This window comes from Engystomops pustulosus, chromosome 1, assembly GCF_040894005.1.
Source record: "Engystomops pustulosus chromosome 1, aEngPut4.maternal, whole genome shotgun sequence".
Classification (NCBI taxonomy): domain Eukaryota; kingdom Metazoa; phylum Chordata; class Amphibia; order Anura; family Leptodactylidae; genus Engystomops; species Engystomops pustulosus.
Window position 1 is genome coordinate 70,142,610 of NC_092411.1, and position 72,089 is coordinate 70,214,698.

Consider the following 72,089-nt stretch of genomic DNA (forward strand, 5'->3'; position numbering starts at 1 on the left):
ATTTATTAACCCCTAGGCGCACCAGGACGTTATAGTACGTCCCCGGGGCTAGATGCTTAGCGCACGGGGACGTTCTATAACGTCCTGCTTCTGGCACCGGCTCACGAACGGAGCCGGTACCAGAAGCAGCGGCTGTCAGCTGTCTAGTACAGCTGACAGCCTGCGCTAACACCCGCGATCGGAGCCGGCTCCGATCTCGGGTGTTAACCCCTTACACGCCGCGGTCAAACATGACCGCGGCGTGTAAGGGTGTTTGCGCTGTGGATCGGATCCCCCGTGCCGCTTACCGGGGGATCCGATCCACTTCTGGGCAGCTCCGAGGACTGGCATGTGCCCCGGAGCTGCCAGGTCTCCATGGCAGTCAGACCCCTTCCGGGTCTGACTGTAAACTGTCTGAGCATGCGCAAGCTTGCTCAGACAGTTTACACTGCTCTACAATTAAATAGTATTGTAGAGCAGTGTATTGAACTTAAACCAGTGATCAGAGCATCACTGGTTCAAGTTCAAGTATGTATAAGTAAAAATATGCAAAAACACTTAACACTACACATTATAATAAATAAAAAATAAATACATAAAAATATAAGCCCCTAAAATGTCACTTTCCCATAAAAACACTTAATAAAGTATAAAAAACACAAAAACCCCCGCATATTTGGTATTGCCGCGTCCGTAACAATCTGTATAATAAAACAGAATCGTTACTGGACCCGCACGGTACACGCCGTAGAAAAAAAACCGCAAAAACGTTCCGAAAAAAGATAATTTTTAATTAATACCCTATAAAAAAATGCTCTAAAAAGTAATTTAAAAAATGTTATGCACTCCAAAATAAGCCCACTAAAAAGAACAACTCTTCTCGCAAAAAATAAGCCCCTAACTAGATTTGTCAGCCGAAAAATAAAAAAGTTATGCATATGAAAAGATGATGATGCTAAAATGAACAAGATTTTCTCCAAATTGGTTTTTATTCAGTACAATTGAATAAAATACACAAAACCCCCACATATTTGGTATCCCTGCGTCCGTAACAATCTGCATAATAAAACAGAATCGTTATTAGATCCGCAAAGTTAACCCCGTAAAAAACAAAACAAAAAAAAGCTCCAGAAAAAAGATCATTTTCAATTAATACCCTATAAAAATGCTCTAAAAAGGGATTTAAAAAATGTTATGCACTCTAAAATAAGACCACTAAAAAGAACAATCCTTCTCGCAAAAAATAAGCCCTTAAACAGATTTGTGAGGCGAAAAATAAAAAAGTTATGCATATGAAAGACGGTGATGCTAAAAGTAACAACATTTTTGCCAAATTACTTTTTATGCACTAAAAATGGGAAAAAAAATAAAAAATCTATATAAATGAGGTCTTTTTGTAATCGTGGCAACCCATAGAATACAAATAATATACTATTTTTATGGTATGGTAAACAGCCAAAAAAAAAACCCCATAAAAATCTTCCTGAAAAGTGATGATTTTCATTTCCTCCACCAACAAAGAGTTAATAAAATCTCACCAATTAGCCTATAGATTCCCCCAAATTAAGTACCAGAAAAGTGCATCTCATGTGGCAAAAGAAATAAGCCCCTATAGGTCCACATTAAAAAAAGAAAAAAATTATAGCCTGTACAATGTGACATAGCAAATCTGATCTGGATGGCGCCTCCTTCCCTTCTATGCCCGGCCGTGCGCCCATACAGCAGGTTACCACCACATGTAGAGTATCCGTGTACTCGGGAGAAATTGGGTAACAAACTTTGTGGAGACTTTATTCATTTAATCCATTGTAAATGTTTAATTTTCCACCCAAAATGAGTGTATTGTGAAAAAATATTACAATTTGCAGACTGCACCTCCATTTTGTTTTAACCCCTATAAAACACGTAAAGCGTTAACAAACTTCTTAAAAGTGGTTTTTCATACGTTGAGGTGTGTAGTTTCCACAATGGGGTATTTTACGAGTCCCACTATTATTTAGGCCTCTCAGTGTCAATTAGAAGTTGAGCAGGTCCATCTAAATACAGGTTTTGGTGATTTTACAAAAAATTTGAAAAATGATACCTAAATTCTGAGCCTCATAACATTCTAGTAAAATATGTGGAATCTTAAAAAACCATGCCAACATAAAGCAGACATTTGGGAAATGTAAGTTATTAAATGTAAGTTAAGAATTTATTTGGGAGCTATAACTATCTGCATCAAAAGTAGAGAATTTAGAACGTTGAAAATAAAGAATTTTTCCAAATTTTGTTTTTTTTCATAACTAAACACAAAAGATATCATCCAAATTTTTAAACTAATTTGAAGTACAATGTGTCACGAGAAAACAATCTCAAAATCCCCTGGATATCTCATAGCGTTCCAAAACTATAACCACTTATAGTGACACAGGTCAGATTTGAAGAATGGGGCCGCATCCTTAAGGCCAAAATAGGCTGTGTCCCCTAGGGGTTAATTTTCTCATTTTTTCAAATTGTTTTGTTTACTGACATGCCTAGTTACAAGTGATGGGATGGCGTTTAATGTTCTTACATGGAATGTAAGAGGTCTGGGAGAAGTGCGAAAACGAAATTTAGTTTTTGACCTAAATAGAAACCATAACAGTTCCATAAAATGTCTCCAGGAGACACATATAAGCCCTGACACAACAAGGTGCCTTAGCACCTTGTTGGATACAGTGGTCAGCCCACTCTACCCATACCTCGCATTCTCGTGGTGTGTCTCTATTAGTGCATAGATCTGTTAGATGGGACCGTGTTTAGTTAAAAAGGATCCAGATGGGCGATATGTTTTTGTGCATGCTTATATAAACTGCTCTCAGTATGTTATTTTGGGTATCTATAAACCTTCTACTGAAAACTTACAGGTACTACATGAAGCTGCGGTATTTGCTTCACAATTCCCGCACGCTACAATATTATGCTTAGGAGATTTCAACTTGCTACATGATGCCTGCCTAGATAGACATACCCCCAATGTAGATGACTGCGCCCTCTCCTCCTCCCCTACGCAACTAGCTCAATTTCTATCTGAGATGGGCTGGTTAGATTTATGGAGACAGCGTCATCCAACAACCTTTGAGTACACCTGTCACAACATAGGACGAAACTCACTGTCCCGTATAGATTATCTATGTGGCAATATAAAAGCTGCAACCCTGTTATACTCCATATTTCACTTGCCACGTGCTGTTTCAGACCATTCCCAATTCTCGCTGAATTTAGAGAGCAGAACACACAGAACCCGTAAAATATACCCTTTTGGTACACAATATTGCCCATTACGGACCACACCCCAGCCTTGATTAACGCCTTCTTAGCCAGTAATGATGAGTGCAGGCCATGTCTCCTTTTGGGAATCCCTCAAAATATATATCAGCGAGTGCCTGCAGTCAGCGATCACAAATGTAAAAAGGGAATCTAGGCTGGAAGAAAATAGGTTAAGAGATTTATGTGTCTCTCTGGAAGCCTCTTATTTGCACAACCCACTGAGGCAAATAAACAATCATGGTTGCATACAGGCAGACTATACCTACAGTGCCTACACGAGAAAGATAAAAGACGCTCCTTGTTTAACCCCTTAAGGACGGAGGGTTTTCCGGCTCTTTTCTCGCTCTCCAACTTCAAAAATCCATAACTTTTTCATTTTTCCGTGTACAGACCTGTGTGAGGGCTTATTTTGTGCGTAACAAATTTTACTTTCCCGTAATGTTATTTATTTTAACATGCCGTGTACTGCGAAGCTGAAAAAAAATTCCAAATGTGGAAAAATTGAAAAAAAACCGCACGTGCGTCACGTTCTTGTGGGCTCAGTTTTTACGACTTTCACTCTTCGCTCCAAATAACACACCTACTTTATTCTTTGGTTGGGTGCGATCGCGGTGATACCAAATTTATATAGGTTTTATTGTGTTTTAATACATTTTCAAAAATTAAACGAATGTGTACAAAAAAGAAAAAAAATTTTTTGCCATCTTCTGACGCTAATAACTTTTTCATACTTTGGCGCACAGAGATGTGTGAGGGGTCATTTTTTGCGAAATGAGGCGACGTTTTCATTGCTACCATTTTGAGGTCTGTGCGACATTTTGATCATTTTTTATTTCATTTTTTATGTTATGTAAAAAGGTGTAAAAGTCGCATTTCGGACATTTGGGCGCCATTTCCCGCCTCGGAGGTCACCGGCGCCTGTAACCGTTTTAATATTTTGATAGATCGGGCATTTTGGGACGCGGCGATACCTAATATGTTTGTGATTTTTACTGTTTATTATGTTTTATATCCTTTCTAGGGAAAGGGGGGTGATTTGAACTTTTAATATTTTATTAATTTTTTTTATTTTTTAAACTTTTTTTTTTATTTTTTTTTTCACTATCTTTTAGACCATCTAGGGTACATTAACCCTAGATGGTCAGATCGCTCCTACCATATACTGCAATACTTCTGTATTGCAATATATGGCATTTTTGCAGCACATTCATTACAATGAGCCACTGGCTCATTGTAACGAATCTGCAGCTGCCAGATAGCCTCGTGTCAAAAGAAGACACGAGGCTACCATGGCAACCGATCGCCGCCCCCCGATGACGTTCGGGGGCGTGGCGATCGGAAAAAAGATGGCGGCGCCCGCGCGCCGCCGTCTTTTAAACGCCGCCGGCGACTTTGCCGGCGGCGTTGAAGGGGTTAATAGCCGCGATCGGTGCAAGCACCGACCGCGGTTATTAGCGGTGGGGGTTTTGTGCAATATGCAAAAACCCCCACCTTTGTATGAAGAGGACTCAGCCCGTGAGCCCTCTTCATACACTCCTTACACCTCTGCGCCGTAGAGCTACGGCGCAGAGCGTTAAGGGGTTAATAAACAAAAACATTATGAGCTAGGGAATCAATCTAGCAGTCTCCTGGCTCATCTAATTCACCAGAACTCAACCTCCCAGTGTGTTCTCCAAATTAAATCCCCTGCAGGTAACTTGCTCTCCTCTAACGCTGAGATATTAGAGGCTTTTGCAAATTTTTATTCAAATTTGTATATATCAAAAAGTACATGCTCTGACGCGGAGAGCGACATAGATTTCCCCACCCTATCCCAAGAACAGCGGGACTTCTTAGACGCTAAGAGGAATTACAGGAGGCCCTTGCGGAAATGGCCAAAGGCAAGGCGTCAGGCCCAGACAGCCTACCACTTGAAATGTGGATAAAATATCAGGAAGACTTGCTACCTACTATGCTAGCTTTATTACAAACAGCATTCGATAAAAACGCCCTTCCAGACTCTTTTTATGATGCCACTATTGTGGTTATACTTAAGCCAGATAAAGATCCTACAGATTGTGGTTCATACAGACCCATTTCTCTTTTGAATATGGACTATAAAATCCTTACTAAAATCCTAGCAACTCACCTAAATAAGGTAGTGACTTCCCTAGTACATAGCGACCAATCTGGTTTTATCCCCGGCAGGAGCACCTCGGATAATTTGAGGAGAGCCCAAATAATATCTCAAGTGGGTTATACTAGGCAAGAGGACTGGGCCTTGGTCTCCCTGGATGCGGCCAAGGCCTTCGATTCTGTTGAGTGGAACTATCTGCAAGCAGTTCTGACCAAGTTTGGGTTTGGAGCGGGTTTTAGAAAATGGGTCTCCCTGCTGTATCGCTTCCCTAGGGCCTGAATAGCCATCAATAATAACTTATCAGACCTATTCCCTCTAGCCCGGGGCACTCGACAGGGCTGCCCTCTTTCGCCCCTTCTTTTTGCTCTAGCCACGGAGCCACTGTCGATAAAATCACGCACGGATGCGCTATATATAGGAGTGCCACGTGGGGAGGGACAGGATCGTCTCAGTTTATACACGGACGATCTTCTTCTGTTGATAGACACATTCGGGGGGTTTTCAGGGCTTCATATAAATTGGGGTAAATCATGCCTTATGTTCCTCAACAATAAGAGAGCAGAGAAATCTCCGCCTCAGATCTATGAACTAGCAGTGGTAGACAAATTTAAATATTTGGGCATCATAATCACTAGACAACCCTCATTGACCTTGAAGGTTAATGTTAGCCCACTATTGGGTCTTTTTCGTGATAAATTTAAAGTCTGGTCGTCATTGCCACTCTCTGTAGCAGGTAGAATAAACCTCGTAAAAATGGTAATATTGCCTAAAGCACTGTGCTTCAACATGTATTCTATCCAATTCCTAAGGTATTTTTTAAAAATCTAGATTCTATGATCATCCCGTTTATATGGGTCTCATCTCGTTCCAAACTCCAATATACCAAACTACAGCGTCCTAAATCACTTGGGGGCATGGCATTACCGAACTTAGTCTTATATTATCTAGCAGGTCAGCTTAAGTACCTATCCCCTGGCCCCCCCCCCCCCACTCCCCCCACTCCCGGAGTGTACATTAGCTGAATATTTAGACATTAAATGTCTCTGGTCTATATTACATGATGGAACAGGGCGCATGAAAGAATTGCTACCGATACATAAAGTAGCCAGAGTGGTATGGAAGGAAGCGAAATCTCTTTGCCCTTTTAATGAGATTCCCGTGGAAACCCCTCTGTGGTACAATAACGGTTTGCCCCAATTACAACTACCTGATGCTGATATGTGGCACACCTTAGGCCTGCGTACGATAGGAGATCTTTTTAGAGAGAATGTATTTGTATCATATACCCAACTGGAGTCCCAATTCCAGCTACAGCGCTCACATTTCTACAAATTCCTTCAACTGAGACACCCTTTTCAATCCCAGTTCTCAGAGCCCAGACCAGCTGTATCGTCATACCCCCTGTTAGGGATTGTGAAATCTCAGGGCCCTGGAGGAATAATATCCACAATCTATTCCTTCTTTATTAATGCTAAGGTACACGGAACACCCCTAAAAGCTATAGCCTCTTGGTCTGCACTTATTCCTGAAGTAGATGAGGAAATAGTGTCAGAAAAGTTGGAGTCACACCTGTACGTATCCCCATCCGTGAACAACAAATTGATTCAATTTTATATTGTCCACCAAAGCTATCTGACGCCCCTTCGCTGATATAAAATGGGGAGGCTAATGTCTCCGTCATGTCTAAGGCTATATTCACACTGCCGTTGCCCGCCCGTACCGTACCGTAGCGGGCAACGGCAGTGTACGGGGAGAGGAGGAGGAGGTGAGCGCAGCTCACCCCCGCCCCTCTCCATAGCAACCTATGGCGCACGGCGCCGTATTACGGGGAAAGATAGGACAGGTCCTATCTTTCTCCCGGGTACGGAACGGTACGGTGCCGCACGTGTGCGGCACCGTACCGCTCCCGTAGGGTGCCGTGCGCCCATAGGAGTGTATGGGGGACGTATATCGGCCGTATATACGTCGGCCGTATATACGTCCCCCATACGTTCATGTGAATGTAGCCTAAGATGCTCTCAGGCAGATTTTTGGCATATGATCTGGACATGTAGCTATATTTCATCGTTTTGGACAGATGTTGTCGAAACTCTTTCTAAGGTGCTTTGTAAACCACTGCCTTTCACCCCATTAATATGCCTAACTGTATCTCACTATCTTTAACATGATCTAATTAGGCTGACAGTCAATCCATCCTAGCTCCTTCCTCCCACCAGGCAACATAATTACCAACATCCCGATACATCTTTAACATGATTTAATAAGGCTGACATTCAATCCATCCTCTCTCCCTCTCCCAGTTCCTTTCTCCCACCAAGCGACATAATTACCAACATCCCGATACATCTTTCTAGCCTCCTGTCATCACAACCGAGTCCCGCTATCCACGCAGGCGCAGATCGCCTGCAAAGTTCCGCTATCCACGCAGGCGCATATCGCTGCATAGATTCGCATGAACCGCGCATGCGCACCTTCCTCTCCACTACTATAAAAAACCCCGCCCGTCACCGGCAGCGATCATTCTCTCAGCTGCTGCCGGCCGGGATAGACTGGATACTGAGTAAGTCTCTTACCACAAGCTCCCCCAACGCTGTGCCCCTTTCCACAATGCTTATTTAACACATCTATCCAACACCTTTAGTTTTACAGGTACCTTTTGTTATTGGTCACCCCACGCTCAGTTGCCTTTTTCCCTACCCTCCAGCATAAGAGGTCAGTCATTTAGTAATTCAATGCAATAACTCGCTCACCTCACCAATCGCATCCACAACATCTTCCTAACATATGTTACCCTCCTTTTCCCCTCCCACCAGCAATCAAACCAAAGTACAGAGAGGTCAGTCCCATTTTTACATACTTTTTTTGATATATATATATTCATACATCTATTAAGTCTACATTTTATATATATTTTTTTTAAAAATGTCTCCTTAAAATTTGTATACCAATCTGTATGAAGTGACTTATTTAGATTGTCTGTGTATGAATCACGAATTTATTTGCTTGAACTACACCAATTCAGTACTGGTCATATGTACACCTACAACTGATGTCTTTTATCGTTTTTTATCTTTTTATGTACTGATTAACATTCTTTTTATGTACTGATTAATATTTTTATGTACTGATTAATATTCTCATATATTTATTATCTATTATTGTTAATAACATTTTAACAGTAACGACTCTAGTTACGATTCACGACTTTTACATGTTTCAGAACCATCGGACCTGAAGAAGGGGCCAATCCCGCCCCGAAACGCGTTGTCCACTTTCTCATATATATTTTATATTGATACTTTGTACTCAGAATCTATGATGTATTAAATATTGTTCATTGAAAAATTTAAATCTGTCTGCAGACCAATTGCTATTCACCTGCACCACGAAGGTCCACAAAAATACTATACAACGAGCAGCGCGACCAATTTACTGGTTTTAAAATCCAAAAACTCCCAATATGCCTATTCGGCATCCTGGATGAGGAAACTTGGTCTCACTACGAGCAAATTGTAATCAGGGAAACCTGTTTCATGGCTAGAAAAGCTATTGCTCCTACGCTGGATGGGAGATAGACCTCCCTCTTGCACACAATGGAAGAAACTGGTTAACCAAATTATGCATATTTTTCAATAAACAGTTTAAAAAAATATATATATTTCAACGTAGGGTAGTTACTTTCTATTAGCTTTCTTTTATTAATATTGGAGAAAAGACAATCTTCTGCGCCATTATTTCTACTAATAATAAGGGGGAACAGATGTTGCAGAATGCAGCAGTGAGCTAAGATGGGATAATGCCGAATAAAGAGGACTGTGGGTGTCATGCCAGCCGGCACCCATATCCCTCCTACACAATCTGCACCCATGTGATCATCCAGCCCAACAGCCGCTTCCTAACGTGAGGCCACATACTTCCCAGTGTGAACCCCCCTCAATAACTCCAGAGCTTCCGCAGCGTCCACCTCACTTCTTTACAGGTCACTCTCCTGCAGCCTCTTCTGTCCTGTGACTTCCTCCTAAACAGCAGTCTGGTCACGTGGTGGTGACGTCACCGCAGGTCCTAGCGCATACCCACGTGTGAGGCCGGGAGACAGGAAGATGGAGAACGTTTCAGAGGAGACGTGGGACTCGTTACCGCAGAAGCTGAACAAGCAGATCCGCCAGACACTGAGAGAGCTGCACTTCTCTCACATGACGCCGGTGCAGGTATTATCCTCTCTCTCTCTTCTCTGCGGGGAAGAGGAAAGATTTATTTACAATCCTGCTTGTGATAACGATGGGAAGAGTAAAGGAAGAGAATATACATTTGGCTTCTTCTTTTTTTTTTTTTATTATACTTTGTACCCCAGTACCCACATACAGGCCGTGCCCTCTGTGTGCTGCCCTGGCAGACTGGATCTAGAAATGCTGCGGTGCCAGTGTCCCCCCTAAGAAATAGCAGCAGAAACTCTGCCACTATTAAATAACATTGGCACACTCACAATTTATCAGTACTACCAAAATAATCCACAGAACTGCCAGCAGAACCAGCATGGTGGCGGCTTTATAAACACTGCCACTGATTAACACCACCAGCAAAGGGGCACATATAGGCACTGCCAGCACAATGCACAGTCACTACTAAATAACCCCACATAAGAACTTACTGCACCAGCACAGTGCCCCATGTAAGCACATCCACAAAGGTGGGCAACATTGTCGCTGATAAACATTACTTGGAAAATGTGCCACATGGGTACCGCCATCATAAAAGCCCACTAATAAACAGTGCCAGCACAGTGCCCCATGTAAGCACATCCACAAAGGTGGGCAACATTGCCACTGATAAACATTACTAGCAAAGTGTGCCACATGGTACTACCGACAGAAAGCCCACTAATAAACAGTGCTAGCACAGTGCCCCATGTAAGCACATCCACAAAGGTGGGCAACTTTGTCGCTGATAAACATTATTGGCAAAGTGTCCCACATGGTACTGCCAACAGAAAGCCCACTAATAAACAGTGCCAGCACAGTGCCCCATGTAAACACATCCACAAAGGGGGGCAACATTGCCACTGATAAACATTACTGCCAAAATGTGCCACATGGGTACTGCCAGCAGAAAGCCCACTAATAAACAGTGCTAGCACAGTGCCCCACGTAAACACATCCACAAATGTGGGCAACATTGCCACTGATATACATTACTGGCAAAGTATGCCACACTGGTACTGCCAGCAGAAAGCCCACTAATAAACCGTGCCTGCACAGTGCCCCATGTAAGCACATCCACAAAGGTGGGCAACATTGCCGCTGATAAACATTACTGGCAAAGTGTGCCACATGGGTACTGCCAGCAGAAAGCCCACTAATAAACAGTGCCTGCACAGTGCCCCATGTAAGCACATCCACAAAGGTGTCCTCTAACAGATAGTATTATAACGGTGGGCAACATAAACATTGCCGCTGATAAACGTTATTCAGTTTTGTGTAACTTTTCAGCTTGCTTATGACTTTTGTCAAAATATAGAGCACAAGTGGGAGGAGATAATGTAATGTATTCTGGCAGCAGGGGATAATATGCCATTTTCTACTGTAGTCTTTTTCATAAAACTTTTTTAGCACTGATTAGCAGATTGTAACCTGGTCCTATTTCCCTTGCAGGCGGCAACAATCCCATTATTTATGAGCAATAAAGATATTGCTGCAGAAGCTGTAAGTACCACATTATGTTGTTGTACCCTCAATTGTCCTCAATTTATACATCTAATTAAAGTCTCTTAGGCCTTGTTCTGTGGTGCCTGGTCATACAGTTTCATAGTTTGGCCTTGAGTCACATAGTTAATATATTCCTCTATATAGCAGAACACAATAAAACTGCACTTGCAGTCCAATACCAAAAAGAGCAACTGTTTCAGTCTATTCACAAAATGTGAACATAGCCTTACAGTGGAAGAGTTACCGGTTCCAGTTGATAATATGTTAAACTGGGTTGTTTGTTTGGTCACAGATAACTGGAAGTGGGAAAACGCTGGCCTTTGTGATCCCATTATTAGAAATATTATTAAGAAGAGAAGGTAAACTGAAGAAGCATCAGGTAATATTATTTTTCAAGTTTTGTGATTTTTTTTTTTTTTTCAAAACCGCCCATGTTGGGATTTTCACTTAGAAGAAGGGTCAGGAACATTTGTTGGCCTGAATCAGGGGCGCACCAGCCATGAGGCGAGTTGAGACTTTCGCCTCAGGGCGGCACGCCTCCTGCTGGTGGAGGGGCGGCATTTTGCAGGCTGCTCGGCTACTACTTACAATAGTAGTTGCATCATTCAGACGCAAGTACCATTGCTGACAGCGCCGCGCAGGACGTCCTGTGCGGCGCTGCTTTCACATAGGAAGCGCTTACTAGCGCTTCCTGTGTCACTAGTGCACAAGCAGCCTGGAGGAGGAGCGGGAGCGCCACATTCAAACATGTGGCTGGTTTCCCTGGTGCAGCCCGGGCAGAGCTGACAGGAGAAGCCCCGCCCACCAGCCCGGGCCTCCTGCACAGAGGAGACAGCTCCATCCACTGCCATGATGTTTCCCCTGCCTGACCTGGACCAGCTGCTGTATACCAGGTAAGTGACATGTGTATATGTGTGTGTCTTCCCTGTGTATATACATGTGTGTGTGTCTTCCCTGTGTATATACATGTGTGTGTGTCTTCCCTGTGTATATACATGTGTGTGTGTCTTCCCTGTGTATATACATGTGTGTGTGTCTTGTCATGTGTATATATGTGTGTGTGTCCCCTGTTTATATGTGTTTTGTCATGTGTATATGTGTGTAAAACATGTCATGTGTGTGTATATAGAGGTATACCATGTAATAGCTGTATATATAGGTGTAATGTGTGTGTGTATATAGAGGTATACCATGTAATAGCTGTATATATATACGCACACACATATATATAGGTGTCATCCGTGTATATATATATATATATACATATATACACGCACACACATATATATATAGGTGTCATCCGTGTATATATAGAGGCATGACATGAAATAGCTCTATATATGTATATATATATGTATATATATATATATATGTGTGTGTGTGTGTATATATAGAGGTATGGCTTGTAATAGCTGTATATATAGGTGTAATGCATTATATATGTGTGTATATAGCGGTATAACATGTAATAGGTGTGTATATATAGGTGCCATGTATGTGTATATGCAGGTATACCATGTAAAGGGTGTAGATATAGGTGTAATGCGTGTATACTGTATATACAGGTATAACATGAAATAGGTTTATATATATATATATATATATGTGTGTGTGTGAAATTTGTGATGTGTGTGATATATATGTATACAGTGATTGCTTGCTTTGGGGGGAGCTGTATACAGTCATTGCTGGCTTGGGGGGTATACTACTGTTCCCTGTCTGGACTACATTCAATGGGGGCCCTGGCTGTATATGTTTTCTACTTCATGGCTGTACACTGTATCTATCTTGCACTACATGGTGATATGCTGTATGCATTTTATACTACATGGCAGTACTCTGTATGTATTTTGCATTGATTTATTTTCACACCAAACCAATATGATGGATCTGGTCCTGACACTCCCTTATATATTACATAAATGGCGGTGGGGGGGGGGGCGTCTCTCTATGGCTCGCCTCAGGTAGCAGACAGGCTTGGTACACCCCTGGCCTGAATAATTTATTATAATTTGCCCAAAAATTGCTGTATATTGCAGCTCAGAACCTAGTTGGCCTATATTGAGTTTCTGGCTAAGGAGATGCAGATAATTCACAGGCAAATGCTTCTTTCTGAATTAGATTCATCTTTATTGGAATGTAGAGGAATTGGTGGAGAGAATCCAGAAGCTTTGCAGTCGGTGTGATTTCAAAGCCACCCATTTACAGGCCGAAGAATATTTCAAGAAAATCCCTATCAACAGCAGATTTCTCCTCTTTCAATGAGAGTAGAAGGTTTCTTATATGATGTGCAGCTGAATCCAGCGGATTTTAGATTCCATGTACTATTTAGCCTAATTGTTTATCTTCTCTTTTACCATAGGTTGGTGCTATTATTATCACTCCTACTCGGGAACTTGCAATACAGATTGATGAGGTGCTTTCATGCTTTACAAAACATTTCCCCCAGTTCTGGTAAGTTCTCATTAGTCTTACCCTCAAGGCGCTTTCACTGTAAATAAACTTTTCATCTTAACCTCTTAACCCCTTATCACCGACACTAGTTTTCAGCTTAATGACCAGACTTGATTTTTCAAATCTGCCCTGTCTCACGATAATTGGTTATAACTTCGGAATGCTTTAACATATCCCGGTGATTTTGAGACTGTTTTCTCGTGACACATTGTACTTCATGTTAGTTACAACATTTAAGTGAAAATTTGGCAAAAGTTTGTAAAAATTCTTCATTTTCCAAGTTTGAAATGTTCTGCTTTCCAGACAGGAAGTAAAACTACCCAAAAAGCTTGATAATTAACATTTATGGAATGTCTGCTTTATGCTGAGATGATATTTTATGCGTCCTCTCACTTTTCTAGGATGTTATGAGGCGCAGAACTTTAGGTGCCATTTTTCTCATTTTCATGAAAATTGCCAAAACTCACATTTTAAGGGACAACTCAGCTTTCAAGTGATTTTGAGAGGCCTAAATAATAGTAAAACCCCATAAATTACCCCACTATAGAAACGTGACCCCTCAATGTATGTAAAACAACTTCTATTAAGTCTATTAACCCTTTAAGCGTTTCACATGGGTTAAATCAATATGGACCTGCGATTTAGAAACTTTCGAATTTTTTTGGAAAATACATTCATTTAGGCCAAAACTGACAGTTTCAGAATAAATTAAATGATGAAACGCACTGCAACATTTGATGCCCAATTCCTCCCGAGTGTAGCGATACCCCATATGTGGTGGTAAACTGCTGTATGGGCGCACGGCCGGGCATAGAATGAATGGAGGCGCCATTCACAGCAGATTTGTATTGTCACATTGCACAACGTATAAATTTTAATTTTTTTTGGTAATGCAAACATTTGAGGGCTTATTATTTACGGGATGATATACAATGTATATATAATTCATTTTGGGGGGTCTTAAGCTTATTCATGAGATTTTATTAACTATTTCAAGGGGGACACAAACAAAATCATCAATTTTTATTTTGGATTTTTAGCATTTTTTTCCCCCGCTCACCGTAATGTAAAAATAATATTTTATCTTTATTCTCTGGTTCACTACGATTGCGGTGTGAGCCCTCTTCAAAGCTCGCTGACGGATATATCCGTCAGTGAGCGTGAAGGCGTTAACTAAAATTTCTTTGAATTGCATCTCCTCTCTCCCAAGACTTGCTGTTACTTGTGGCCCATGTAGCATCTGCAGATGTCCATAGGAAGTGACTGCCCCCATTGCAAAGATGGGCAGAAATAGGACCTGATATGCGGGCAGTCGGCCTCACTGCACTGTGAACATTCCCAATAGGACGCTATGGGGCCGTGAGGTAGATATGCAGATGGCTAACAGCATTTAAAAAACGTTTTCTGCATGAGCCGTTTCTTTAAACTTCGTTGAACAACTGGTGCAGAGAGTAGATGACTTTTGTATTGCCTCCTGTAGAAGTATCAGGAAGAGAAGCTGCAGCTACCCAATGACAGATTTTAATAGCTTGATACCCGTGTAAGTTACCTACTTTTCTATATTTTCCATTTGTGTTTAATTTTAGTCAGATCCTCCTTATTGGTGGAAGTAATCCTGTTGAAGATGTGAAGAAATTTAAAGAACATGGGTAAGTGACAATAGGTATTGTGAAGATGAAGTGAACCAAATATCTTAAACATAACATATGCTAAGTAAACATAAGGAGTTATCTGGGTTTTTTTCTTTATTTGTACAGCACTATTCATATATAATATTAATATATTTTCAGTGGAAATATTATTGTGGCTACTCCAGGAAGGTTGGAAGATATGTTTCGGAGACAGGCAGACGGACTGGATTTGATCGGTGCTGTGAAGACCCTTGATGTTCTAATTTTAGATGAAGCAGATCGACTTCTGGATCTGGGGTTTGAAGCAAGGTGCTATATTAAACTTACCCATTCTACAGGGCTCATTTTCAATGTTTAAAACTTAACACTTTTTCAATTTTAGTATCAATACCATATTAGGTTATCTGCCGAAACAAAGGCGAACTGGCCTATTCTCTGCCACCCAAACTCAGGAAGTGGAGAATCTGCTGCGAGCTGGACTTAGGAATCCTGTGCGTATCACAGTGAAGGAGAAAGGAGTGGCAGCCACTAGCACCCAGAAAACCCCAACAAGGCTTCAGAATTATTATCTGGTAAGCTTGTGATCATACATGACTGAATATATCAGGAGATTATTGTGAAAAATAATGCTTCCTCACGTATGGGAATGCAATTTTAGGGTTCATTCAGACAGCTACAATTGTGGCTGTGATTTGGCTGCACAAATTGCAGCCAGACCATGGTCACTAAATTAGTCTATGGCTCCCGGTCACTGTGCGGTGGGCACACGTTGTCTTACTGCAGCGTGACTGAGTTGGGTGGAGGCTCAACTGCCTTTTGAAGGTAGGAGGAGTAAAGACTAATCACCCATCCCACCTCTTCCTCCTGGCCCTGTGCTCGTCCAGGTGAGCTCATGGCCGTCTGAATCCACCCTTAGTGTATTGTTTTAAACCTTAAATAGCAGTTTTAGGCATCTGTACACAAAGATTGTTTTTAGATGAGTACTAGCCATTGTTTCAGTCATTCCTATGGGTTCATAAACATGGCCGTGGTTTCTCTGGCACTGTGTGTGAACTAACTGCCTGGGCTGTAAATTCTAGAGCAAGGCCTATTCCTTCCTGAGTTTCCGGAAGCTTCTTAAAAGTGCTCTAAATCTAAGAATGTGTATCCTCTGTCTATTCCTGTGTCTGATTTGTGCAATTAAGTTAATAGTGGGCCCAAAACCTTCAATTATTTTTGGGGGGTCCCACATTCATTATTACCTATTTTTCTTTAGATAGATGATGAAAGTTCTTGGTAGCAAAAACTTTCTAATTAAACTCCAAAGAGAAAACCCGGGCTCTGGTTTAAATTCCATTCCAGCCATGGAAGACTCACACCCATCAGATGTTTCTGATCATATTCTGTACATATGCAAAAACTACTTATATTGGGGATACCCTATTTCTTATCCACCAGACAATTTGAAATATGGAAATCTTTTTCTCTGAATATTTGCTTTAAACAGGTTTGCAAACCTGATGAAAAGTTCAACTACCTTGTGAGTTTCCTGCGTCAGAAGAAAAAAGAGAAGCACCTTGTGTTTTTCAGGTAATAGGGGATTGGAAACGTTTTGATGGGGGTTCTGCTTTGTTCTCCTGTCATTACATTGTCATTTATCTGTGCAGTACATGTGCTTGTGTGGAGTACTATGGCAAGGCATTAGAAACTTTTGTGAAGAACGTGAAAGTAATGAGCATTCATGGGAAAATGAAACACAAACGTAACAGGATTTTCACAGAATTTAGGAAGCTTGAAAGGTGAGAATTTGTAAGCTACATAAATATATTTAGCTGTAGCATCTTACTGAGTTTTCTTTCATATTTTTTTATTAGTATGTTGGTTTTGCATAATGTCAAATTTATATTTCCTATAGTGGCATTTTGGTTTGTACTGATGTGATGGCAAGAGGTATTGATATACCAGAAGTTAACTGGGTTTTGCAGTATGACCCTCCTAGCAATGCCAGGTAAGCAGTCTTCAAGTATGTGAACAATTTTTACTACTGTGCCCTCTCCATACAATGCAGGTGCTGCATTATATGACACCTGCCGTTAACAGTCGTAGTTGGCGATGGCACCAATTTTGGTACTTGCCTCCTCTGGCATGCGGCCTGAAGATTGGTAGTCACCACCGGCATCTGTTTACAAACAGAGAGAGCAGGGGAAATTAACCCCTTAACGCTCTGCGCCGTAGCTCTACGGCGCAGAGGTATAAGGGATGTATGAAGAGGGCTCACGGGCTGAGTCCTCTTCATACAGAGGTGGGGGTTTTTGCATTTTGCACAAAACCCCCACCGCTAATAACCGCGGTCGGTGCTTGCACCAATCGCGGCTATTAACCCTCTAAACGCCGCCCGCAAAGTCGCGGGCGGCGTTTAAAAGACGGCGGCGCGCGGGCGCCGCCATCTTTTTTTCGATCGCCACGCCCCCGAACGTCATCGGGGGGCGGCGATCGGTTACCATGGTAGCCTCGGGTCTTCTCTTGACACGAGGCTACATGGTTTATGCAGGTTCGTTACAATGAGCCAGTGGCTCATTGTAATGTAAGACCTGCAAAAACGCCATATATTGCAATACTGTAGTATTGCAGTATATGGTAGGAGCGATCTGATCATCTAGGGTTAATGTACCCTAGATGGTCTAAAAAATAGTGAAAAAAAAAAGAAAAAAAAAAGTTTAAAAAATAAATAAAATATTAAAAGTTCAAATCGCCCCCCTTTCCCTAGAACGGATATAAAACATAACAAACAGTAAAAATCACAGACATATTAGGTATCGCCGCGTCCCAAAATGCCCGATCTATCAAAATATTAAAACGGTTACGGCCGGCGGTGACCTCCGAGGCAGGAAATGGCGCCCAAATGTCCAAAATGTGACTTTTACACCTTTTTACATAACATAAAAAATGAAATAAAAAATGATCAAAATGTCGCACAGACCTCAAAATGGTAGCAATGAAAACGTCGCCTCATTTCGCAAAAAATGACCCCTCACACATTTCCGTGCGCCAAAGTATGAAAAAGTTATTAGCGTCAGAAGATGGCAAAAAATTTTTTTTCTTTTTTGTACACATTCGTTTAATTTTTGAAAATGTATTAAAACACAATAAAACCTATATAAATTTGGTATCACCGCGATCGCACCGAACCAAAGAATAAAGTAGGCGTGTTATTTGGAGCGAAGAGTGAAAGTCGTAAAAACTGAGCCCACAAGAACGTGACGCACGTGCGGTTTTTTTTCAATTTTTCCACATTTGGAATTTTTTTTCAGCTTCGCAGTACACGGCATGTTAAAATAAATAACATTACGGGAAAGTAAAATTTGTTACGCACAAAATAAGCCCTCACACAGCTCTGTACACGTAAAAATGAAAAAGTTATGGATTTTTGAAGTTGGAGAGCGAGAAATTAGCCGAAAAACCCTCCGTCCTTAAAGGAAACCTACCACTTCTGATGGTAGGTAGGAGATGTAAACACCGGGCACCAGCTCAGGGTGAGCTGGTGCCGGAGCTTACCTTAGCGAGTGTTTTAAACCGCTATATCGCGGTTTAAACACATTTTGATTTACCTCTCCGAGGTAGCTTCGGCGCTGCGCGCGGCCATGCGCGCGTGACGCCTCCGGCACTCCGTATGGAGGCGCGCGCACGGCCGCGCGCAGCGCCGAAGCTACCTCGGAGAGGTAAATCAAAATGTGTTTAAACCGCGATATAGCGGTTTAAAACACTCGCTAAGGTAAGCTCCGGCACCAGCTCACCCTGAGCTGGTGCCCGGTGTTTACATCTCCTACCTACCATCAGAAGTGGTAGGTTTCCTTTAAGGGGTTAATTTCCTGACAACCACTTAAACCAGTTAAAGGCTACGGTCAAATACATCCATGTCATACACACGTTGGTGCAGAACAATGCTTGATCCATGTATACCCTTTGTAGACAACAAAATATACCATTCCTGTGTCTTACATTTTGCATATTGAATTCTCACCACACATGGGATAATAATACATTGTCCCTCACTGTTCAGAATATTCAGCCACCTTTTAACAGTATCCATTTTTCTTCCAGTGCTTTTGTTCATCGGTGCGGACGTACTGCAAGAATTGGCAATCAAGGAAATGCACTTGTATTTTTGCTTCCTATGGAAGAATCCTACGTCAATTTTCTTTCAATAAACCAAAAGGTGATCATTTATTTTATACTTCATAATATATTTTTCCCTACAACACAACTCTTCATACAGTTTCCTACATGCAACTTTCCACATCATATACAACCATTGTGTAATGCTTAGTTTCCAAACCTACATCTACTGATAAAATACTCTGTTAGCCCTATGGTTGCATGTTTTTCTTATTTACTGAGAGTTCTAGAATATGGTTTTTAAAAAGATTTATAGGACTTCTTATAGAGTATTGGTCATCTTAGTAATATCAAAAAATAATCACAAGGATACCATAGATACCATATTTTTCAGGCTATTAAAAAAGGAAAATCTATTTTTCACACAAATTCAAACTCCTGGTTGTCACACAAACATCTCTGCAATAGCCCACACACGAATAACATCCACACACAGCTCTGCTATATTAAGCTAAGTTATCGATTCACCTGGTCTCCATTACAGCTGGCAGTGCAGAAACCTCAAGACGCAAGCACTTAGACTTTTTCCTGCTAAAAAAGTTTATCATGTAGTCGAAAAATATGTCCTGTAATGTAGTGTAGTTTAGCAGTGTGGTTTAAAAAAAAACATAATGCACATAGGGCTGTAAGTAAAACAGTATAATGTGGCATAATCTGACAATTGACATTGTCAGATACTTTTGCTGTTGATAGTAACTTATTTTTTTAATCTCTTTATCAATAGTGCCCTTTGCAAGAAATGGACGACTTCAAATGTACAGTGGATCATCTGCCAAAATTGCAAACTATGGCTAAAAGTGATCGGGCAATGTTTGAAAGAGGCATGAAAGCTTTTGTGTCCTATGTACAGGCTTACTCCAAACATGAATGCAACCTTATTTTCAGAGTCAAAGGTGGGTATACTTCTGTGAGCATTATTTGCCCTTCCTTAAGCGATGCTTGGAATTACCTAAAGAGGTCTTTGCATAGATAGTGGTACATTTTACAATGATAGAAGTAATTCCCCTTCACAGTTTGAAATTCTCTCAGAACTAGTGACCATTTTTTTAATATATAATTTTTTTATATTTTTGTAGATTTGGACTTTTGTGCTCTCGCCCGTGGCTTTGCTTTGCTTAAAATGCCCAGGATGCCAGAATTAAGAGGAAAAGATTTTTCAGACTTTGTTCCCATGCCCATCGATACAGACTCTATTCCTTACAAAGATAAAAACAGAGAAAAACAAAGACAGAAGATGTTGCTAGAGAGAAAACAGAAACAGGATGGAGAAAGTAGAAAAAACTTTGCAAAGAATAAGTCCTGGTCAAAGCAGAAAGTCAAGAAAGAAAAGAAGAAAAAGATGGCTCTGAAAAGAAAGCATGAAGAGGTAAAACTAAATCAACTACCAATTATTTTATGGGTCCACAATATGGGGGAAATTTATCAGAAGTGTGAGAGCTGCACTGTTCTAGTTGGTCATGGCAAATAGAGCAATTCTGCTCTTAGACACTTCTGATCTCCCCTTTGTGCTTAATGACTTAATTAGTATAATCACTGAGGTGAGATTTCAGTGACAGTAGCTCAATGGACACAAGTCTTTACATTGTAGAGGAAATTTTGCTGTGTCCAGCAGGTCTTGCTTTACAAAGTAGTTCTGCTAGCACTTTAGTACCCATTTAAAAGTATTTTCAACTTTGTATAAATTAGTATCAATGAGTAAAATCTGAAGCTTATAACTTGGCTCTGTGATCCCTGATGCTAGATTCCACTTCCTGCTCTGAGCAACTGCTCAGCCATTGATTTGCATTCCCAGCCATGTCCTGATGTGTTAGCAAAGTTAAAGGGTTTTTTTCCTGATTGTTGAAGGTCCAACAGTTTGGCCCCATCTGCTAATGAGTGCAGCAGCAGGATAGTGGGAGATAGCCGTGCACCGTGCCTGGGTAGTTCCATCCTACATAATGAGTCCGACCCTCACCAATCACCTAGTTATTCCGATCTTGTGGATAGGGAATAACTTATATACTTGGAATTACCCTTTTATGTCTGGTTTGGAACAGGGACTATAGTTGATTTCTCAATATGGCTGAAAAGGGTATATAAACTTAAGAACTCATTTTATAATTTAGTAATACTGTATATTTATGTTTTATAAAATCAGGGAGATTAATACTGCTGGAAATTCTCCAGTCATTATGTATTCTGAAGAATACCTGATCTGGGAAAGGCTGGATGGCTATAAGGAGTATTTGCAAAGCAATTTGAAAGCAATTCTCTTTATGTGATCAGAAGTCCTATAATATGGTTAGGTGTAGATGGTAACTTTTCCAATATATAATTTAGGGCTCCGACATTGATGATGAAGATCTGAATGAACTTCTCCATGATACCCGTCTGTTGAAAAAGCTGAAAAAGGGTAAAATCACGGAGGAAGAATTTGAAAAGCGTCTGACAACAGCTGGAAGATCTGAAGGTGGATCAGATGCATCAGAGTGATCATGACAGATCTGACTCGTTTAAAAAAAAAAAACCTTTACCCCAATACACGAAAATATTTCTGATGGAACACTGGTTAAACAGTATGCAAAAGAATCAGCAATTCCCCCCTCCAAAAAAGAAAGACATGTTCTCTGATTTTGTTCCAAAACTGCAAAGTCCAGCTACTAACGAGACTGTACACAAAGGTTTGGTTACACAGCTATCTATGGCCAATACCTATATGGTCAAAAGAGCTGACTGATTCACTTTGTTTTTAGATATTTGTTCTAACCTTGGCTAAAATCACATTTTTATGCAATATTTTGTAATACAAGCTGGAAAAAGTCCAGGTATTCCTCAGATGTAATGTTTTCCCATTTTACCAAGACAAGCTTAACAGGATGTAAATAAGACTGTGCAACTATAACCCTGAGGATTTTTCTTCAAGTGGAAATCGCTAATATTTGTACATGTACAGAATATTCAAATCTAATAAATTCCACACAGTTATTTTACTTGGCTCACATTTGAAGTGAGATCTTGTGGAAATCTTTAATGCAATAGCAGCTTCTTGCAAAAGCACATTGAAAATACAAACGAAAATACAAATCCAGCTCACCAGTCGTATGGTCTGCTTCCAGCGCACGGACACAAGGAAATCCCCCACAGACTCAGGGCAACGGCAAATTTGAAGAAAGACCAGCGCTTCAGGAAACAGTTGTGGTGTAAAAATACAAAAATTTTCTTTATTCGATCCTCTTTAAAACCATGGTATCCATGACTAAGCTCACCTGAGCGAAACGCGTTGGACCTACCCCGTGTATCCTTTGTTTGTGCACACTGCCGTGACTTATGTTTTTAAAGAGGATCGAATAAAGAAAATTTTCGTATTTTTACACCACAACTGTTTCCTGAAGCGCTGGTCTTTCTTCAAAATAGCAGCTTCTTATATACAACGAGCCTCTGTATTATGGAATTAACTTTAATATATTATAAGTACAGTTTAATGAGTTCATCACTTATAGCAGATGGCGTCAACACCCCCAAATCTGTGAACAGCAGTGTGATTAGGGAGGGTGATGTGTAGTCAATCCATGGGTGCTCTTTCATAAGGTCCTTCTTCTGCTGCTGTGTGTCTGCCTTGTACTAAAAGGAACAAAGAAAATGACATTAACTATATGCACACTGCTCATAAGTTAATTATACTGAATATTTTTCCTCAAAACCATCATTCTGCTAATGACAAAAGTCTCTGAAAAGTGGTCAAAGTAGTGCACACCATGAGAGGAGGGGGTGAGTTCAAATAGACAGGCAAATGTAAACTTCATAGAGATGCACTGTACAGGCTATAATACGAATCTTTATGGGGGGTGGAGGGAGTAGCTTGATTATTAACAAATTCTGCTTAGTTTGTAAAGAAAAGTATGTTATAAAAATTATTCCTGGCGGTGAACAATGTAAATAACAAAATAAAAGTAGCGTCCAAATAGTCCCCTTTCACAAATAAAAATTTGAATAAAAGATCAAAAGGTTGCACCGTCCCCAAAATGTGAGCAATGAAAATGCCAGCTCGTCCCATAAAAGCCAATGGCTTAGAATGATTTTTAAAGTATTAAGGCCTCACACACACACAACCATGTAGAGTGTGCGGGCTGTGCTCTGTTGTTTGCAAGCTCCACTCATTGTGCTAAGGTCTAATAAAAATGTCCAGCCCTACTGCAATACAAGATATTGGAAAAAGGATCCAGCACTTGATTCATATCCATCAAAAGAAAAAGTTATTTTGTTGCATTAAAAACATTTATTAATGTTTATTTCCATCGAGTTAAAGACATATGACTAATTGGAGCTGACAAAATAGAAAAAAACCTGACGCGTTTCAAATCTTCAGATTCTTAATTTTGTCATGACTAATCAAACAAGAAAATAACTTTCTTTGGATGGATATGAATCAAGTGCTGAATTCTGTCTCCAATATCTTCTACTGCGGACTCAGACTCTGATATTCCGTGCACTGATACAGTGGGACAGCAGAGAGGTGAGCTGACAAAAGAACAGTTTTTTCCACCTCAATACAGACAGGAATAGGACCTGCCCTATAATTTGTAACGTTTCCGTCCAGAACATTCACACTACATGCCCTTTGCCTCACCACAGCATGCACAATAGAAGACTATAGGGCAGATTTATCAAGCTGTCTAAAAGTAAGAATGTGCTTAGTTGCCCATGGAAACCAACTACAGCTCAGCTTTCATTTTACCAATGCTCATGAATATTTTAAAGGGGAGCTGTAATTTGTTGGCATGGGCAACCAAGAACATTCTTACTTTTAGACAGCTTGATAAACCTGCCCCTATGAGGCGGTGAGCTACCTGTAATTTGTGGGGATAGCTCATAGCCCCCCAAACACAGTTTTGTGCAGAGGCTTAAAACCAATGAAAGTTTGGCATCTCTGTGATCATCCACAGGATAGAAGGTGTTGTTTGGAGCGTACACTGAAAGCCATAAAAACGGATCCCACCAGAAATTGGTGGAAAGCTTTTTTTCTCATCAATTTCACAACTAGAATTTTCTATCCAGCTTTCCCGTACACGGAATAGAATATTAAATACCATCACTAGAAAGTGCAATTTAATATAGAAAAGACCCTGATACAGCTCCCTACATGGGAAAGTAAAAAAAGGTTATAGCTTTTGGAAGGAGGGCAGCAAACACCCCCCCCCCCCCCCGCAAAATAAAGGGTTAAATCGTCAACAACAAAAAAAATTATGTTTATTCTTACCTTGAACTTGTCAGGAACATCTCTCTGATTTAGTGGGAAGAGGCGCACAAACTTAAAACTTTCCGCCACCACGTAGAATGGTTTGTTCTGAGCTTTAGCACATACTGCCATTTGATTTGTACCAATCTACAGTAAGATCATAAAATGAATGTTATGTTACAGGGTTTTCAGATATATTTCATACTTATCCTTAGTATTACACCATTATAGTACTCGCTCAGTAGTCCTACCTTTTTAACCCCTTACCACCTTAATGATCAGGCCATTTGTCTTTTTTTTGTCAATGTACTCTACCCATAAGAACTTATTTTAATGTACTGTCACAATAAGTGTAGTAGGTTTGTATTTTGTTGGCCGAATTGAAGTTTTTGATAGCACAATTCAACTTTGGGTTTAACATATCCTATTGATGAAATTTTATTGACCCTTTCAGTTCATAATATTAAAAAAAAAAAAAAATGTAGACTTTTTTTCTACTAAACATTGCAGCTGCATGGTGACAGATGGTGTCTAAGGGTGTGTTCACATGTTGCGTTTTATTTGCATTAATGCATCATGAAACCTGAGGTGAGGAGATTTTCCCAATTACATTGCTGTCAACATTGCATTTACAGAACACGTTAACAGTGTTAAAAATGTGTTAACACGTTTTGTAAGGGCAATATAGATGGGCAAATCTCCTCACCTCAGCTGCTCTAATGGAGTGAATGGAGCCTCAGGGGTTTAACACCTGGTGCTTTACTGTGACAGTTATTAAAGCAAACAGCAGGGTGTGGGAGTGATGCCAGAGCCTGGAGGGGCTCTGATAACGCCCCTTAGAGTTAATTTACATAATTTTTTTTTTTTTTTTTTTTTAAAGGAATCAGCTGGCTATTGATTAAAGTATGCTTATGTTCAGCTTTTTAACCTCTATAAAGCACTAGTGACGAAACTGTCAGTAACAGTCTTAAGAACGTATGGAAAGGGATTATGGGCTGAGCCCACTTTACACATATGGGCGGTCCCCTACTTAAGAACACCCGACTTACAGACGACCCCTAGTTACAATCGGATCTCTGTATGTTGGTAATTTACTGCACTTATAAGGGTTGGCCACTTTACCTCATGTATTTTGTAATATGTGTGTAAGTGTGGGGGGGGCAGGATATTAGGTAAATCTACCAACATACATTAAAAGTTCTGCACTGCTTTCTTGATATGTAAAGTGAAGCCTCCGGTCTTTTACCTCATGAGCCAGAGATTCCTGTCCATAAAATGGCTGCAGATGGATTATCATGTGATCTTATCTGTTCATGAACAATTGCCCTGCCAGGGTCCTATGATAGCATTGATGAATAGAAGATTGAGGGGCTGGCAGGGCAATTGTTCATGGACCTATAGAGATCACATCTGGGGCCATTTTATGGTCAGGAAGGTCTGGCTGATGATGTAAAAGACAGGGGGCTTCACTTTACATATCAAGAAAGCAGAGCAGAACTTTTAATGTAGGTTGGTAAATGTGCCTAATATCCTGCACCCACACATTACAAAAAAACATGAGGTAAAGTGGCCAACCCCTTTAAGTACAGAACTGCTAAGTTGTATTGAATGACCAAGACCCTCATGGTAGCAATGAATGTCAGCTTGTCCAGCAAAAACAAGCCTTAATACAGCACATAGAAAAGATATCGATTTCTTAAAGTGGAAAACAAAAAATGGCAATACAAAGTTGTTAAATTTCGACAAGACAGGGCAGGTATAGCCCTATTATACAGCACACAACTGCAAACGGGCTTGTTTGATGCCGCTGTTAAACCTGAATGCAGCACCCAGATAGCTGGGGCGCCTAGGCGTTGACCATAACGCACGTCATCATAAACGCAGTAAACATCTGAGTCCAAAAATTCATATTGAAATATACAAAGAATTATATCCAAACACTATGGTCGACAAAAATGCTTGATTCAGTACTGTGCCATCCAGAAATATGTAAATCGAATAAGATAATGGCTCAACTGAAGTTTTTTTTTGTCAATTCTACAGCATTTGGAATTTATTATCCTCAGATTTTGATTGCATTGCACAAAATTTTCTGTTTCAATTTTTTTTAATTGGCTTTTACACGATAACACAAACATTAGTTTAGCGTCACATGTGCTGTTGGGAGGCAGGTGATACTGAATACATTTGATCAGAAACGTTACTTTGTTTTGAACAAAAACATGATAGTATATGACAAATTCAGGTGCCCCGCACCCTACTACAGCCAATCGTGTATTCAGTATATGGCTCGGGGAGTATACAAATCTCACAGGAAGTTGGTCGCCTTCTCATATAAGTTATGTATACACAATCACCTATAGATGCGTCTGATATGCAAGAGTGATATATTAGTCCCAAGACATGTTGGCACTGCTCAACCCCACCTCTTTCCATAGGGATATATGGAACACAGCGCTGTATGCCGAGAAAAGATAGGATATGTCCCATCTTTTCGCGGCTACGGAACGGTACAATGCCATGAGCCCATTGCCAGCTTATGGGGGACATATAAACGTCGCCGTATACATGTCCCCCATACGGCCATGTGAATGAGGCCTAAGTCGATTGCATTTCGCTCACCTATGGGAGGTTCGGTGATAATGGTGAATAATTTGCTTAGGAGACTCTTACATACATATGTTTATCTCTGCAACTCTAAGTGAAGGAGTGCTTGTGCCGGTCGTTTAGGTCAAGGCTGTTAAAGGGTCTGTTCTATTATTTCATGCACAGGGGCCCAGAATTCATGGAGTTTAGGACATCCCACAGTGTGGTATAACGTGCCCCTGGATCCACGTTGTCTCCAGCAGAGTCCAGAAGAGTTTGGGTATGCTCTGTGTACCTAATCTGGAGTGAAATACCAATGTAGTAAGACAAAGGTAATTCTCCACTTGGGCTCTGCATCTGAGGGCTTTATGTGATATATGTAGTGCTCCAAGCCATTCCCCCTCGGTGTATGAGCATTTAAAGGGAACCTGTCACGAGGAGACCCATTTTTAGCACTCCCCCAGTCCCCACAGAGCATAGTACATACACTGCCAAAGTGTTTTTGTATAAAATATAGGTTTTACAGAAAAAAAAAAAAATATATATATATATGTTATATTGTACCTTTCATTAGCTTTTGCTGTGTGACTAGGCAGTTGCCAATTGGGAGGGGCTGGAAAGGAGCAGTCCCCCCCACCCTTGGGAAACATGTGACCTTTTCAAATATATGAATAACTCCCCACACTCGGGATTCGCTGTAGAGGAGAAGGGGGCGTCGTTAAGCCCAGTGATGGGTGTTTTCATATATTTGAAAAGGTCACATGGAGGAGTGCCTTCCCAAGGGTGGGGGGGGGGGACTGCTCCTTTTCAGCCCCTCCTATTGGGCAACTGCCTAGTCACACAGCAGATGCTAATGAATGGTACAATATAACATTTTTTTCTGTAAAACCCATTTTTTATACAAAAACACTTTGGCAGCGTATGTACCATAGGGGAATGGGGGAGTGCTAAAAATGAGTCTCCTGGTGACAGGATATTTCCCAACCTCTGGAATGAACAGGATTTAGAGAATTCCATGCAAGCAGATATATGATGATAAAAAGTTTGGAGTTTGCCAAGCTTCAGGTTGAAAATATCCCGGTTTGGGATACAAACATCTGCAACTCAGGCAAGGGTTTCACATTCAACTCTGATTAATTGGGAAATGGTAGGCACACCCCTTTACTTCCAATGTTTTTACCCAGAGTCCCCTCTAGAAGTTCTACAGGTAGGGCCCCCATTCCCTCAGGGGGTCCTGACATATCTGTTAGGGACACTTGCATAGATGGCTATACAGAGCTATGGTTAAAGGGGACCCCTGAATATTCATAGAGATGTGCCAAATGTTCGCCATGAGCGGAGTATGGAGTGTTATATTGTGAGACAGGGCCTGTTCCACTCGTGTCCACAGAAATTTTAATGCTCTAGCAAGGATCCACATCAGATAGTAAGCCTTAATATCTGGTTAACTTAATCCCCCCATAGACTTAGGTTTCACCATTATGGATTTAGCTAGTCTAGACATCAAATAGTCATTTACCTTATTGATTATTCCTCCGCTCTCCACTACTCCTTCAGCACCAACAATCACCAGATCCACTTTCTCCATTATATACCTGCCAAAAGGAAATAACTCAAGTTATTAAAGCTCCACACATCCAGTGTTGTACCTTCTACACATTACCCACTCACCCTACTGCAGCATCCAGGATCACTGTTACAGGCACATTGATGTTCTGTAGTGCTTCTGCCATATGCCTACTAGAAGTCAAAAACATACAGTAGTGGGTACGTAGTCCAGGCTTTCAATAGCATTAAATTCAATTATACTCAGCATAAACTGCCTTATTACGAAAACCTTATAATTTAAAGGGGCTTGCCAGTTATACAAAACTTTAACAGGGTAAGTATAAAACTCTAACAGGATCACCCATATTAAAATTACACTCGTAAAGTTTCTCTGTAGCCATGGGTCACATGACTCCCCCTGCAACAGGACTCTGTCAAGAGGAAGGCACATGAGCATATTATATATATTCATTTGGGTACAACAAACCCATGTTCTTGTGATCTGTAGGGTTCTTGATTATGGGACCTCTACAAGTTATCCCCCTTAATAAAACATGGATCCAGCTCTCCCCTCATAGAGTTGTGTTATATGTTGATATGATTTCTAATAAGCGGCTCACCCTGATAAATCTGGCTGTGATTCTGTAACATAGACACTAAAACGTTTGTTGGCAGCTGCAGCCTCTTCCAGGACCTTCAGTACTACCCTGGAGTAAGCGTGGGTTAAAATTTTCTGCAAAACGAACAGAAGGTCAGAGAAAGTGAAACACAACATACAAGTTGTTCAGGTTAATATACTAACAAAGATAAAGGGGACTAAAAATTTTACAACAGAAAGCTGATTGAATGAACAATCATCTTGTGAACGATCTTTTGCCAGACACAGACAAATACATTTTAGTCCAAATAACAGATTCATGATCTTATTGATATGTAGGCTGTAGTTACTCAGCTGATGCTGAAGGCTGCCAGGTTTGGGGTTCCTCTATTATCAATATGCTTAAAAAAAAATTATTTAAAGGGAACCCGTCATCAGCAATTGGCCTAATAAACCACTACAGTTATATTGTCAAACAGCTTAACACCTAGGTTTTGCTTCTTTTTATTGTTTAGTGTGGTGGCATCATCTAGAAAATCAACTCTGAAGTGAGATGTAAATTGGTTGTATAAAGTCAGGGGAGGCAGAGAGTTTAACACTGAAGTCAAGGTAGGGAGCTCTGTACGCCTCCTCTGTGATTGACATCATGCATCAGACTTCAGGAGATCTGGTTAGTGATGTCTCTGGATGCAGGACCATCAATTTAAGTGAATGTGGCTTTCTGAGGAAGAGAGAGCTTGACTTCTGCTTTAAAATCTCCACCTCCTTAACTTTATACAACTGATTTACATCTCACTTCAAAGTTTATTTTTTGGATGATGCCACCGTACCCGGCCATAAAAGAAACAATCTGGAAGGTGTTCATCTGCTTAGGATCATACTGTTGGTGATTTATAAGGTTAACTTCTGCTTCTTTTTAAATCAGAATGGAGTCTTAGCAGAAATTTTAGCCCCAAGTAATTCCTCATACTTACAGCTCCATCTTTTATAAATGGGGAGCAGAGTTTTGTGATCTTGTCCCTTGACAAGGAGATCCTTTTCAGAAATAGTTCACCTCGTTCGCTCATCATTTCTTTGCATTTGGCATAATTCTGAAACAAAATATATACTTATTTAAAATTCTATGATTTAATGAAAAAAATATTGTGGAAATTATCAATTTGGTCACAGGATCCAAGTTTTTGGCGCACAATTTCTTCTACTTTTCTACGCAATCCTGAAGAAGGTCATGTATTAAAGGAAATCTACCATTTGTTTTTATGCATTGTGAACCAAACATACATTGAGAATGCTGTAGCTACAGTGATGCAGAAACATCTCTTGTTGAATTTAGTGGCTTTGCTGAAAAAAACAATTATATAATTATGATAATGAGGCTTGGATGCTCCTGTGGCTGCCCTGGTGCTCTTCCCTTACCCCAATTATGCACTGCTGCAGAGAATGATGTAATCACTGTGTTGACAGGCAGAAGTAATCAATTGCTGCACTATCCCCAGCTGCTGTATACAAGTCATCCAGCTCAGGTTGATTAGTGTCAGGGTGGTGGTGGACCCACTGAACCACTGTGAGCGATGCCACCTGGAAGCGGAGTCTAAGTGGCAACCGGTTTTCACCAGAGCCTGCCGCAAAGTGGGATGGACCTACTGGGGGATATCACCAGGTCGCTCCACAGGTGCGACTCTGCCTGCGGTGGTGGCCAAGGCGAGGTACAGGATCAGCAGGCAAAATCGGATTCGTAGCCTGTCAGAAGGACAGGACAGGCGGCACAAGCTCAGAGTCGGGGACATAGCACAAGGTCAAGACAGACGGCTAAGAATCGAGGTCAGGAGTGCGGAGAGGTAAGACTCATGGGGTGCCACTACACAGGGGCACACGGCTGCGCCTATGACCCAAGATGTGGATGGCTGTCTGGACAGTTCAGGAAGCTCAGTGTACTGTGTTTATGTATGGCAGCCAGGCTGCACCCAGCTTACCAAGGGTCCTGAATTTTAGAATTGTGTTTTTTAGCAAAACCACTTGGATTAGGCACTAAACAAGATATGTTTCTACATTGGTGTTGCTGCATAATTCTCAAGGTATGTCTGCTTCATAATGGATGAAAACAAATGGTAGATTTCCTTTAAGATCGAAATGTTATATGCTTAATTGCATTTTACGTTTCCACGTTCAGGCCACATATTAACTAACAAAAGTTAAGATGATGACGTCACCCGGCTGTCTGCTAATCTCATCCTCTTGGCTGGATGAAGTCACATCTAATTAGCAGACAGCTAGGTGATGTCACCAGCTGTTTGCAGCACTTGCAGCCAGTGATGTGACAGGAGGACTCCCACTTAACCCCTAAGGTAACGATCAAGCCTTTGGCGACAGTCTAAGACCACAAAATGTGGCGGCAAATGTCCTTTTAATATTTGCATAAATTGGCATGCCAAATATCTGCCACCTACTTGTATATGTCACCTACTTTCCTTGGCACAAAAGCTATAGTATTAGTGTGGATACTCTGTGCAACCTTATTTGTGACTCCCCACACTAGGTCTGGAGGTTAACAATAGGTGTTGAAAATGGGGGTTGAAACACCCTTTGCCTGGTTGGTGGGGGGATTGGGGGTGGAGGCTTATTGAATTGTATGGGTTTTTTTTTTTTTTAAATACAAAAAAGTTGTTTCTTGGTTTGTAAAAATTGCAATACAAATTTTTTTTTTTAATCAAATATTTTTGACTCCAACAACCATAGGGAGGGTGAGTTACAGATATTTTGTGGTACACTTGTGCTATACTCACAGAATGCTCCAGCTCAGATGTGAGAGTGATGAACCTTAGGAAGAGTTCTCCTCCAGAAGAGACTGCAACAGAGGAATCCACTTTTGACATGGTTTCGATAGCATCTTTTAGACTTCCAATTAGGCCTTGTATAGTTTCACCTACAACACAAAGAGAACAATCTATAAGGCTCCTAGTTCTTTTGGCAAGATCATTCAAAAACAAATACTGTATAGACTCAAGTATAATCAGAGTTTTTCAGCACAAACAATTTGCTGAAAAACTGAAATTCGGCTTCTACTCAGGTCAAGAAAAAAAAAAGTCCAAACTCACCTTTACGACATCCACTGCAGGTCTTCTCTTCTTCGATCCGGCAGCGGCAGGTCCATGCGCACTCTGATGTGATCAGCAGCTGACGCCATAGCCTGTGCACGAGTGTCACATGGACCTACCGCACACTGGCGCGAAGAAGACCTGCGGGGGCGGGGGGAGGTTTTTTTTAGAAATTGGGCAAACGGGGGCTGGTAGGTTGATTTGACCGTGAGCCCCATTGAGGACATGGACTGATCTGTGTGCACTATATAAATAATGGAATTATTATTACAGAGGGGGAGGGGGCTTGCTGACTACAGGGGAGGGGGCTGGATGGCTATATACTAGGGGAGGGGAAGGGTACTAACCAGCTATACACTGGCTGTGACCAATGCATTTCGCAGCCCAGGCTTATACTTGAATAAATAGGTTTTCAGTTTTTTGTGGCAAAATTAGGGGCCTCAACTTACATTCGGGTCAGCTTATACTCGAGTATGTACGGTAAATCAAAGCAGCAGCCAATCACAGCATAACTTTCATTTTACAAGACATGAAAACCGTTCTGTGAATAATTCCTATGTTTTTATTAAAAGACCAAAGCGCCCTTCGCCGTTCTATGGAGCACTCATGTGACTGTACCCTAAAGCTATGCTCTCAGTCGTGAAAAAAAAATAAAAAATTCAATAGGATATGCTCTACTTTTTAATGTAGCAGACTAATTTTCTGTAGGCATGTGCTGTCCCGAACAAAAAACAGACCGCACATCCATTTTTCACTGTCATCCGAATAAGTCCTTAATGCTTTTAACCAGTGACAATATCAAAGGAATACACGTATCTACCTTTGTCTTTCTTTAAAAACTCCAGTAAGGTTCTGATTGCTGCAACAGCAGTGGCAACATTTGGGTCCTCCTTCAATTGGCGCTTAAAATATTCAATTACTTCTGTGGAGAAAACAGTAATAAATTAATGATCAGAAGAGCTATAAGGATGCCCCACATTGCTACATTCACATAGACAAAATAGAAATCTATACAAACTCCAGGTGAAAATACAATCAGCTTCTTTTAATCTTCTTGGGGGCCCAGTCACTATGACTATTCAGTGGGGGACCTGTATCTTTATTTTGACTTTTCTTTTTGCACATTTCTTTGTGCCTAAGAAGTTAAGAAGTTCACCGGTGACTATGTCTGTTGCAGTGTTCCTAATGTATTTTGCAAGACAAATGGTTTTTTTTTTTATTTGTGCCTTATTTTTGAGCAAATTAGAAACTTTTCTAGGTGCAAACCAAAGAAAAACTGGCCAATCCTTCCATACATGCACCTAAAAGGTTGCAAAAATAAAAAAAATAAAAACGCAAATCAGAGACAAGGAAAAAAAAAAAATAGAAATAGACATGCATCACAACAGCAAATTGAAAAGATTCATAGGACTGCTAAAGTATGAAGACTTCAGCCAACATTAAGAAGAGGAAAAAGAAAACAAATGATATATGTGCCCCAGTGTCTGGGTACCTGCTGCTGTTTCAGTACTGTTATTGGTGCTGAATCCGGTGCAAGGTAGGCAGCACACTGGGGGAAAAAAAATTCTGTCTCTTCTCTTAAAACAGAGTTCAGATTTAAAGGGGTATTCTCGTCTGGGCATTCACATTCAGTTTCACTAATGTTCCATATATAAACATTTCTTCAATTGAATGTTATTAAAAAAAATGTTCTTGTGTGAAGATAATTTCGTATAAACATAGCCATGTTGTCCCTTAGAAACTAGATGGCTTCCTTGGTTACGACAACGTCACACTCTGGCAGCGGTGGCCAGACATGCGCTATAGAGTCCTGCCTGACCTCCTGGATTCAGTGATCATTACCACAGGACGGGTGCAGGACATGCAGTAACTCCTGGACAGTTCATATACAAAACTTTTTTGTTTCTTTTTGCAATCTCTCAGGCAGAGGTGGCCGTATCCGAGGAAGCCATCTCGTTTCTAAGGGATAAAATTACTACATTTATGAGAAATTATCTTCACACAGAAACATTTGTTTTAATAACATCTAATTGAAGAAATGTTTATATATATAGCAGATTTATCAAACTGAATGTGCATGCCCAGACGAGAATACCCCTTTAAGGAGTTTTTCCACACCGATTCTGAGGTGTTTTCCTGGAAAGTGCAGTGGAAACATATCCTTCATCACACACAAATAAGGTTACCAGAGTACTGATGTAACTATAAATGAGACAGTTATCTCTGTGAAGGTTACCTCTATGTCAGTGGTGGCGAACCTATGGAACGGGTGCCAGAGGTGGCACTCAGAGCAATCTCTGTGGGCACTCAGGAAAGACTTAAGGCCTCCTCCTGTAGTGCAAGGAAACGCAGGACATGCCGTGCTCCATTTTATTTTCAAACACATCCTGGACCTGAGACAACTCGAGGAGAGAGGAGGTGTGGACATGGCTGGGTGACGAATTAGAGCTTAGGGTCCAGGCCCTGTGTTTCTTATTGATCAGAGGACCCTGAACAAAAGCTAAAATGATACACAAAATTTCTTTCTACTGTATCACTGTCATCAGGACAGAGCAGGAAGCTATAAGTTACTACTGAAATTGCCATGTTGGCACTTTGCAATAAAGAAGTGGGTACTCGTCGTCGTTTGGGCACTCAGTCTCTAAAAGGTTCACCATCACTGCTCTAGGTGAAAACCTGCCATCATAACAGAGTTAAGTATACCGCCCTACTCTACACAATGTAATAGTGTGTAACTGTATGATGAGATTTCAATCAGTTATCCACACACAATGTAGCATTACAACCTGTGAGTAATACATAGCCGGGTACAACAGCTGGGATCAAAAGCAGCTGAGACCCACATCATGAGGTTAAAGGGAACCTGTCACCAGGGACCTCATTTTCACTAAAGACAGATTGCAGCAGCCGATCACACCTGCAGTGCAAATATGTTTTTCTGCTTTCTCTAAGGATTTGCATTACAATATAATTGTGTGTTAATAACTTACCTTGCACCCTGACCAAATCCTCTGTGTAGTCCCAGGGGTTGGGCTTTAATGCATTTAAAAAAACACGTGACTTGTCTGCTGCAAACTGCAGACTCCTCAGATCTTGGCCCCCACCCACTGATGTCAGCTCACCTCCTGCTCTCTGAAGGAGCAGGAGGGAGGAGCTGTACAGGTGCACAAAGGTGGGGGCCAAGAGCAGAGGAGTCTGCAGCACAAACAAGTCATGTTTTTTTTTTTAAATGCATCCAAACTTTAAAGTGTTGCAAAAAAATAAGGTCTGTTTTTACACTGTCAGAATCATCTGTATCATCAACTGTATAAAAGTTGTTCTGTTCATTATATGGCACGCCAAATGTTGCAACATAAGATACAACACTTGCATGCATCCAAAAAGTTATGGCTCTGTAGAAAAAAAAGTTATGATGGCCAATACAAGCTGCAACGAGTCAAGTAAAGCGCTGCTAGCAGACAGTAAATCCATGGACTCCATGTTGACTAGACACAGCCATAACTATACACACAACACATTGTATATGCATCATAGATTAGAAATATTAAGTTCAGGTTGGCCCATCACTCACAGTAATATGGAAATGTCATGTAAAGAGATGCCAGCAGGGTAACCACACTGTCTTGCAGCACAGACTACCCCCATTAGTTTATACATGTGTACTTTACACTGTATATATAGTGTATATTATACAGTATACATTAGCTGTGCCATACGCCTGACATTAGACACAAATAGAAGCCGGTTCGCCAGCAGTGCAGGCCTGTCCGTCACCAGCCGCCTATATAACGTATACAGTTACCGCTTTCATTCATGGTCGCTCCTTTATATCCCCCAGCACCGGCTGGAAGACGCGGAAATGCCGGAGCTCTCAGGCTGGTGAAGACTTGACGTCACACGGCAGTGAAAGGGTTACCGGCAGCATGGCGACCCACACATCCTGTCTCCTGGATTTGACGTCATCAGAAAGGGACGGACTGTTCTCCCTGGAGTCTGTGGTATTGGGAGTCTATTATTATGGCTTCAGGTGAGTGGTGTCATGTGGCCTGCGCTATTACATGACACGTATCCCCTTTATATACGAGCTGTGCTGCAGCAGATGTTGGCTGAGCTCCTCTGAGAGGGAGCAGCTCCGGCTCTGATCACTTGTTGTTTTGTGTTTAGTGTGTTTGTGTTGCCATGTGTTTAGTCATATGTTGTGTCTTATCAGCAATGGAATGTATTAAATATTCTGCACTTATCATGCTTCCATGTTGTATTGTATGCTCTAATGCGTCTAAAATAATGAATTCATTCAGCTAATTATTTAAATATCAACTAATTTAAATATCATACTGTTAATGTATTCACCTACTGTGCAGAACAATGTGTTACTGATTCAAGCTCATTGCGTGTCTATTTTCATCCTGATCCACTTCCTATTATGTTTCAGTTTTCCTATTTTTGTTTCATTTTGGGTTTGACTTTTTTAATTGTATGTTTTTGATTGCTTTGTGTTATAGAAGATGATGTTCATCTATTAGTAATCGTGGTTGACGTGAATCCCATTTGGTGGGGTCAGCAGGCACTTAACCAGTCAATGGTAAGTTATTAATATAGTTATCTGCCACATTTATGACATGTCTACGGGATGTGCCATAAATGTCTAGAACTCTAGATGGATGTACATCATACAATTGAAAGGTGGTACTACTTCTGTTTTTAATTTTTTAATCCACTCCTGTTTTGGACCTCAAAAAATTGCATCTGCATACTTGAGGTGGAAAGTTAGCCTTGTTGTTCCAAAAAAGAAAAAAATAATTAATTGCAATATTATATTTCCCTGTCTCTGCAATATTCTCTATATGTTAGCAAAAAAAAAAAAAAAAAAAGATGAGGCAGCACTCCTGGAAAAACAAGGTGTTTATTCACCCAATGTAGAAGGTGCGATGTTTCAGCCCCTCAATGGAGCTATTTTCAAGCATGAAAGTGAAGGTTACAAATGGAGTATAAATACACTCCCAGGAAGTGATATAAGCAGTCATTAGCATAATTTGTTACGAAATGTGTATACAATACAATAAAAGAGCAGGTATACATGCATATAAATCCATACAACCGTGAGACCATGATTGTAAAGGTGTACAAAAAGGAAGTTGCAAAAATATAGTATGTGCATTATGTCTCACAAGTACCTATGGGAGCCCACGACCAGCAAGTAAAGGGTCATTGTTGCTACGCTACCAAATGACGCTATCGGTTAAAGTAATAAAAGTTAACATATATATCTAGCGGACCAGATTAGGCTATGGCAAGAAAGGCAGCTATTAAAGTTAGGCATACCTGACATCGCGTACGGTGGATCTATTATCACACCAGTTGAACTCCAATCCCCATGCAAGCATAACGCAAACTGGAAGTGACACCACCCGATCAACGTCAGCCTACTCTGAAGCCTCGTATGTGTTTCAAATTGCCGTTTTGGTTGAGAGAAATTTGCCCATAAGTGAAAGGTACTAGCTATCTCAATGAGTCTCTCAAGCAGAAGGCTTACTGTAATGCTAAGTAAAAGTTCCGGTATCACAATCAGCCGTAACGCCCAAGGCCATATTTGTGACAAACCAATATCATAGGTAGACTACAATCGGTGTACAAAGCACTCAAATAGTCTATCAACATGGTGTCACTTAGTGTACAGGGGGCTAGAATGGTCGATATTTTTACCTAGGGACTAAAAGTCTAGCGATAATAAGCCATAGTACATAGAGACATGAGATAACAAAAACAAATGTAACTTGGGCATTCTCTCGCCGCTATTTCGCGGTCCGGGTGACATACGTGTATATACTGCCCAAGCCTGTTATCTACATATAAGGGCATCTCAAGGTGTTGAATGACATGCCCATTTTCAGCCACCAGTGGATCTATAAAAAAAGGAGACAAGAATAATTGTATAAGCAAAAGGAAATTACATAGTAACATAAATAGATAACATCCTTATACTGAAACCAACGAGACAACCATAAAAACCAATGGAGCATGTGACACAATTCAGGCTGGTGGACCCAGATCAAAGTCGATGTTCATTCCAAAGGGATGTAATGTTTGCAAACGATACACTCAGTTTCTATATATTACAGTGTTGATTTCCATTCCTTTCTTATTTGTAGGTTACACTTCCAAAATGCATTGATGCAGTTATGGTGATGGGAAATTCCCACTTATTTATGGGCCGGAATAACAAACTTGCTGTAATTGCCAGCCATTTACAGGAAAGGTATTATTGTCAATAATCCTCTACAGGCTGTTATGTACTATAAACTACCAAGATTTAAAGGGAACCTGTCACCAGCTTTTAGTCCACTACCAGCAGCCTCAGGTAGGGTATGAAAACTTGATTGTTTTCCTATAAAAAGAAAAAGCTCTACCATAATTCTGAATGGTGGTGTATATCATGTGCGCCATTGTTTTGTACTATTATTGTTGTTTTTAGGAAAACCAAATAAAGTGTTGTTTAAAAAAAAAAAAAAGAGAGAAATATCCCCCAAAACCATATGCATATGAGCTGAGAAGACAATTTTTGCCTGAGATGAATCACGTTTAGAGGCTAGAGTGACTCTTAGGCTCTCTTGTACCTAGACTTGATCATATGAAAGATGAAAATAACATCTTTTAAATCAAATCGTGGTTGTTGTTCTGTGAGCTATAGAACCAGCAGTACTATATGGTTCTATACGGAAAGATAAAGTTTGTAATCGGAGCTTTAGAAACAGCAAAATAAGAGGTAGAACAAAAATGTATATTTCATATCCTACAGGAGTTTTCCAAGGTGTAAAGGCTGGTGACAGGTATCATTTAAATACCACTAGCACAAGGCATAGTGTGACTTGAGTTATGGAGAATTTACTCACCTGGTGCTTCTTCCTTCTAACACAATCTCTAAGTGGGTCCTTCCCTCAGTCATGTGATCTGTACTTTTTTTTTTTTTTTAAACGTCTTTGAGAACCTCCTTCTGGGCCTCATTGACTTGCATACTGGGATGTAGCTGAAGGAAGATGGGTAAGGTAAATATACCTCAGGTTACACAATGTCCTATGCTGAAGATCAATGGAATACAAATATTTAGAATGTTGTGTGTGGTTTCTATTGTAATGGTTATATCTGATGTTTGCTTTGCAGTCGCCTTCTTTTTCCAGGAAAGCAATGGAAATGTGGAGACATAACTGGAGAATCCGCTGTTCTAGAATCTAATGCATCTGGCAGCAAGGATGGCAAATATGAATTACTGACGGCGGCCAACGACCTGATCACTGATGATATAAAAGATCTTATGACAAAAAGTAAGCACTTCTAGACAGGGAACATGCACATTTGTGTCCCAGCTGCCTGTCACATTTTCTATAGATTTGCCATATGAAATCTTTTCTTTATATACTGGTTGTGCACCTTAATTAATAATAATAATAATAAGTTTTATGATATAATTATGATAGTGTTTTTTTTTTTTTTATTTCAGCTGGAGAAATTAAAGGACAACAGACTGACACTGTTCTTGCAGGTTCTTTAGCCAAAGCTCTATGCTGTATCCTTTATCATTACTGAACTGAGTGCAATAAATATTCATCTCTTGAGGGTTTATTTTGAACAAAAAAAACAGAACACAGAAAACAGAAGGAGGCGTCCATTCAGAGTAAATGCCGAAACAGACCTTGTGCCATAATGGATGTGTGTCCTAGTTGTGGCGCCCTCGTCAACGGGCGTTGTGCTTATTGTGTCAATAAGACACTACAGGTGGCACATGATGACGCTAAATGCCGGCTGGCCTCGGGAATATCAGCATGTTAACTCTGATCTCCCGCCCCTAACCAGAACCGGCGTGTAGTCCACGTTCGGGCTGCAAGAAAATGTCGTCCGGGGTGCGCGTGCGTAGTGGGAGTCAAGGATCACCTCCCCTCGGCGCACCCTGACAAGGGCGCCACAATTAGGTGCACCTCCATTAAGGCGCAAGGTCCGTTTCGACTTCTACTCTGAATGGACGCCTCCTTCTGCTTGGTCACTTCTCGAAGGTGAAATTAGAGGAGCATTTCAGCTCTATAGTAGCCAGCAAATTGCTATATTGACTTTACTCAGATTTTTTATATACAGATGATATTATCTTACTGCCCATGCTAACCTATTACTGCAAGTTTGGATGCGGTCATTTCATTGATCACTTCTAACACAAAATTGCAAGTTTGGATGAGTTTTTTTCTGGCAAGACCTCTCTTTGGCTTTATATATTGCATATTTCCGCTTCGTCCCCCATGACGGCCCAACCTGGAGGATGCCCCTTGACCTCTGCAGGGACAGGAAGAAGAGAGGTTAAATGCTCCCCCCCTTGCATCCTCCCGCCAGTGTTCTTCCTGTCCCTGCCGAGGCAGGACAAGAGAGGTGCCCTCTCTCCTCCAGGGGGGGGGGGGGCGAAGTAAAACTTACGGGTAGTCCTGGCTGGCTAAATCCCGGCAGGCTGGGGCGTTCGGTCGGCCTTGTGCCCTCCCTTTCGCCGCCCTTCCAGTCCGTTCGTCCTGGCCGCCGCTCCGTGATCCGTGTGTGAGCGCGCGGCGGCCGAAAAAACTACAATTCCCGGCGTCCTCGAGGTCCGATGACGACTTCCGGTCGCGACCGGAAGTGGCGGCTCACAGGACCGCAATGCATCCCTGGGAACGGGAGCACGGCGCAGGCAAAGTCTACAGGGGGATGGGCTCCCCATTAAGGTATTTAAGGTCACCTGGAGCAGGTAGTCACGCTGATCTCAGGTCTAAGATCTGTGTGTGACGCTGCGGTGCTAGTTTCCTGTGCTGTGTATTTCTGAATTTTCCTGTGCGCTTCCACGGCTTTTATGATGGCTGACGAGGCAGACCCTACCTTCCTGCATCCTCCGGTTTCTGTAAGTGGGATTTTGTGCAGGTTTGGGTTTTTTACTGTGTGTAAAATAGCGGGTCATTTATTATCCTCCGCTTGCCCTTTCAGGAGAAAGACCAAGGGTCTAAAACGAAAGGCAAGGAGGATAAAGGGGATAAGACGAGCAGGTCTGAAAAACCCGAGAAAAGCCGGCTTAGAAAGTGCAACATGTGTGCCCACTCTATGTCCGACTCATACAAAAAGCCGATTTGCAAGTCTTGCATCGACAATTTTATGAGAGAGGAAAAGACATCCTTCTTAGACGAATTAAAGGGGTTTATCGAGGAGAAAATAAGCTCTTCAGTGGCCGCTGCTACGTCCAGGCCTCCACCGTGTAAAAAACCTAGAGTGGAGCCGGATTCTTCTATATCTGAGGGGGGGGATGATTCTGAAGCTCCCTCATGCTCATACGTAGAAGATGATGATCCTACGGACTCACAAAAAACAGAAGATTCACGTCATCTGTTTCAGTTCGAGGAACTCGATGGTCTCTTAAAAGCAATTAGACAGACCTTGGAAATCGAGGAGATTCTTCCCCCTAGATCTAAGGAGGAGGAACTATTTGGGGGATTGAAGGCAAAACGCCAGAGGGTGTTTCCCCTGAATGACACGTTAAAGGAGCTGGTTTCTGAGGAGTGGCAAGAGCCAGAAAAAAGGGTTATCGTGTCCAAAAACTTTAAAAAGAGACTTGTTTTTGAGCCCGAGGAGTCTAAAGTATGGGACACTTGTCCAAAGATGGATGTGCAAGTTACCAAAATAGTAAAGAAGACTGACCTTCCTTTTGAGGACGCGGCCCAATTAAAGGACCCTATGGACAGGAAGTCTGACTCCCTGTTGAGAAAGGCCTGGGAGACCTCCATGCTCAGTCTGAAAACTAACTTGGCTTCCACCTCAGTCGCAAGGAACTTGCTGTACTGGCTGAATGAGTTGGAATCCCACATCAAGGAAGGGACTCCGAGATCAACAATCTTGGAGAACTTTCCTTTGCTGAAATCTGCTACAGCCTTCCTCGCAGATTCTGCTGCCGAGGGAATTCGTTTCGCTTCAAAGGAGGGAGCACTTACTAACTCTACCCGACGGGCGCTGTGGCTAAAACAGTGGAACGGGGACATCAGATCCAAGGCAAAACTGTGCAGTCTTCCCTTCTCAGGGGAGTTTGTGTTTGGCCCAGAGTTGGATGCTATACTTGAGAGAGCATCAGATAAGAAAAAGGGCTTTCCTGAGAGATCGATACCCAAGAAGCAGCCCTTTCGAGACTTCAAAAGGGATTCCTACAAGGATAAAGGGAAAAGGGGACGCTGGAGCTACCCGAAAGGAGGTAAAGGGAGAGGGTTTCTGTTCTCCACCCCAACAGACCCTAATAGAAACAAAAAACAATGATGCCATAGTAGGGGGAAGGTTGCTAAGATTCAGAGGAGAATGGACAAAGGTCACTTCAAATCCCTGGGTCTTAGATATATTACTGCATGGTTACAACATCGAATTCCTCAGACTTCCCCCTACGAAATATATGCCACCTTCACCTTCCATGTCACTTACATCCCACAGTTTAATATGGCAAGAAGTAACTTCTCTTTTGTCTTCTGGAGTGATTATACCTGTTCCACAGGATCAAGAGAAATCCGGTTTTTACTCTTCTCTTTTTTTGGTAAAGAAACCGAACGGCACAAACCGACTAATCATCAACCTGAGAGGTCTCAACGAGTTTATCGTCTACCGGAAATTCAGGATGGAGTCGGTAAGATCAGCCACACACATTATTCACCAAGATGCATTAATGTGCACTATAGACTTAAAGGATGCATATTATCACATCCCTATACACCATTTCTCACAAAGGTTTTTAAGGTTTTCTGTCTTGTCTCCAGAGGGTGCTACACTACACTTTCAATTCTGTGCACTCCCCTTTGGAATATCATCTGCACCAAGGACCTTTACAAAGGTGATGGCAGAGGTGGTGGCGTCTCTCAGACTACAGGACGTACTGATCGTCCCGTACCTAGACGACCTACTCATTGTTGGCCAAGACAGGGGGAGCTTACTCTTCTCCAGAGATCTCACCCTAGAAACCTTAAAAAGACTGGGATGGATAGTAAACTACCAGAAGTCAGAACTTTCCCCAGCTACTGTGAGGAAATTCCTGGGTGTAAACCTGAACTCAGTTTACCAAATGTCGTTCCTTCCACAGGACAAGGGAGACCACATCAAGGATCTGATAACAAGGTTCAGGAGAAAATCAGTGATCTCTATCAGAGAAGCTATGAAGATTCTGGGCTCTCTAACAGCCTGCATCTCCTCGGTAGCCTGGTGTCAGGCCCATTCCAGAATACTCCAGGGATGGATCTTAAGATCCTGGAACAGAAAACAGGAGGATCTGGACAGGAAAATCCCAATCCCACCTGCCGTCAAGGAGGACCTGCTATGGTGGTTGGAAGACGGAAATCTGAGGAAAGGGATCTTCTGGTCAAACAGCCCTTACATCCCAATCCAGACAGACGCGAGCCAGAGGGGCTGGGGGGCAGTGATGCCTCAGCAAATTTCCCAGGGTACCTGGACAGAGGAGATTACAAGAAGGTCCTCAAATTTCCGAGAGTTGCAAGCAGTATGGGAAGCACTCAGCGCGAACACTCCTCTTCTTGCCCACCAACACCTCCTAATTCTATCAGACAATACAACTACGGTCTCCTACATAAAAAGACAAGGAGGAACCAGGTCTCCTCTCCTGAGTACCCTAGCTCGGAAAATATTTTTGTGGGCAGAACAACACACTCTGTCAATATCCGCCACTCATCTAAAAGGCACGGAGAATTCAAGGGCGGACTTTCTAAGCAGAAGAAAGATCCTACCAAACGAGTGGAGCCTCAAGGAGGAGATCTTCCAGCGGCTAACATCTTTGTGGGGTTATCCTCTAGTGGACTTGTTCGCAACAAGGGAGAATACCAAATGCCTGCATTATTTTTCTCTGGAAAAAGGGGAGAACAGGGAACGGCTGGACGCCTTCTCTCACCCCTGGGACATTCCACTAGTCTACGCCTTCCCCCCAATTCCCCTGATCGCCAGGGTCCTGAGGAAAATATTTCAGGAAAATACCAGAGCCATCTTCATCTGCCCGAACTGGCCGAAGAAAAGCTGGTACCCACTCTTGAAGAAGATGTCACCAGAGAATCCAGTCATTCTTCCGCTATCAGAGGACCTACTACATCAGGGTCCAATCCATCATCCAAACCCAGGGAAATTACAGCTGTCTGCCTGGATCCTGAATCCAGCTTCTTAAGCTCTCAGGGACTCTCATCTGAAGTCATCAAGACCCTGAAGGCAAGTAGAAAACCAGTCACCTTTGCCATCTATCATAAGATATGGAAGAGGTTCTGTTCCTTCTGTAAGGACAGTCCACCTTCCCAAGCTAACCTTAATATTTTGCAGGTGCTTGAATTTCTTCAAAAGGGTTTGGAGTTGGGTTTGTCTACCAGCACCCTGAAGGTTCAGGTGTCGGCGCTTAGTGCCTTCTTCGACCAGCCTCTCATCGAACACAGGTGGGTCAAAAGATTTATTAAAGCTGCCTCTAGGTTAAAGCCTCAGACTGTTAAAAAATCATCAGCATGGGACTTAACTCTAGTTTTGAATGCCTTAATGAAGGAACCATTTGAACCTATTGATTCCTCCAGTGTTAAAAACCTGACACTTAAGACAGTTTTCCTGATAGCCATCACTTCTGCTAGAAGGTTAGGTGAACTTCAGGCTATATCGATTAGGGAACCCTACATGAAAATTCTAGATGATAGAATTGTGTTGATGTTGGATCCAAATTTTGTTCCCAAGGTGGTTTCCGACTTTCATAGGAATCAGGAGATTATCCTACCCTCCTTCTGTGAGAACCCTTCTTCGGCAAGAGAACGCGAATGGAGTTCTTTGGATGTAAGACGTTCTGTCCTAAAATACCTACAAATTACAGAGGCCTGGCGTATTGACTCTAACCTTTTCATCCAATTCCAGGGGAAAAATAAGGGGAGGAAGGCGTCGAAGGCGACTATTGCAAGATGGCTGAGACTGGCAATTGCCTCATGTTACGACCTACAGAAAAGCCCGATACCAGCAGGAATCCGAGCTCACTCGACCAGGGCTATGTCCACATCTTGGGCGGAAAGAAGAGGAGCGTCACTAGATCAGATTTGCAGAGCTGCAACGTGGTCTTCATCCACTACATTCTCCAAGCATTATAGGCTGGACTTGCACTTGTCAAAAGACCTATCTTTTGGACGCAAGGTGTTACAGGCTGTAATCCCTCCCTAAAAAAGCTTACTAATTTTGTAAGTCTCCAGGTTGGGCCGTCATGGGGGACGAAGCGGAAATTGTGAATTAGATTACTCACCGGTAATTCTATTTCCGTTAGTCCACCATGACGGCCTATATATTTTCCCTCCCAGCTGGATTTCTTCCTTTCTTTGTATTATTATTTCCAGATATTTTTCCTTTGTATGTGGAGCAAACATACTAAATAAATCTGGTTGTATCTTCCTCAGCATGGTTATTTTGTAATCACTGGCGGGAGGATGCAAGGGGGGGAGCATTTAACCTCTCTTCTTCCTGTCCCTGCAGAGGTCAAGGGGCATCCTCCAGGTTGGGCCGTCATGGTGGACTAACGGAAATAGAATTACCGGTGAGTAATCTAATTCACAATATTTTTCAACTATCATCTGGCTGGCAATTGCATTGCTCCATTGGGAGTCATCATCTTTTCTTTATTTTAGGACACATTGCTATTTTTATAATTTAATTAAAAGTTAAGTTTTAATAAGTTATCCACCGATTTGTACTGTACAGAATCTAGTGGAGCATCAATTCCTGAAAGTCTTCACACACCTGTAAGGCAGCCTTAATTGGCAAAGTCTTCTTGAGGAGAACTCCTACTTCCCGATTCCAGTCACAGAAAAGGATGTAAATTCCAGAGTAGTGTGTATGATAGAGCACTGCTTTAGTACTGTTGAAATGAGAAAATAGACAGATCTTTATCCATAGTGTACAAATGAAAGTACTTGGTAGTCATTTATTCACATTATCACTCGATTCATAGAGAAGACTTCAGAACTCACATTGTTATGATTGTTGGGGGTCCTGTGAAAAGTAGAAGAGTTATGAACTACAGTCACGTTACAATTTCTAGAAGGATCTACCTGAAGTAATATTGTTTCCTTATCATAAATGTTCTAGATATTAATAGGATAAGCAAAGAAACTAAAGGTATTACTGGATCTATTATAATGTGTGTAGCAGTTGATAATGTGTAATCTTTTTATTAATATAGTTTGTTTTATCCTTTTATGACTGCACAGCTGGAGAGGAAATGAAATCCAGGATACTAGTGAGTATACAGCTTGTTGCATGTGTCTGGATTTATAGACAAGCATCATGACTCTCCTTTTTAATCTTTCTTTAAGGTGATAAAAGCTGCGGAAGATAGTGCTTTACAGTACATGAACTTCATGAATGTCATATTTGCTGCTCAAAAACAGGTATTTTCATTTTTGTGTACTCCCTTGTTTCTCTTACAGCTGACTTCCATGTACGGGAGGGCACTTCACATCATGTCTAAGTAGTTTCTGATGTAACTTACCTACTTACTACTCCATCTCTAAATTATTAAAAGTAATTGTTACTTTTATTTTTCTGATTATCAGAACATTCTTATTGATGCATGTGTACTGGATGCAGATTCTGGTCTTCTACAGCAGGTATGATATTAGACATAATTCAGAAGGCACAAGATAAGGAATAAATGTCTAATCACTGGGGCTCAGACCGCTCTAGAGCCTCTATGATCATAAGAATAGATCTTCAAGGTTAATAAGGATTGCTACACTTGCATATCCACAAGGGGTTTACATGTACTGTGCACATATGTGACTAATACCAATAACGGACCATCTCTACTATGTCATTATAAGTGTTATAATAATAAAGCTTTTTCTTATCAATAATATTTAGCAGACATCTGTTTTACTGATATTTAATTATAGATGGCATATAATTACAGACAGTCAACTTTATAATAAAATAGAGCTCCTCCTCTACTACACAGAGTTCAGCAATCAGGATCCATAAAATAAAACTCCATGGAGAAGGTTTTTAAAACCATCTTATAAAAAAAAAAAAATCTGTCACTTTTGATATCTACAATGTGATTGGCTGGACAGCAAACGGACAGTTTATTACCGTGTATACTCGTGTATAAGCCGAGATTTTCAGCACAAAAAATGTGCTGAAAAACCTCACCTCGGCTTATATATGAGTCAATAATAATAAAAAAAAAAAATCTCACCCTCCGGCACTCGGAACCTCGGCGCGGGCTCACGATCCTCTGCGGCGGCCCTGCTTCTCGCTTCTATCTTCACTTGCCGGCAGTCACGTCTATGCGATCTGCCGGCGGGCGCACAATATGATGCAGCGGTGTCGCCGCCAATGACGTCATCAGCGGCGACACCCCCGAAGAAAGAAAAGAGAAGCCGCCACTAAGTATCAAAGGTGAGTATCGTTGGAGTGTGAGTATTAAGTTTATTTTTTTATTATTTGCTTGGCATACTGAGGGCAGGCTGTATACTTCTTTGGGCAGGCTGTATACTTCTTTGGGCAGGCTGATTGTATACTTCATGGGACAGGCTGTATGCTACAGGGGCTGGCTGGCTGTATACTACACCCTCGGCTTATACTCGAGTCAATAGGTTTTCCCAGTTTTTGGTGGTAAAATTAGGGGTCTCGGCTTATACTCGAGTATATACGGTAAATCAACATATGTACATGTTATTGATTTGGTAAACTAAATTATACCGAGAGAAAGATCTATGAAGGGCTCGTTGCAGGTTTCTGCACGAACACTTTGGATTTGTGTGTAAATTCCAGTTGTGTTTTTTTTCCAGGCCTGTGACATAACAGGAGGTTTATATCTGAAGATACCTCAAGTAAACTCCCTGCTGCAGTACTTATTGGTAAGCTATTTCCCTATTATTTAGTGGTGTTTATTACTGTAAGGACCCATGCAACTGATCGTAATGATGGCTGTATTCTGGCTCCACCAGATCACGCACAGCCACCATTGTGGTTTTTTGGCACCCGGTCATGGCACAGTAAGTGCCCTGCGTCCCACCACATTGTGACCTGTCATTGTGGAGAGGAGAGGTGTATCCCACCCCCCCAATCTTCTGCACCCAGCCTTGTGCTACGCTCAGATGAGGATACAGTCGGGTGCATGGGGCTTAATTAGTTACATGGCAGATAATATTCCTTTTTTTTACGGTTGGAAAAAAAAAGGTGTCCCAACAATTTTACCTTACAGAAACTTGGTTGTTATGTCATAGCAGTTTAGGTATATTCAACATTTATTGGGAAAACATTACAAGAATCAGTACAAACAGGAGATGGCATAGTAAACCTGACCACGCAGGGTCAGACGCAACAAAGATCATATGCTCATATGGGGGGAGAGTTGAAGGATAAGTCCGCAAGGAGTAAAAACCCCCGTTGCCATCTCGGGCAAAGTAACAGCTATAACATGAACAAGGTAATAAAAAGATAAACATAAAAGAAATAAAAACACTCACATGAATATAAAGAAAAGGGAAATTGGGGGGGGAGGGGTAAAAAAGGGGAGGAGAAAAGGGGGGGACACACACATAAGGGATAGGTTTTTGAAGGTTGGGAGAGCTACTACGTGTTTTATTTATGACAGGAGGAGATCATGAAATCCCTGAGAGTCCAGAAATACATCCCATGAGGCCCAAGCTGTGTTCGTCTTATTAGGGTCTACTGAATCGTTGGCCACCAGCTCTTCCATCCTCCGGATAAAACCGAGCTCCTGAACCCACTCAACTATCGTAGGAGGTTGTGGACTTTTCCAATGCCTGGGGATTACTGTACATGTCATAGCAGTTTACCTAGTGAAACACTGTTGTGATGTCTGAGTAAGGCCCCTTCCACACTAGCGAGTGTGATGCGATGAACTCGCATCACACTCGCAACGCAAGCTGCCGGGAACGCACGGCCCGAACGCTGCACCGCGGGAGTGAACTGACATGCTGAGTTCACTCCCGCGGTGCAGCGTTCGGGCCGTGCGTTCCCGGCAGCTTGTGTTGCGAGTGTGATGCGAGTTCATCGCATCACACTCACTAGTGTGGAAGGGGCCTTACTTATCCAAATGAAACTGTTGAGATGACACAGCAGCTTCCCCGACTGAAACTCGGATGTCATGTCAAATCAGCTTACCCAGCGTTGTCACAGTCTGTTACCTCTTTATCTCTGGCTCATACAATCAGTGTATTAGTTTTGTGATGCACCTCAATCCTTTTGTTTTCAATTGTTAACATTTAGTAGGGTGTAAATCATCCGTTATACGTCAAACTAGATTTGTTAGTAATATGTTTATTTTTGTAGTCTAATAATTTTGACACTAAAGTTATGCCATGTCCTTCACTTTGCTTAATGTCCGTTTTCTTTATTCAATAGTGGGTTTTCCTTCCTGACCCAGATCAAAGGTCCCAGCTGAATCTACCTCCTCCTGTTCATGTGGATTACAGGGCAGCGTGTTTCTGCCATCGCAACCTCATAGAAATTGGTTATGTTTGTTCTGTCTGTCTATCAAGTAAGAGTCTACATTTTTTTTTTAACAATTTAGGCTTGACAGTCTTACAGTGCAGATTTATAAAAGTGTCTAATGCTGAATGATAAAGGTAGCCTAGTTTGACCATGTTATCTCTTGTCTCTCTTTCAGTTTTCTGTAACTTTAGCCCAATCTGCACAACCTGCGAGTAAGTACTATGACTTTTTCCACAATATCCAGCGTAAATTTTCTGTAAAACATTATGATTCAAGGGCAGATAAATGTATTTATTATTTTTCTTAGATAATAAGGGCTCATTCATCCAGGGTGTGTCTGTTGGGTGTCAGCAAAATATGCAGACGCGTGTTATCTGTGTGCAGTCCGTATTGTATCTACAATCCCCCCCACCCCAGTAGGGCAACATTTGAGGAAGAAATGGACCACATATTGATGACGACTGTACCATTGGGGTACATGTATCTTTATTTCTGCTAGCTAAATTGTCTCATTTTTTTCAACTTTTGTAGCTTTTGCGACTTCTGCTGTCGTTTTTCCAGTACACCTTTGTCTCCACCTTGTGCAGTCTTCCTTATGTATCTTTATTTACCAGATGTTCCATGCGCCTTCTCAGTTATGTATCACTTTTTTTGCGACTTTCTAGGCGCAAATCTGCACCTGGTCCAGGGCAGGTGCAAAGGAAGGAATTTTTTTTCATGGACCCTGTTTTAACATGCAAATTAGAATTATTTCACATGCCTTAAATGTTTAAAATTCTGCGCATCAGTATTTTTAAAATTAATAAATTTTTGCATTTAAATTTATTGGTTACTGCTAAGGGTGAGGTCACCCGTGGTGTTTTGATTGTGTTTTGAAACATGTTGTAATAGCTGAGGAGAGGTGATTTGCCTAATGACATTACTGTTTACACTGCATTAATATGTGCATTTTGTAAACGCAAATGTTAACAGTAATGTAATTGGGCAAATCACCTCTCCTCAGCTGTTGTAATGTCTTTAAAATGCAATGAAAACGCAATGTGTGAACTCGCCTTTAACACCACGTGTAACCGCAGTCTCCTATGTCGTCCTCTCCCTGATGTGTGACTAGAGTGCTTAAAAATGCAGGACACTGCCTCAAATCCAAAATTGACAGTAGTAGTAGTCCACTCCACCATGTAACCCCCTCAAATGATTTGTGTCCATTTGAAGGGGTCCATGTCAAAAAGAAGCCAAAGTTTGTGCCTGCCAGGACAGGAAATACTGAACATGTGTCACAAGAAAAAAGACATGATCATACATAAGGCCGAAAAAAGACCGTCAAAAATTCTCTTTACACCAAAGGAAAAAAAACTGATACATGTCCCCCAATGATTTCTATGGAGGTCTGGGGTCCGGGTGTGAGAAGTGCAGACCGAGGGGGGAAAAAAATGCTGCATGCACACAGTAAAAAAAAAAACAGGCATGGGAACAAACACAAGATTTCTATGCTATCTGTTTTTTTGTGTGTGTGTGTCTATTTGATATATTGCAATCTTTATTTTGAGTTTACTTTGCTCATTCTTCTTTGGTAAGCCTGTTGGATATATGGCTAAACTTATCTTCAAAGAGTGATTGAAATTGACAACAAGAATTTTATGTTCAACTTGGGAGCTGTTGGCCTCACACTTAGGCTGCATTTAGACAAACGTATGTCCGTATGGCTATGGCCGGGCGGGCATACGTCCGGTGCACTCCGTAGAAATGCACGGCATACGGGCCATGCACATGGGGAAAGATAGGACATGTCCTATCTTTTCCGCATGTACGGTGCTGCACGCATATGGCACTGTATCACTCTGTGTGGCTATTGCCATCTATGGGAGGACGTATGTTCGTCCGCAAGCTAGCAGGTTGTATGGTTGTATGCAGTGGCTTTGATTGGAGGGGTTGCCAGCACGGATGGGCTCTGGGAACCGCCCCAGTAGCCTTTGAGAATCATTAGCAAAAGTTGATTTTAGAAGGAGACCATGGATAAAAAAATATAAGAAGATTTCTACAGTCACAGTGCCTGGATCCATGAATAATGTCCCTGGTTTATCATGTTTGATATTTTTTTTATATTTATATAATATATCTATGCGCGTGTGTATTTAATTGGTGGAGAAGGGTACATGGCATACAAGGTACATCATAAAGATTTAAACATACAAATGTTACATTTGGCACAAATTATGGTTTGTGCACTGGCCATAACCATAACACTTCCCCATTTTTGGATTTTTAAGGGAGGGAAAAGGTAATCTGTAATCAAATAAGTATTGTTAAGAAACAAGGATAAGAAAGCATATCTCAGCATATGATGCTCATGTAGTAAAGAAAACAAAGAAGGGGGTAGATCATAGACATGAGACCAACAAAAGGGAAATGAGGGGAACAGGGTGTATGAATTCTAGAGTTTGTGAATTAGTTCTTTAGCTACATCAAACAGTATGTGTTTTCCTCCAGTAACCATTACATCCCACCTGTATTCTGTCAAATGTTTCCACCTTATTGCTTGAGGTTGGTAAGATGTTCCAGTCAACCTCTTGAATTTTTCCTAATAAATCTAAACCTGATGTGAGTAGAGGCATCTTGGAAACTTCCTTTGGGGAACCAGTTTGAGGTACATTCAATCGCATGAGCTTGGCATCTAGAGGTATTTGTACTATCATGTTTGATTTATGATGGTAGATTTCCTTTAATTGGAAATTACACACCTTAAAATAAAAAAAAATATTGTGTAGAATTGTAGTAAAATACACATGTATTTATGTTTAAAATGAAGTTTCAATTAACCTCAAAATGCTGATATCTATTTACAGGACAGCCTTCAAGATCTCATTGCCACCAGTTATGAAGGCAAAGAAGAAGAAATTAAAACCTTTGTTTTAGGAAGAGGATTGGTTGCTATGCATATTACAACAACAAAACTTAGATGAACTCCTCGGACCTTCTTTAATAATTAACACTAGATCATATTTTAACAACAGAGTATCAAACAACAGGAAAACTATAAATCACTTGTCACAAAGAAAGCGACACAATGACACCTCAGTCGCGGGAAGTGATCCTATTCAGCCCATTACAAGTCAAAGAGCAGAGTCAATGGATAATTACTAAACCATACATGAGCCTACGTTATATTCCAGAAGAATAGTCATCTTTGTCATATTTTTATTTGTTTCCGTTATTTATACATGCACAATCTTTGTATATATAAAAACAAAATAACAACATGTTTATGGAGTCTTATTGAATAGTAAGCATAGACATAAATACACTTCATAAATATTAATGAATGAGAAAAAAATGGAAACCTATAACTTGTATCTGTATATAATAAATATTTTTTAAAACATATTATCCACAAAAACATAATGTTCATATTTTCCAACAACGGGTTTCTGATTTTTACAAAACATTTCTAAAACTTCCTCGCCTTTAATTTACGCTGTTGGTGGTAATGTGCTATTTTTATTGAAATGGTTAAAAATATTCTATATAATATTCTACATAAACCAGTGTTTCTATAGTTACAGACTACAAACAAACCCTGTTGTTACTTTCACAACATCAAATGTATGTTAATAGGTAGTACGATATGGGGGAGAGGTGTCAATGAATGATGAGTCAGATCCTTCCTCCTACACAGTAAGGACTAAAACACACAAATGTGTGTGTGTGTGTGGGGGGGCCAGATTTCACAGACCAGGGAAAGTACTCAAAACATTCTAGTGCTATATGATGCATGGAGTCTCAGCTTCCTCATATACAGTAATAACAGCACTACACCATAGTTATGTTTTCATTTCAACACTCTTGTTCTGCAGGGAAGCTAGGACTCCTTGCATCGCAAATCACTATTTTTGCAGGTTGTGGTGACAGCTCCAAGATAGGTTCAAATTTATATTATACCTTATTTTGTGCGCTTGAACACTACGGGATGTAATACATGAGATATGACGTGGACTTAGCATTGTTTTCTGGCAGGGCATCCATGTTGACATTTACACTGGTGACCAATTCTCATTTTATTCCCACATTAAAGACGCAATCAACAAAAGTTTATTTAGATAAGACAATGATCAGGTACAAACATTCAGATGATCATCATCCCATGTAAAAATCCACAAAGATGCTCTGCAGACAACAGATTACATTAAGAAAGTGGTGTGCAAGTAGGTGGCTTTATCCTACTGTGAATGACCCGGGATGGTATAACTTTGGTAGGGGGGCAAATTTTAATGTGAAATGGTTATGTGTGTCCCCAGTCTTGGAGCAGCTGAATACAAACCAGCTCAGTCTGTGTGCTGGTCAGATCCCATGGCCAAACACAGTGGTGCATATTTATCAAGCAGTCTGAAAGTCAGAATATTTCCAATTGCCCATGGCAACCAATCACAGCTCCCCTTTAAAATATTCATGAGCACTGGTGAAATGAAAGCTGAGCTGTGATTGGTTGCCATGGGCAACTGGAAATATTCTGACTTTCAGACTGCTTGATAAATCTGCCCCAGTGTGTCATAGTGAAGTATAATGCACAGAATTCCCCTTCCCCGCAAAACTGTAGCAACACTGTAATCATGTTTACAGTTGGTCACTGCTATTCCACTGGCAGACGAGGACTATTTCACTATGATGCAAGGTCTCCTGTCTCCGGTCCTGTGGAATGGGTTGTGTTTCCATGGACTGAACACATTCATGTGCAGCCAGGCTTAGATTACTATTCTTTTTTATACATTAACCTTCGTATTGATATACTAAAGAATAATAATCCTTTATTTACATAGCGCACACTGATTACGCAGCACTGCACAAAGCATGTCAAATTGGTTTTACATTGATATTATCTATGTCGAAGCTTGTGTTGTGCTAGATTTAGATCCGTGGACACTAAAATCCCAATCTCAAGATACCCAATCATGGCAGTAGTGTTCTTGAGAACAAGCCAGAATTGGACAGACTGTGCTTTATATTGGAGCAGGTGTTATCAGTCTATGTACACTAACTTCAGTATAAGATAATGGGAGAATTACATGGTAATTATGATATTAGATAACAGCATTTTATTCTGTGTATTGTTTACTGTACCCGCTATGAAGGCATAAATATGTGATTGGATTTCCTTCAGCCTACTATTTGACCCTTTGAGCTGTGCGAGAAATGGTTTTGCCGATATTTTCTGAATGGAGGGCAGAGAAACATCTCTCACTTCTTGTTAGTTTAGGCGTCCTTCCATGCTGATCCCTTACAGCTGGTAGCAGAGTGACAAAGAAATACTGGGATTCCTGAAGAAAACAAGATAATGGAGGAAACCAGTGAACATCATTTAAATAAAAGGCAATGTTTCTTGTCTCCCCCTTCCCCTTTTTCCTCCCCCTCCCTTTTTTTTCCCTACCCCCCTTATTTTTCCACTTCTAGATGTTTAGTTAATGTTAGATACGTTCATACTTGCTTGGCTGAGCTTGAGTCCTACTTGATTATGATTCTTTGTCATAGCTAAATATGGGGCTGCGACCCGAACATGTGCCTGACTTGTAGGCTTCTCGCTCGCTTGCAATAAAGTTTATTGAACCATAAATAAAAGGCAATGTTTGTTTTTGATGAGTATTTTTACGGTAATATCTCTTAATTCTACCACTAGTCACAGTATGTGACACATGGCTGCACTTAAAGGGGTTTTCCCACAAACTAAATGTTAGGGCCCAACTTCCTCAGTTGGGGTCTCAGTGCTGAGACCTCCACAGATCGCGAAAACAAAGTGTCGGACAGACCCCTTTAAAGGGGTTGTCCAGTCACAACAAGTTAGACACCCCATCTTTGTGAATCATAGGGAGGGGGGGGGGAGCAGGCATGAGGTGAGAGACGCAATGCCTTACATGCATAGGACACGCTTTTGGGACACCCTGCTCTTTCAGGCTTGGTGCCAAGTAAGCTTAATAACTTCATTTTCTGGGGATAGGAACTATACATTTTTAGCTAAAAACAGGGCACAAGTTAGTATAGTTCTATGGGAGCTTGTTATTAGGCTTATTAGTGAAAATCTGGTGACAGGTTCCCTTTATACTTCACTGTTTGTATAGCCTTGACTTCCATTCATGTATGCTTTTCAGGAATATCCCTGTGATAATGTGCTGATTCTATAGTACTCTGCCCTAATTTTAAGTTTTATTTGTTAGCAAGTGATTCTGAAACAGATGCTGTATAATTTGAAATCTTCTGTAGAACTGAATAATATACATACACTTACTACAAATCTAGCTATATTATCAGACCACTGTACTTACTTTCATATGACCTTTGCCATTGTACCATTCAGTATTACAAGTTGTCCTGGATCCTGATTGTTCTTTTCTGTATCTGGATGCTGTTGACATTGTGTCAAAACTTTGTGTGCTTGTCTTGACAGATGACAGATCTGAAAAGTTAATTGTAGACATACTCCTGGTTTTTCTGTCTTCTTCCAGTGTAGAAAGGCGACAGGCTCTGGGGGCCAATCTCCTCCTCATCAGTGATGTAAACTGCTTCTTTTCTTCATTTAATTGTGCCATTCTGCTCAGCTGGCAGTGATCTATCCTCTTCAGTGACTTTAAAACATGGAAACAACAGATTTAATACTTGTCATCTCACATCCTCAATTTTATGGTTCAATAAAATCACATCCTCAATTTTAATAACATCCGCTAACTCAGGGCCGGTTCTAGACCAAGTGGGGCCCTGGGCAAAACCAAAAGCGGGGCCCCAAAATAAAACAATTTTATGACCAGTCAAAGTCAGTAAGAGGCTCCCTTTAGTATGGTAAAACAATCTGTAATATGGGAGAATTTTATAGGAGATAGATGATAGGGAGATTGATGGGCAGCACGGTGGCTCAGTGGTTAGCACTACAGCCTTGCAGCGCTGATCAACATCTGCAAAGAGTTTGTATGTAAAGGAATTATTAACTATAATTTTACTGATAGAAGAAAAATATGAAAGATGATAGAGATTTCTAGGTGCAGAACTATGAAGTAGATGATATGTACAGTAGATATGAGAGATAAATACAGTAGAAGAGAGAAGATTGATTGATAAATAGAGAAAAACCGAGATATATAAATGGTCAGATTAAAGGAGATAGATAACCAGACAGATAGAGATATAGACAGGAGGCAGATGATAAGCATATTCACCTGGGAATTCAACCAAGAGGTATTAACCCTTTCACTGCCCAGTATGTCTGTATATTTTGTCCCGTTATTGGCCAGAGCAATTTTTACAATTTTGACGTTTACAAATAAAATCAAAATTACAGCAAAAAGAATTAAAGAAAACCCAGCAAACCACATATTTTCTGAAATCAGACACTTGTCCCATTTTCAAAATTGCATTAAAGAGTTTATAGACATAGGCACCTTCATGTAATTTTGATTCAAACTGAAACATTTTATAAAAAATACTTAAAATTTGACTTTGATGGCAAGAAATGTGCTCCATACAGAAAATATTTACCTTCACATCTCCTAAATGTAATAGATGGACATGTGTAGTGTGTTCACAAATGCCTCATATTAATATGTTCACATGAATAAATCATCATAATACCAATAAAACTGAAGTACGGTAAATATCTACTTATAGAAAAAAAAACTAAAAATAAATTATATATAATATATATATATATATATATATATATAGATTAAAAAGTAAAGCACCCGTAAAAAGCTATATATTTTTTAAAAAGCAGACAACCAGGCGATGCATTTCGCAATTAACATTTGACCACCCTCATGTAACTTTGTGACAAACACAAATTATTAAACAAAAAGTGCATTGAAAATGCCCTGATAATGTAGGTGTTTACATAAAACTCAAATCGAAGTGGAGGTTTATGCACAAATAGGGATTTAAAAATAATAACACAAAGTGAGCAGATTTATATATACCACATACACAACCATCAAGAATTTACACTCCCTAAAATGCTAAAACAAAAACCGTGACATATTTGGTTGCTATCCACAAATGTGTTCAAAAATATATAAATTGCATGAAAATTAAAAATTTCTTCTAAAATATGTACAAATCCAGATACTTATATAAAGAAAACATAGTTTCCTAAAACAGCAAGATGTTAGGAGATCATACATAACCCACATGTGTATATTCATCAAAACATTATATTGTTATATCCACAGGGGACACCAAACTATTTTTGCAGAAAATTGCACTGAGCGTCACACAGATCTATAATTGTTTTCTCCCTTACACAATGGTCACCCAAATAAATAACTATATATCCATAAACCAAGCTAATGAGATAATAAAAGTCACTTTTAGATTTTAGCGCCAATGTATTAGCCGCACAATGATAGAATTTGAGTGAGAACGTCATAACATAGGTGTAAATAATGGAGGATGGTGGGAAATAAAAACTGTATTCAGGAACATCTGTGTGTTAGGGGTATAAAAATAAAAAAATGCCATATTAGTGCTTACTACTTCCCAAAAGTATGTAATAGAAAGCAATCAAAACGTCAGATGTACCCTATACTTACCAATCTAACCGTTACCTCTTCCCACAATAAAAAAAAGCCCTAATAACCCTGTTTTGATTGAGGAATAAAAAAGTTACAGCTCTCCAAATATGGTGACACTAAGGCCCCTTCCACACTTGCGTTGCATTTCACGTCAGATCAGGGTGCGATCAGGGTTTGGTCAGTGAAAAACGCACATTTTGCATCAGAGTGCAATCAGTTTTCAGTCAGAGTTTGTTCAGTGTCTCAGTTTTTCACGCGCGTTTTTGATGCAATTTCAATGCAATTTCAACGCGTTTTTCACGCGCAGAAAATGCGCATGAAATGGACTCAGGACTGAGCTCTATCTTTTCTATGGCAATTGATGCGTGAAAAACGCATTGCACTTGCATTGCACTTACAAGTGTCTCAGAGTGCAATGCGTTTTTGATGCATCTCCATAGACTTGTATGGTGCGTTTTTCACGCGCGTGACTTGCAAAAGTAGAGCATGTCGAGATTTAAACGCGCGTTAAAAAAAACTCGCTTGTGCGCGTGAAATAAATGCAAGTCTGAAAAGACCCATTGATTACAATAGGTCAGAGTGCAATGCAAGTTCTGCGCGTCAAAAGCACGTGCAGGAAACGCACGTGAAAAACGCAAGTGTGAAAGGGGCCTTAGGCAAATGCGGTTTCCTTCAAAAGTTTTTTTTATTTGCTAAAGTAGTAAAATAAAAGAAAACCTGTACATGATTGGTATCTCCTTAAACGTACTGACCTATAGAATAATTATATATTGTTTGCTATACTGTACAGTGAACTGCGTGAATGTTTTAAGTAAAAAAAACAAGCGGCAAAATAGCTGTTTTATTCTGTACGGTTGCAGGAAAGAGTTAATAAATTTGAATCATTATGCTATTTTTACAATAAAAATTAACCCATTGGAAAATACAAATCTTGCTGCAAAAAACAAGCCCTCATATGCCCATGACAAATAAAAAATTAAAAAAATATATTTGAGCAGGAAAAAAAATGCAAAAAAGGTCTGTCCTTAATGTGGTAAGGGGTAGCAACCTCGTGGTCCAGATCCTTGTTAAGGAATTTAAGGGTAAAAACCCAGGGGCCACTTAGGTAACACCCTAGGGTCCGTTCTTGGTTCATCTTGGTGCATTTTTAAACACACTGAAAACACATGTATATTATAACCATGATTTTGGCTGGATTGAATCCATTTTTTCTTCATTGTTGGAAGCATAATAAGCTGTATTAACATTTTCACAGCTGCTTAAATTTCTACAAATGAAGAATAATGTATTCAAACCAGCCAAACGCATGGTAAACATGCAAAAACGCATCAGTTTTCAGTACATTTAAAACAGTACATTTAAAAAAGTTCAGGGACACAGTAGGTCCACAACTACAGTGTTGCAACCATTGTCATTTCAGGAATGCTAGGGGACTTTTTTGTTGTGGTTACTATTTTAAATGCATAAAAGAGAATAAATTAAAAATAATCACAATATCAGAAAATTCTCCTGAAACATATGAGAATTCTGAAATTGTGAATTTTAGTATAAGACCATTTGCATTAAAAAGGAGATACTTTATGGCAGGACTAGACAAAGGAAAGGATTTAGGTGCATGACACCTAAATCAAAGGTCATATGTAAAAGTCCCAAACTTCTTCAACATAACAGGTGTGTAGTAAGTTCTGGGATGAATGAGAAAATCACAGTTACTTGTTGAAGTCACAGTATCAAAGCACTTCCGATATATAACAAAAAGTAAACAGGAAGACCCCAGCAGTATCAGGAACTAGTATTAATGTCGGACTGCTTAATCCGGTGAAGTCACTTGTTTGACTCGTCTGTAGCTTCCCATACAAGAAGCTGTAATTCAGACCCAGCTTCTGATCATAACATCAAATGTTACCAAAGTATAACTAAATCTCTTACACAGTAGCTCAAAAAATCAAAGGAAACACAGAGAATTGCTGTAAGCATAGCAAGATTAGACATTTCTATTGCTTGTGTATATCTCATCCATAGGAAGATGTTTTAAAGGCCGTGTAAACATTTCCAAATTGCATTTAAAATAAGTCATAACATAATCATTCACTTTTGGCAAAAAAAAATAAAAAAATCTTATTGCTTTGTGCCTATTGCTCCTAATGTCAATATAAAGGGCATTCAAAAAGTAGGCAGCATATCGCAGGTAGCACGACAATAAGATTTGACTACACAGCGTGTTTGTAGTCTGTTACTATGGAGATGCATATAGGAGCAGAACAATAGGAACCTGTTTTATAAGGTTATAAAAGCTGTTTTATATTTACGTTGCCTAACCAAAAACTGTTTAAAAAGGTACGGTATGAATCTGTGCTCCCAACTATATTGCTCTGAATTTCTCAATCAACAATAAATGTTATTTAAAGGAAATCTACCATAAAAATCTATTATGATAAACCAGGGACACATCCCCATAGATCTAGGCACTGTGACTGTGGTAATCTTTTTATAATTGTTATCCATGGCTTCCTTCCTTCTAAAATCAACTTTTATGTTAATGAGACTGAGTAGCTACCCTAGCTCCTCTGTGATTTGGCTTTACAGGCTGTTACACTGGATCACCACCCCCTTCTCCCTCAGCACTTGTGTAGTGAGCAGAAAGTGCTCACTGCACAAAAGAGCACTTCTCCGATATTGATAGTGGCCTCTGCCATTGTGCTAGGTGTTGGGGCCCACTGGTGAATTCACTAGTCAATCGGTGGGCCAGTCCAACCCTACTTTTAGCACAGTATAGGCCTCAATATGGAAGGTCCTTTCCATGACAGGTTGGAATTGTTTCATGTCCACCAGGAGTAGGCACACCTTGAGGTCATCTGGGACAGCTAATAATAATGATTCCTTTATTTATATAGCCCCATGGGGCTCAAAATCTAATCAACCTACCAGTATTTTATAGAGTGTGGGAGGAAACCGGAGGACCTGGAGGAAACTCACGCAAACATGGAGAGAACATACAAACTCTACAGATGTTGACCTGGATGGGACTTGAACCCAGGACCCCAGCGCTGCAATCTGTAATTTTAACCACTGAGCCACCATGTCAACGATCGACTTACATATCTGCTCCCAAGATCCCTTAACAACAGAACAGGACCACCAGATGAAGAAATGTTCCAGATCTGGTCAAAACTTACTAATTTTAGTTGTTTTCAGATATGCTCCACGCAGAATATACGATTGCGATAAATATGATCCCCAAGTGACGCTAGATAGGGTATAGAAAGGGCAATGTTCTACTCCTCATCCATCAGCAGTCCCATCTCACCCTCTCAGAGCAGAGGCCTGTTTAATGCCAGGTGACAGTAATTCACTATACAAACAGGAAGTTAGAGTTTTCCGAGGGGCTTCTAGGAGAAGCGGATGTATAGGAAATTAGTTATCTACCAACTGGTCACCTAACAAATGCATGTTTATAGGGCGTCAGAGCTGAATGTATGGCAGGTGAAAGGAGTTAGGTAATGCATAAGCATCCGTCAGCTGTTAGAAATAGAGAAGTATACCTCCCACATAGATATCCTGCATGACTCCTGAGAATTTTCAACTAACCCCATTGGGAACCGAAGTAAGTTCAGGAAGAGCTGGGTTATGCCATAAGATGTAAATGAATCAAAGATGGTAGTGGAGTGAAATGGACTGTACTCCACAACAGGAGAAGCTGGTGTAGCAGTGGAATAGTCCCCCATGCTACACCGCCACCCTGAAAAAGAAGGTGCCCAGGGGAAGCAAACAGGTCCAAGTATGGATGGATAAAGAGCACCATGGAGCGTGCCCTCTACAGCTGGATCATCCATGAGAAGTGGGAAAGTTGGGCTGACCAATAGTAGAATTTAAAGTCGGGCCACCCTTCTCTCTAGCTCCTCAGATGAAAGAGGCCACAAAACTGTGCAGTTTCTGGAAAAAGTGGCATGGTATGTAAGTTGGGAACTGCAGTAAGAATTTAAGGGTCAATTTAACTAGGTTCATCTGGGAAGGAAGAAAAAAGTTTCAACCATGCCCTAGTCCACTGATGAACTAACGCTAGCAGGTAGTATTTATTAACATTTCGCATAACATGCAATCCTAGATACGTGATTTCCTAGGTAACATGGCAGGGCTGACCAACAGCCTCTTCATACAGGAACAAAGATACAATCAAAGATTGTATCTTTGTTCCTGTATGTGTATTGCTCTTTTGGGTGGCTTGGGGTCGGTGGCCCATTGACCTCACCCCCGTTTTCCTGTTGGTGTTCAACAGCCTCTTCAGTAGCAATATATATTGTACTATACTGCACTATATGGCCCATTTTGCTCACCAAGAAAAAAATACAATTTCAAAATATTTAGTTGAAATGTTAGCAAAAAGAAGAAATCTCAAAATTATAAAGTTTCTAATCCTCCACGCTTGTTATTGTAGATTGCACAGATATATATGTAGGTAAATCACTTACCTCTGTCAGATTTCTTTGCTCCTTCAGAAACTGGTTGGTTACATGTTGTGGAGCAGTCATTAAGTCCGAGAGGCAAAGGGAATAAAATGGATCATTTTTATACAAAAAAGCCAACGACACACCAGGGTTAGAATCCATCCTTAATCTGCAAATGGTAAAATTCACCAATTCTGGGTTTGGTAAAATGAACTAACTGTTGTTGGGACTGTGGTTGTTCATCTGTCCATAGAGAAAGCAGTCGAGGTCTCTGTCTGTTTATGGGAGGGATGTGCGAAATTCAATCTGCTTTGGTCTAAACTACTTGAATTTTACATCACCTACTGGGAAAGTCTTAGAAGATTTGACTATTCCCTTTAGCCAAACATTTACTCAGCCTTTGGGAGGTAAAGCAATCATCTAAGTGCAGTGAAGCAACTGATCTGATTACTTTCTGTGTAGAGCTAGAAAGGAGCTCAGACACTTCACAAGTTGGAGCCTAGAATGACATTCCTGCTGCCTGGGACTCGCATCAGATGCTTTCACAGCCACCTAAGCATCACAAGTTAAACATGATCCTTATTGCACTAAATATTAATCAGTCTACCCTATGCTTTAAAGCCTTTAGCTAAGAGATGTTTTAGAAACTGTGGTATAGTGCCTGGTTAATGAATGAACCCATGTGCTACATGTTACAAGAATGACAATTTACATGAAGCAGTGAGCTGACCAGGGGGGATCTGCCTCTTATCCTTTATAAATGTGCACTGCAGCCATTTCTCCTGAACCATGACACAAGCAATATTACTCTAAAATATGCAGTATAACCCCCCTGGACTGCAAACATACTCTAAAGCCCATGTAAACCATTCTGACTAAATATCAATTTTATCCTCCATTGAGATCCATAGTTACTTGAAACATATACATTCACAGCTTTTCTTACCACATACATTAAACATAGGGCTTCATTTTTACGTGGTAGATATACTAATACAGTGTAACCCTACCTGTTCACAAATGTAGTTTTGGGCCATGTGCTACCTTTTGTTTCAACGGATGTCACATAGTCCCATGTATTTCTATGGGCTCACACACATGACAGTGGTTTCCACAGAATTGTGTATAAGCAGAATGCCCAAGCTGTACATTGTCCACAAACAATGGACCATGGGTGCAATAATGCAGGTAGCCTTCTATACTACTGTAGACAGCCATAAACTGCATCATATTTATGAAAGTGTTAAATGCTAAATAGGGCATGTCTGTGCTAATTTTAATGTTTTGTGTTTGGCACATAACTTATATTATAATTCTGAAGACTTACAGTGGTTGAGCTAAAAACCAATCACATTCTAATTGTCCCAAATGCACTAACATAACAAAACTAACTTAGTTTAGTTCACCCCAAGCGATGGTGCCCTACAACTACTCAGTTGTTCCCAGTCTTAGTTTTGGGTTGAATGTAACTGTATTTGTATTGTTTTTTTGCCAAGAATCAATCCTAATTATTTAACCCAATCACATACAAAAGAGTTTTAGGTTATTAATTATTATTCATTGTCCTGTTACCATAAGTTTATAATATATAATATAATAATAAGAGACTGCATTTAGAGGAAGCTTTAAAAGTGCTGTGCTGTGAAAGTCTGGGGCTGGATCTAATTTCACATAATAAAAAGCCCAGTGATAATAATTGATGAGCTGGGATAAGCAGATAATGTTGCTCTGATAAGAACAATGACGTCCCTGTGTTTTGACAATAGTTTATTTATAAGTGAGAGTTGAATGGTTGAAAGAGACTTTATGGGAAAATCTGACTGCAAAGCTTCACTGAGCCCTTTTATAATAATGGAATGATGAACAATTGAAAAAAAACCTTCCTTCATGTGATAGAAGATTATGTCAGACTTGTTTCTGATGGATGGCACAGTAAGTGTGTCTTTTCGTGGCTGTGACAGGTACAGTGGGCACACAAAGTATTCAGACACCTTTAAAATGTTGACACTTTGTTTCATTGCAGCCAATTGGTAAGATGAAAAAAAATATTTTGTTGGCTCTTTAATGTACACTCTGCACCCCAGAAAAAAAACAGAAATGTTGATTTTGTTGCTAAACAAGAAAAACTGAAATATCACATGGTCTTATCTATTCAGCCCCTTTGCTCACTATTGAGTAAGCAGCTTTTGAGCTAGTAAAGCCATGAGTCTTCTTGGAAATGATGCAAATAGTTTTTCACACCTGGGTTTGGGGATCCTCTGCCTCTTCCTTGCAGATCCTCTCCAGTTCCCTGAGGCCGCGGTCACACGTACCGCTAGGCATCCGTTCATAACGTGACGCTAGCGCACAGGGGGAGGTCCTCGGCCCAAACGCACATGCGTTTCCAGAGAAACGCATGCGATCGGCTTAACATTCGCATGCGTTTCCCTGGAAACGCATGTGCGTTCGGGCCGAAGACCTCCCCCTGTGCGCTAGCGTCGCGTTATGACGGACGCCTAGCGGTACGTGTGACCGCGGCCTAAGGTTGGTTGGTAAACATTGGTGGAAGTCATTTTCAAGGCTCTCCAGAGATGCTCAATTGGGTTCAGGTCAGTCTCTGGCTGGGCCAATCAGAGAAGCTCACAGAGATGTTCTGAAGCCTCTTCTTTGTTATTTTAGCTGTGTGCTTAGGGTCATTGTCTTGTTGTAGGTTGAACCTTCGGCCCAGTCTGAGGTCCAGAGCACCGTGGAAGAGGTTTTCACCCAGGATTTTGTTGCTAAACAAGAAAAACTGAAATATCACATGGTCTTATCTATTCAGCCCCTTTGCTCACTATTGAGTAAGCAGCTTTTGAGCTAGTAAAGCCATGAGTCTTCTTGGAAATGATGCAAATAGTTTTTCACACCTGGGTTTGGGGATCCTCTGCCTCTTCCTTGCAGATCCTCTCCAGTTCCCTGAGGCCGCGGTCACACGTACCGCTAGGCATCCGTTCATAACGCGACACTAGCGCACAGGGGGAGGTCCTCGGCCCAAACGCACATGCGTTTCCAGAGAAACGCATGCGATCGGCTTAACAATCGCATGCGTTTCCCTGGAAACGCATGTGCGTTCGGGCCGAAGACCTCCCCCTGTGCGCTAGCGTCGCGTTATGATGGACGCCTAGCGGTACGTGTGACCGCGGCCTAAGGTTGGTTGGTAAACATTGGTGGAAGTCATTTTTTTTTTTTTTTTTTTTTAACTGTGTTTTTATTTTAAACATATTAAAGATACAAACATTTACAGGTTATGTGTCATTTCTAATCTGTACCATTCAAATACAATAATAAGTGCAATACAGACATTTGAGCAATAAAAGGATTGAACTAGTCCCTTTTTTGAACATTGAAGAGTTAACTAGCAACTGTTGTGGGGCTTTCTGCCCATAATAAGACATAAAACATCACGAACACAAAACAGACACATCCGGGAAGGAATAGGGGATGGGAGGGGTAGTGGTCTCAGATAATAGAAGCCCAATACAAGTCCCAAGGACTCCACACTTTAGTAAAGAGATCCGCTTGGTTATTCATGGAGGCTGTCATAGTCTCCATACTTCTTACTTCCCTAACCCTTGCTAATAGGTGGGTATGAGTTGGAGGGCTTTGTTTTTTCCAGTGCTGTGCAATCAAGCAGCGAGCAGCGGTGAGAATGTGTAGACAAAGCTTTCTGGTAGCTTTAGCCACTGGGAAGTCAGTAACATTCAGCAAGTAGAACAGCGGATTCAGGGGAACCTCTATTGCAAGGACATCCTTAATCAGCTTCCCTACACCTTCCCAGAATGGCTGTATAAGAGTGCATGTCCAGAAAATGTGCTGTAGAGTACCCCTCTCTAGCCCACATCTCCAACATCTATCTGAAACATTAGGGAATATTTGATGCAAGACAGCGGGGGTATGGTACCAATGGAGCAGTAGTTTATATTGGTTCTCCTTGTAGGCTGTACATAGTGATGTTTGGGCCGCATATTGCCAAACTCTTTGCCAGGTCCCCAATGAAATTGGGCTTCCCACTATCAATTCCCATTTTTTCATATATGAGTGAGAAGGGGGAACTTCCGGATCAGGATGCTGTAACAGCAAGTATATTGCAGATATTAATCCTGCCGTATGAGTTGATGTTTTGCATATACGTTCAAATTCTGTGGGTTTGGAGACCCTATCTGACTTACTCATGATTTGTAAATAGTGGCGTATTTGTAGATAATGATAGTGGGAGGATTGCGGGATATTATACTTTTCTCGGAGTGTTTCAAAGGGTAGAATTTTTAGGGTCATGTGGTCCACTATATCTGCCAAGCGGAACAGGCCTTTTTCATGCCACGGTTTCACTGCTGCCCCTGTCATGAACTCTTCGGTTGCTGGAGTGTGGAGAAAGGATTGCATTGGAGAGACCTGCGACGCAAGCGGAAATTTGGCTTTACAGATGTTCCATATGCTGAGTGTAAATGCAATTGGACCTAATGTCGGTGTGGAGGGTGGAGAGAGCCTCTGAGACCACAGGAATGAATTAGGATGGTAAGGGGCCAACCATAATTTTTCAATCTCCATCCACTTTGAGTAGGCCCAGAGCTGTGACCATGCTGGGATGCGCCTTAGATGCGCCGCCCAATAATACTTGATCAAGTCAGGCATGGACAACCCTCCCTTAGACTTATGAGAAAGCAGGATAGATTTAGCCACGCGATGTCGCTTCTGTGCCCACACGAAGCGGATGAGAGAGGCTTGTAGCGATTTGAGAACACTCATGGGTACTGGGATTGGGAGAACTTCAAAGAGATACATTATTTTGGGTAGTATTGTCATTTTGACAGAGGCTATTCTGCCAAAGAGAGATAGAGGTAAATTATTCCACCTGTTTAGCAACTCTCGGATCTCCCTAATCAGCTCTGGGAAGTTTTGTTCATACAATGTTTTATAGGATGGGGTGAGATTTATTCCCAGGTATTTTAACGTGGCTGTTTTCCATGAGTATTTGTAATTAGATTTCAACAACTTTACTGTATCCTCGGGTATGTTGATGGGCAGAGCTTCCGTTTTGGACTGGTTTACCTTGTATCCTGAAAGCGTACCAAATTGCTGCAATCTGGCTGATAGGTTAGGTAGGGATATCAATGGTCTTGTCAGAGTTAGGAGAATATCGTCTGCAAACAATGACAGTTTAAATTCTTTGTTTTTAATGTGAATGCCCTGTATGTCTGGGTCTTTACGAATTATGGCAGCTAACGGCTCTATACATAAGACAAAAAGGAGGGGGGATAGGGGGCAACCCTGTCGCGTCCCGTTTCTGATTTGCATGGATAAGGACGAGGCGTGTGGTAATTTTATGGATGCCGATGGGTTCGTATATAGTCCTTGTATAGCCTGCAGATAAGACCCTCGCATTCCCACCTGCTTTAGGACCTGTAACATAAAGGACCAGTTAAGCCTGTCAAAGGCCTTTTCTGCATCTAGGCTCAATAGTAAGGCCTGCTGATCCATCTTATTCACCGCGTCTATGAGATCAACTGCTCTCCTTGTATTGTCCCCCCCTTGTCGGCCCGGTATGAACCCCACTTGATCCTTATGGATCAGTTGTGGGAGCCACTGTATCAATCTGTTAGCTAAGATTTTCGTATAAATCTTAAGGTCAGCATTAAGGAGAGCAATAGGCCTATAACTCGCACAGTCCATCGGATCTTTACCCGGCTTGGGGATCAGGGTGATAAATGAGTGGGTCGCGGTTTGTGGAGGGGTCTCGTCTGTCATATAGGCGTTGAATACCTTTGACATATGGGGCAGTAGGATTTGTAAAAATGTCTGATAATAAAGGTATGTCAGGCCATCTGGTCCCGGTGCCTTCCCATTGGGTAGGTCCGTCACTACCCCTTCAATTTCCTCTGTTGTGATTGGGGCATTTAGTAATTCGACAGCTTCTGTCGGTAATCGGGGCAAAGAGCAGGAGTCAAGGAAATCATTTAAAAGTTCCTCCCTTTCTGTATTTGTTTGGGGTAGAGTATCTGGTAGGGAGTACAGGTTAGAAAAAAATTTGTGGAATTGCCCTGCTATTTCTGTTGGGTCATGTAGGAGGGTTCCTGAACTGTTTCGGATGACATGAGGGGTCTGATGAGTTCTCCTGTCTTGTAATTGTCGTGCTAGGAGTGTATGGGCTTTGTTACCCCTTTCATAGAATCGCTGCCTGGAAAAGGTCAGCAATTTTTCCACCTGCTTAAGTTGGACTTCCCTAAGCAACTCCCGTAGCTCTATCAATTTTCTCAGTTTCCTAGTAGAGGGCCTTGCATACATATCAGCCTCCGCTGCTATTATGCCCTTCCTTAGTTCTAATTCCTGTTTCATCCTATCTTTTTTAGTCCTAGCTCCCTGTTCTATAAAATGCCCCCTTATCACTGCCTTGTGTGCCTCCCATAGGGTCGATTGTAAACGCACCGAGTCTACATTGAAACGAAAATATTCTGTAAGCGCTAAAGTTAGGGCTTCCTTAATGTGCGGGGCTTTCAGTAGTGCTTCGTTGAGTCTCCAATGACACGTGCGTGAGTGATGAAAATCATCTCTCAATTTCAGTGTCAACGGCGCATGGTCCGACCACGAAATGGAGCCCACCTCCGCATCTTGTAGTGAGCGTAAAATCTGGGTATCCCCAAAAAAATAATCTATGCGGGTGTGGGTGCCATGAGGCGGTGAGAAGAAAGTGTATGCCTTGTCCCTAGGTCTACACACCCGCCATAAGTCATACAAAGCAAAGCGTCTTATCACCTTACGGAATGCCTTAGCCATACCCTTTTGAGATCTACTTGGGGGAGCATTTGTTAACGCTAGTCTGTCCATATTCTCAGAAAAAATGAGGTTGAAGTCTCCCCCTATCAGTAAAGGTGCTGATGGCAGTTTAGAAATTTTGTTCAGAACCTTATTGAGAAATTGTGTTTGGGAGGAGTTCGGAGCATATACATTGCATAGATGGATGGGGTTCCCATTGAGCGTACCTCTCAGGACAATAAATCTACCCATAGGGTCTATCACGGCCGAGACCCCCTGTATCGGGCACGTTGTGGATAAAAGGATCGCCACCCCCGCTTTCTTGCTTTCGTGTGAGGCTACATACGATACAGGATATAAGTGGCTGGCAAAGGCAAATGTGCCTTTAGAGTCAAAATGAGTTTCCTGCAGGAATACTACGTCTGCTTTATGTACCTTAAGTTCCTTGAGCAGTAATCTCCGCTTTGCAGGGGAGTTCAGGCCCTTTACATTGAGTGTGAGAAGGTTAACCATAGTGCAGGGAGTAACAGAACCTAGTCCCAGGTGTAAAATCTACAGAAGCTACCTGATTCAGGATTTAGTGGTAGACGGCCCTTGTCTATACGTAGGGTGGAGAAATGGAGTCAGTCGCAGGGTCGGTTAACTCTCTCCTTAGGTAATTTCAATGTAGTTGAGAGAGATGCGTCTAGTCTTCCTCTGTGATGTCCTAAATAATCTTTTGCAGAAGAAATAGATTAGAGACGAAGAAAAGAAAAAAAAAAGAAAAAAAAGGGGGAAGAGGGAAGGGGGGGGGGGGGAACACAAGACAAATTTAACACTTACTACAGTAATACAATACTAACTTAGTATATTTACTCAAGGGTGGAGACTATCTTCTCGCCCTTGGGTGGGGTTATATCCCAACCGTTCCTGTCGCCAAGACACAGGAATAAAGCCGGTTGGCCCAGGCTTCTCTACAATCACCAGAAAAGCCTAGGTATAACCCTTTGTGTGGGGGGGATACGAGATCTAAGCCCCGCTTCAAAGATTCTATTTGCAAGAAAACCAATTTCTATCTAACTATCTCAATAACTAAATCAATTATAGAAAACATCAATGTCCTGATCCCTGGCACCTTTGAACATATAGTGAAGGCACCAGAATTTGGCGTCAGTGCTCCAAACATAAAACAGAGTCTCTAATGGATAACAATTGCAAAGGATACTATTTTAGTCTTAGAACGTTCTTAGGGTGGTGTTCTTCTCTGGGAACCCCCCGACGGTCTTCTCCTTCTTTTCTTCTGGACAGTGTCCCATACTGGTGGCAACGTGGGAGGTGGGTACGCAATTTCCCAATCCTCGATATTTGCAACTGGGATGTCCCATGTGCTGCAGAAGCTCTCCAGGTCATAGTAGGAGCGTAGTGTGGCTGATCTTCCATCTTTGGTTGCTATGAGAGCAAACGGAAATCCCCATTTGTAGATTATATTGTGCTGTCTTAGAATATCCAGCAGAGGGCGCAGGTGTCTTCTTTTCTGTAGTGTTATCCAGGATAAATCTTGGAAAAGCTGTACTTTTGCTCCATCAAAGATCACCTCTCGGTGTTTTCTAGCTGCAAACATAATACGCTCCTTAAGTTCAAAATCTTGCAGGCAACATATAATGTCTCTGGGGTTAGCAGTTGACGTTTTTGGTCTGAGAGCCCTATGGGCCCTTTCAAATTTGATCTGATTCGAGTCATCACCAAGGACTGTAGCAAACAAGGATGTCAAAGTGGCTTTCACATCTTCTCTCCCATTTACTTCTGGGACGCCCCGCACTCTTATATTGTTCCGTCTACCCCGGTTATCCAGATCCTCCAAGTGTCTGGTCATGTCCCTCAGGACGTCTGTGTGGGAGGCTACAGTCATCTGGACCTGCGACATGGTTCGCCTGTTTTCGTCAGTTGTTGTTTCTAAAACTTCTATGCGACCTGTCATGTGCTGCAAGTCTTGGCGCACTTCAGTGATTTCAGCTTTAAAAGCATCTTTCACCTCTGTAAGAAGCATCTTAAAATCATCTTTAGTTGGAAGGTTCTGTAAATAGGCTTGTAGAGATGTCATCTCTTGTATTGGGGAAGTTTTCCCTTCAGAACCTGGTTGTGATTCAGGTGATGAAGCCCATACAGGAGATGGGTCTTGATATCTAGTGAAGGATGGGGTAGCTCCTATGTCCTCATCTTGCATGTCTTCTGAGTCCCACTGTGGGGGTTCCCTGGTGAGGGATGTTCTCACTGCTCTTTGAGGCTTTGGCAGGTGGGGGGATGTAGGATGGGTCACCTGTGGATATATGGTCTGTGCAGCTGCACTATAAGTTTTCCCCTTTGTGACAGGGAGTTGCTTAGGGGAGGTTTGCGGTGCATGGGGGCTATTCTGGGCTATGCCCTCACCCTTTGACGTGTCTGGAGATCTGGAGGAGTTGTTCCCTTGCAGGGCTCTTGTTAGCCC

General features: G+C 41.2%; 3 protein-coding genes across 5 annotated transcripts; 2 read left to right on the forward strand and 1 right to left on the reverse strand.

The window, feature by feature from the left end:
• The first annotated feature begins 9,357 nt into the window (after positions 1 to 9,357).
• On the forward strand, positions 9,358 to 22,297 carry DDX55 (DEAD-box helicase 55). The gene is made up of 14 exons (XM_072144316.1): positions 9,358 to 9,594; positions 11,035 to 11,085; positions 11,381 to 11,467; positions 13,451 to 13,542; positions 15,129 to 15,191; positions 15,333 to 15,482; positions 15,556 to 15,745; positions 16,660 to 16,742; positions 16,820 to 16,951; positions 17,068 to 17,160; positions 19,254 to 19,368; positions 20,053 to 20,221; positions 20,405 to 20,694; positions 21,648 to 22,297. The coding sequence occupies exons 1-14, from the start codon at positions 9,487 to 9,489 to the stop codon at positions 21,798 to 21,800; spliced, it is 1,776 nt and encodes a 591-aa protein (XP_072000417.1). The 5' UTR covers positions 9,358 to 9,486; the 3' UTR covers positions 21,801 to 22,297.
• A 449-nt stretch (positions 22,298 to 22,746) lies between these two features.
• On the reverse strand, positions 22,747 to 36,313 carry EIF2B1 (eukaryotic translation initiation factor 2B subunit alpha). 3 transcript variants are annotated; one of them, XM_072144321.1, is made up of 9 exons: positions 36,173 to 36,313; positions 33,191 to 33,292; positions 32,059 to 32,198; positions 30,250 to 30,366; positions 29,298 to 29,410; positions 28,801 to 28,866; positions 28,649 to 28,724; positions 24,565 to 24,690; positions 22,747 to 22,928 (listed from the first exon to the last, which is right to left on the reverse strand). In XM_072144321.1, the coding sequence occupies exons 1-9, from the start codon at positions 36,183 to 36,185 to the stop codon at positions 22,773 to 22,775; spliced, it is 909 nt and encodes a 302-aa protein (XP_072000422.1). In that variant the 5' UTR covers positions 36,186 to 36,313; the 3' UTR covers positions 22,747 to 22,772. The 3 variants fall into 3 exon arrangements, with proteins under 3 accessions (XP_072000422.1, XP_072000419.1, XP_072000421.1); XM_072144318.1 differs by having other exon boundaries at positions 28,801 to 28,869; XM_072144320.1 differs by having other exon boundaries at positions 28,801 to 28,869; positions 33,191 to 33,289; positions 36,173 to 36,305.
• GTF2H3 (general transcription factor IIH subunit 3) lies at positions 36,239 to 53,120 on the forward strand. Its single transcript, XM_072144317.1, has 13 exons — positions 36,239 to 36,397; positions 36,873 to 36,952; positions 38,520 to 38,626; positions 39,529 to 39,689; positions 39,866 to 39,931; positions 46,498 to 46,527; positions 46,620 to 46,648; positions 46,725 to 46,799; positions 46,965 to 47,018; positions 48,201 to 48,269; positions 49,783 to 49,918; positions 50,048 to 50,084; positions 52,716 to 53,120. Exons 1-13 carry the CDS (start codon positions 36,388 to 36,390, stop codon positions 52,783 to 52,785), a joined length of 924 nt encoding a protein of 307 aa, XP_072000418.1. The 5' UTR covers positions 36,239 to 36,387; the 3' UTR covers positions 52,786 to 53,120.
• Positions 53,121 to 72,089: the final 18,969 nt, after the last annotated feature.

Excerpts from the sequence above, each read along its gene's own strand:
- DDX55 (XM_072144316.1), top strand. The coding sequence starts at position 9,487 with ATGGAGAACGTTTCAGAGGAGACGTGGGACTCGTTACCGCAGAAGCTG. Across the intron at positions 9,595-11,034 it reads CTCACATGACGCCGGTGCAG|GCGGCAACAATCCCATTATT; the intron begins GTATTATCCTCT and ends TTTCCCTTGCAG. Across the intron at positions 17,161-19,253 it reads GACCCTCCTAGCAATGCCAG|TGCTTTTGTTCATCGGTGCG; the intron begins GTAAGCAGTCTT and ends TTTTTCTTCCAG.
- EIF2B1 (XM_072144318.1), bottom strand. Across the intron at positions 32,199-33,190 it reads GTTTTTAAAGAAAGACAAAG|GTGAAACTATACAAGGCCTA; the intron begins GTAGATACGTGT and ends TTTGTGTTGTAG. Across the intron at positions 28,870-29,297 it reads TCACAGCCAGATTTATCAGG|TAGGCATATGGCAGAAGCAC; the intron begins GTGAGCCGCTTA and ends TTTGACTTCTAG.
- GTF2H3 (XM_072144317.1), top strand. Across the intron at positions 39,932-46,497 it reads TTTAGCCAAAGCTCTATGCT|ATATTAATAGGATAAGCAAA; the intron begins GTATCCTTTATC and ends TAAATGTTCTAG. Across the intron at positions 46,649-46,724 it reads AAATGAAATCCAGGATACTA|GTGATAAAAGCTGCGGAAGA; the intron begins GTGAGTATACAG and ends TCTTTCTTTAAG.